Source organism: Neodiprion virginianus, chromosome 6 (assembly GCF_021901495.1).
Source record: "Neodiprion virginianus isolate iyNeoVirg1 chromosome 6, iyNeoVirg1.1, whole genome shotgun sequence".
In the NCBI taxonomy this organism is placed as follows: Eukaryota; Metazoa; Arthropoda; class Insecta; order Hymenoptera; family Diprionidae; genus Neodiprion; species Neodiprion virginianus.
The window spans coordinates 20,418,233-20,487,715 of record NC_060882.1 but is presented as its reverse complement, the minus strand read 5'-3'; the positions used below and the strand labels follow the sequence as shown (position 1 = coordinate 20,487,715).

The 69,483-nt window shown below is 41.1% G+C and overlaps 8 protein-coding genes across 17 annotated transcripts; 5 read left to right on the top strand and 3 right to left on the bottom strand.

Annotated features, from left to right (window-relative positions):
* Window positions 1-12,423: 12,423 nt before the first annotated feature.
* On the top strand, window positions 12,424-14,285 carry LOC124306972 (glyoxylate reductase/hydroxypyruvate reductase). Its single transcript, XM_046768201.1, has 6 exons — window positions 12,424-12,621; window positions 12,932-13,110; window positions 13,189-13,378; window positions 13,464-13,627; window positions 13,687-13,977; window positions 14,054-14,285. The coding sequence occupies exons 1-6, from the start codon at window positions 12,587-12,589 to the stop codon at window positions 14,167-14,169; spliced, it is 975 nt and encodes a 324-aa protein (XP_046624157.1). The 5' UTR covers window positions 12,424-12,586; the 3' UTR covers window positions 14,170-14,285.
* A 7,977-nt stretch (window positions 14,286-22,262) lies between these two features.
* Window positions 22,263-28,318, bottom strand: LOC124306970 (exocyst complex component 4). 2 transcript variants are annotated; one of them, XM_046768197.1, is made up of 14 exons: window positions 28,190-28,318; window positions 27,487-27,648; window positions 27,225-27,394; window positions 26,775-27,134; window positions 26,566-26,589; window positions 26,301-26,445; window positions 25,841-26,164; window positions 25,530-25,757; window positions 25,297-25,433; window positions 25,024-25,201; window positions 24,712-24,932; window positions 24,217-24,631; window positions 23,957-24,124; window positions 22,263-23,898 (listed from the first exon to the last, which is right to left on the bottom strand). In XM_046768197.1, exons 1-14 carry the CDS (start codon window positions 28,244-28,246, stop codon window positions 23,530-23,532), a joined length of 2,958 nt encoding a protein of 985 aa, XP_046624153.1. In that variant the 5' UTR covers window positions 28,247-28,318; the 3' UTR covers window positions 22,263-23,529. The 2 variants fall into 2 exon arrangements, with proteins under 2 accessions (XP_046624153.1, XP_046624154.1); XM_046768198.1 differs by lacking the exon at window positions 26,566-26,589.
* Window positions 28,319-29,687: 1,369 nt separating this feature from the next.
* LOC124307696 (tubulin alpha-1C chain-like) lies at window positions 29,688-31,743 on the top strand. The gene is made up of 4 exons (XM_046769656.1): window positions 29,688-29,922; window positions 30,195-30,496; window positions 30,810-31,391; window positions 31,510-31,743. Exons 1-4 carry the CDS (start codon window positions 29,718-29,720, stop codon window positions 31,741-31,743), a joined length of 1,323 nt encoding a protein of 440 aa, XP_046625612.1. The 5' UTR covers window positions 29,688-29,717.
* Window positions 31,744-33,495: 1,752 nt separating this feature from the next.
* On the bottom strand, window positions 33,496-49,749 carry LOC124307693 (uncharacterized protein ZK1073.1). 7 transcript variants are annotated; one of them, XM_046769648.1, is made up of 12 exons: window positions 49,739-49,749; window positions 44,805-44,814; window positions 41,526-41,746; window positions 37,239-37,289; window positions 37,097-37,160; window positions 35,898-36,015; window positions 35,616-35,826; window positions 35,444-35,518; window positions 35,332-35,343; window positions 35,062-35,177; window positions 34,813-34,975; window positions 33,496-34,745 (listed from the first exon to the last, which is right to left on the bottom strand). In XM_046769648.1, exons 3-12 carry the CDS (start codon window positions 41,553-41,555, stop codon window positions 34,515-34,517), a joined length of 1,071 nt encoding a protein of 356 aa, XP_046625604.1. In that variant the 5' UTR covers window positions 41,556-41,746; window positions 44,805-44,814; window positions 49,739-49,749; the 3' UTR covers window positions 33,496-34,514. The 7 variants fall into 7 exon arrangements, with proteins under 7 accessions (XP_046625604.1, XP_046625605.1, XP_046625606.1 ...); XM_046769649.1 differs by having other exon boundaries at window positions 37,239-37,286; XM_046769650.1 differs by lacking the exon at window positions 35,332-35,343.
* Window positions 44,826-67,041, bottom strand: LOC124307692 (uncharacterized). 3 transcript variants are annotated; one of them, XM_046769647.1, is made up of 8 exons: window positions 66,909-67,041; window positions 56,724-56,805; window positions 56,415-56,617; window positions 56,171-56,342; window positions 55,714-55,888; window positions 54,724-55,609; window positions 54,301-54,463; window positions 44,826-45,656 (listed from the first exon to the last, which is right to left on the bottom strand). In XM_046769647.1, the coding sequence occupies exons 2-7, from the start codon at window positions 56,794-56,796 to the stop codon at window positions 54,302-54,304; spliced, it is 1,671 nt and encodes a 556-aa protein (XP_046625603.1). In that variant the 5' UTR covers window positions 56,797-56,805; window positions 66,909-67,041; the 3' UTR covers window positions 44,826-45,656; window position 54,301. The 3 variants fall into 3 exon arrangements, with proteins under 3 accessions (XP_046625603.1, XP_046625602.1, XP_046625600.1); XM_046769646.1 differs by lacking the exon at window positions 44,826-45,656 and adding an exon at window positions 53,799-53,941; XM_046769644.1 differs by lacking the exon at window positions 44,826-45,656 and having other exon boundaries at window positions 54,169-54,463.
* Window positions 48,481-49,732, top strand: LOC124307971 (golgin subfamily A member 6-like protein 1). The gene is made up of 5 exons (XM_046770222.1): window positions 48,481-48,608; window positions 48,768-48,972; window positions 49,046-49,187; window positions 49,251-49,444; window positions 49,535-49,732. Exons 2-5 carry the CDS (start codon window positions 48,781-48,783, stop codon window positions 49,730-49,732), a joined length of 726 nt encoding a protein of 241 aa, XP_046626178.1. The 5' UTR covers window positions 48,481-48,608; window positions 48,768-48,780.
* On the top strand, window positions 50,900-54,258 carry LOC124307695 (uncharacterized protein C11D3.03c). Its single transcript, XM_046769655.1, has 7 exons — window positions 50,900-51,048; window positions 51,975-52,233; window positions 52,416-52,470; window positions 52,929-53,081; window positions 53,329-53,486; window positions 53,574-53,679; window positions 53,981-54,258. The coding sequence occupies exons 2-7, from the start codon at window positions 51,982-51,984 to the stop codon at window positions 54,067-54,069; spliced, it is 813 nt and encodes a 270-aa protein (XP_046625611.1). The 5' UTR covers window positions 50,900-51,048; window positions 51,975-51,981; the 3' UTR covers window positions 54,070-54,258.
* On the top strand, window positions 61,937-68,462 carry LOC124307697 (hematopoietically-expressed homeobox protein HHEX). The gene is made up of 3 exons (XM_046769657.1): window positions 61,937-62,609; window positions 66,911-67,140; window positions 67,232-68,462. Exons 1-3 carry the CDS (start codon window positions 62,312-62,314, stop codon window positions 67,412-67,414), a joined length of 711 nt encoding a protein of 236 aa, XP_046625613.1. The 5' UTR covers window positions 61,937-62,311; the 3' UTR covers window positions 67,415-68,462.
* Window positions 68,463-69,483: the final 1,021 nt, after the last annotated feature.

Sequence of the window (69,483 nt, the reverse complement as noted above, 5' to 3'; positions counted from 1 at the left end):
GATGGTGTATAAACGTACAGATTCCATACATACGTAGTTGCAGAAGGAAAGACAACGGGGCGAAACATGCATCATCGAGGTGTTGGGTCATTTGAACGGAAACAGCAGTACCGTAAACCATAGGAAAAATGGAAAAGAGTGAGAAAGATCGAAGGCGCCGTGAATATCAATGACGTATTACGCGGCACGAATCCGGGGCCATGGCAGATCCGTCTGAACACACACAGACCATCATTCCTGATTTCGATCCCGGCGGTGTTGCTCGCAGGTCCCAGGTGTCATGGATTCTCGCTAACGGTGTCTGCAGTTTGCCATCCTGTAAACAGAGTCCCAGTTTCCCTCCCCGGGTGCTTTTGTTATTCAGAATCTCGTATGATTGCCTCGATTTGTCTTTAGGAGAGCTGAGGGGGGCATCAACCAATGGAGCGCTGAGTTTTCCGCCATTCTCAGCATCGCGGGGAATGGAGTGGGATATATTATACGAGGGAGGAAAACCGGGAGTCGAGAAGACTTTTACTCGCTGCAGCCCTGTCTTCGCGGTACATTGTGCTCTCCCTCTCTCCTTCCTCTTCTACTCGACATTCGTGTCTTTCTCACCATTTGACGTTTTATCGTTCGTCGTTTGTTATCTTCTCGCGTTCTCATCGCCACCCTGGACTTGCCTGCCGTGAAGGAAACGCGTTGATCATCCAATAACCTTTCGCCTTTCGTCCGAAGCTCTCAACTTGTCGTATGGAATAACAGGGGTCTGGATATCAGTCAGGATCCCCGATGCGATGGACTCTGTTTTTTCATTCTTACCCTGCATAATTATTAATATAATTTGTCAACGCACTGCACCTTTCGTCCTGCAAATAATCTGCAAGAATTGGATGCTTTTATAATCGAACAACGCTCGGTGTACAATGTCTGCGTAATATGGCAAAATTTTCGCGTACTTTAACGGACGCAAAGTAAGTACAGGTACTTTCGACAGGATCTGTGCACGCTGCAAAGGTCACTGAAGACCATCAATCAAGGTAACATTGAAAGAGCGGAATATATTAGCAATTGAATCGGAATTTGTCTATTTTCCATAGACTGGCTTTTCCTTTTCAAATCTTTCGAATGATTAACTGATTTTCGCTTCATGCAAATCGTGTAACTTCCGATTCTTTGTTAACAAAATGTATATACCGGTACAGAGCAAACCAGTTCGTGGAAATTTGCATATCAATAATCAACCTTCTTTTGAACAAGTGTTCAAATTCGGATTTAATATGAAATAACGTGCGATTCGAAGTTATATTGGCATACGCGTTCAACTTGACGCATAAAATTTTAACTCGTCCACGCGTTGACCGTCAATTTTTCAATCGCTTCAAAAGTCACGCTCCACTGTGCAAGTGAATATAATCCACGCCTTCAGATGATCCTTATCGAACTAATTATAATGCAACAATATGTTCGACGGTGCGGTCACCGGTTGTATATTACAGTCGGTAATATCGCGGAGTGCGTATAGTAATAATGTAATATATGGTGTGATCGATGAGGGCTGATTGAGTCGTAATATTGGCCCGGGTATCGCGTTGCCATCTGTCGCGTGCCTCAGTTATTACGCTCTGGTAAACATATAGGTATCAATTCATTACACTAGGCAAACTAATAAAACAACCTCCTTATGCCACCTAAAATTGTATTACCCGCAACATTTTTCGGCAAAAATCCTTTGTTCAATGCGCACCGCTCGCTGTTTCACCTTTCATCCGACCAACCAGAGTTTACCCTTAGCGTTAATTTCGTACGCTCTCAACATTCCACGGTTATCAATCACGGTCTGTTCGACTCGTTCGTAACACAGGTTATTTTGAAATAAAAATTTTCACGAGACATCGAGTAACAGATGCGGTTCGAGTGAAGTAAGAAAAAGGGTATCGTCAGCCCCCGCCGTCAAAAATCATCTAAAAAACTATCCAACAGATCAAGGGCGACTAGTATTTGAATATGATAAAATCCTTCGTTGTGTAAACGTCGGGTTGGCACTGCAACTGCTGAATCGCATTGTGCCTAGAGATGCGCGTGTGTGCACGGTATGCGGATACTTGCAGGATGGATGCAGAGAAACGAGTGGAGCGGCGGGGGGAGAAATTTCTTTTGCGACTGGATATAATACGGACAGAACGGTACGTACGCCTTTTGACGTTGGTTAATCATATATAGTGAGGATTAGGGCTATTTAACATGCTCCATATCCCTCTTATTTGCTCGGGACGTCGCTACGGGAGTCAATACAAAGCAAACACTGCATCAGGGGCGAAAAGGGGACGCCTGTAGGGTGTCGTCGACTGTCCCAGTCAAGCTCTGGTAGGAGCTGCCGCTGCCGCCGCCGCTGCCGCAGCCCGAGGTGGCGAGCCTGGTCCGGGCGATATACGTGACGGTCACAATGGAACCCGAGAGCCCTAGGTGAGCCGATATCCAGCTGCCTCTTCTCCTGCAGCCTCCCATCCACACCTCTCCCATACACTGCAGTCGCGTTACTGTCCGCCTCGGTTCCTGCTCTCATTCACTTCACTGTCCTGAACCAGCAGTCGGTGCAGTCATGCGTTATATTGCTGCTACTTACGGCTATAATTGCTGTATACTTCTCACAGTGTCACGTGCAGAGGCTTTCCGTGTCAAAAATTTGTCGTTGGGTGTTCGAAGTGTGCCCTACTACTGTTGAGCACTCATGGACTCATGCTTCAATCTCTTTCCTGCGATGTTTCACATCGTTTGACAATAATTCACGATTGATCCTGTGACTTTTTTTCAACGACAATATCCGCTTCGTTCCGTTTCATGACTTTGGTGATGCTAATCGAATTAGAATATGGGTTGACAAGGTCTAGGTTAGAAAGAAATTAGGTAAAACCGAACCATTGGTTACCAGTACCTCTACCCTCATTAATATAAATTACACGGAACTACAATGACATTGATGTGTCACCCCTACAACCATGCATTCATGGGTACAGTATAAGTGCGCACGTATGCTTGGGGCAGAGTTGAAACTGGAATGCGCAAAATGCACGGAGACCCCTGAGCGCCATAGTCAAGAGTTGGGCTAGTCCGGTTCCTCCTCCCCTCTTGGGTACGTCACAACTCACAATTCTAACACGAGCTGCAATCTACTGCATGGTTCTATCTCTCTCTCTCTCTGTCTGTCTGTCTCTCCTTCGCTCTGGCTCTCTCAATCCACCATATTTAACGCCATTTGCCACATTATTATTGCCCGCTTCACTCATAATTTATTGCTTGGGTGCTGCCGCTGCTAACCTCTCCTCCTCTCGTCGAACTTTTTTCATCTGTAGAATTAAGCCCGGTGAATATGGGCGCAGGTATAACGTGCTTGCGTACTCTGTAAAGAAAAGACATATACATGTACAAAATAATTGTGTTTGACGACTTCGTTTTTTCGAGATATTTGAGTCGCACGATCGAAAGAATATTTGAACGAGCTATATCAATATCAACACACATCCGTTTCGTGTGTTTGACGTACGATTTTTTTTTTTTTCAAACACTCCGCGATCTTAACGGACTAGCTCCGACTGGCCACAGCTCTTCTGACGTCTTCGAAAGCGCACGTGGTTTCAAACGAGGCCATAGAAACTTTGACAAATATTCATTTTTCGGTAGAAAATGAAAAGCAGAAAAACATGTTCGGTTTTTCTTTATTTTACTATCAGTGTAATTAGTTATTTCTTCACCGTGTCAAGGTGCTCAACACGAGGCCAATTTTTTCTTACAAAATCTGTGGATTTAATTTTAAAGGAATGAGCAACCGCGTTAACAAAGAGACATTCTTTAGACCTCGTGTTTATAGGATCAGTGAAATCGGCACGAACCGGTCGACGCGCCCCGGTGAGCCATGAATGAATTAGGGTAATTAGTGGCATCGTATAACTGTGGGCGACTGGGGGCTGAGAGCAGCCAATAAACTGTTCCTGCTGTTGCTCGACTGTTCCTTTACCCGTGAATAGGTATATACGCCTACCCAAGAACTATATACAGACATCTACATAAACACGAAAGTGAGCTACTCGGTTTGTCTGGGTTCAGTTACCCGATACAGTTGTGACTGCTTATACATAGATATCAGTCGTTAAACCCGGTAGGCACGGAGCTACAATTATTTGACTGCCTAATTTAAACCCCGTTAAATAACAATATATTCACTCGGTCGCGGTGAAGTGAAACGCTCGCGTTACTACATACATACACACTGCTCTACATCCCATCGGCGAAAGCAGGTTGCAGGTTCATTTCATCCGCCAATTTGACGCCCCTTAATTAGCCAATTTATACGCAGTTTCCGACCAGCCCGAAAGCTCCTGCAGCTCTCGAACAAACCGCGATGGATTTAAGGTACTTGAATTTCATCCCGTATTATCATCATTATTTTTCAATTTTATCCCTTCTCATCAATCTCGTCGTAAAAATCGATTCCTTCTTTCACCTTACCGGGGTAATTGATCAATCGGAACACCCGTTGCGTATACGAATGCGTGAAAGGTTGATATACGGTAAAATTGATGACAAACATTCGCCCCCTGAATTAGCTGCCGCATAGTCACACCGTCGTCGGCTGCAGTCCATGCATATAAATAACAACCGCAGGGCGTTTGAACCATAAGCAGTGAAGGACGCACCTCATCCAATGCCCGGTGTCTCTTCATCCGTTACAGAGCCGGCAATGAGACCATTCGACTTCCCGGTGTGAACTCTCGACTCCCCGTTGTTCCGCGTGCGTGTAGGTATGCAGGAGCGTGTGGTGTGCGGCAAAGAGAGCCGCGACGAACGAGAGGCAAACACCGCGGAGGAAGTTGTTACCCGCCGCAGAGGGGATACGCCCCGCCCAATTTCCCCGGTCCAGAACCCAGGAAAACCAGGAGGAAACGCCCCGAACCCGACGACCAGCTACCCTAAGAGCCCTTTCGGTTCCACTCGAACCGGAATCAAGCCCTTCTACTTCTCCGCTTCCGATGGCTGCGTAAAGGACTTCCAGAGAAGAACTGATTCACTATTTAAGCACCAATCGATGCTGGCTACTCAACTTCATGGACTGAATTTCATCATCGACGTCACCTTATCCAATCGCCTTTTGCACCGCCGCCTGTTAACTGATTAATCCATTAGAGAGACGACTCGCGGTCAGGCGAGAGACCGGATGTCAGCGTCGTGAGGGAATAGTGCTGTTTCCGCCAGTCCAAATGGGGGCTTATCGTACACCGAATGTGCCTATGATAAAGCGATACGCGCATACACGTGTAAAACTGTCGTACGTGAACGCCTACTAAACGGCTAGAAGTTCACGTAAGAAAGATTTAGGTATTTTCACTCTGGCTGGCAACAATATTAAGCTGGCTACGTTCTCGCTGATTTATTACCATAAAGTTGGTATTTATAAACGCGCCTTGCGATAAAGCTCGGCTAAATCCCAGCTAAAATATAATGTTGATACACTGCCGAGGATATCTTGTTCACTTCGAGGTATAAACACACACTACCGCGTGTTACGCCTCTTCGTGGGTATACACGACCAGGTATACTATCAAAATTGCTGCACACGTAGGTTAGCGTAACAGTCGAACGGGCAGTGTAGCCACCTTAGTTTTCCGTACCCAACGAGCGGGGTAAACCAACACAGACAACAACAACACACCTATCGTGCAGGGAGTACCGCAAACACAGGAGAAGTCAGCCCCAAGCATATAGCCCGGTACTACCACCACGTATCCCATTGCACATGTAATTATCTGCATTATATAAACTCGTATTAAAATGATTTACTGCAGCCCGTTTCACGGTAATTTACCTATTTGTTCAGCGCACCCAGTTCATGCCAGATTAACACCGCTTCAAATCGGATATCCGCGTCGCAGTAGTTACGCTGTCTCATCTTCAATGAAGAATAATTACTGTATCAGTTTCTGCTAATCTTCTGGTCGTGGTAAACAGTGAACTGGAAATGCCTTCTGGCAACCCGTCCATTACCGTTACTGGTACTATCAGCACTCTGATTTACGTCGAGGACATTGAGGCAAGACGTCACTACCTACGACATTTTGAGAATAGAGTGCAGGGCTTGAGATAAGCGGACCTGCGACGTTGGTGCCAAAGTGACGTTTTCCCTCGACGTGTCTACTAATTGATACTAATGCTCTCTCCCTGCCGGGTTTGCCCAGCACCCCTGGTTACCCCGCACGGCACTAGGGGGCCAAGCCGCAGTCTGTAAGTGCGTGTTTAGCGCAGCTATACCCTCTCATCCCACTCGCCAGATGCCGCAGTTAAACCCTCGATTAAGTGCCCTTCGCAATCCCTCCCTCTCTCTTTTCTGCTCCTCGTGACCACCTCCAACAACTCTCAAACATGCAGGTTGAGGTCGAGCACTCCAGAAAACGGTCTGGAACTCGATACGGATTGAAAACCGCAACTTCCGCCAAGAGGATGCGACAGAATATATGCATCATTTATGGTCACTACAACTGCGGTTGTTACCACCTTCATAAATTCCGTATTCTCTAATCTGACTTTGGATTCGGTGTATAAAGCAATTCACGACTAAAATCCAACTTCGAGCAAGTTTTGGAGAGAACGTTCAACACTCGGAAAACTTCACTATATAAAAATTAGTTTTTACGCAAATCAACGCACCTCCGAACCAACTGGTCGTGGACGTAACCTGCGATTACACATACGGAATGTGACTACATAAATGAAGCAAAGTATGACCACGACTGGTACTAAAGTGACCAAAACCGGTACATCTACGCTACTGGGATAGATTAATCGGGTAAAAGGACTGCAATTTCTGCGCGAATGCAGTTGAAACAAAAAAGTCACATGATCGTATTCAAGATTAAACTGGCTCGTCACGGGGTAAAAGTAGAGGCCGCTTGAAAACAAGGAAACGGCCCTTTTGCCCGTGGCACCCCAGGCGCTTGGCTTGCCCATTGTCAAACAAGGGCCACATCGAGTCGGGGGTGTGGATCGTGAACCTCGCAGTCACTGCAGCAAGCGGTCGAATAAATTGATCCCCGGGCTTATTACGTCGGTCGAGCCCTCATATTGCGAAACGTCAGTGGATGGACGGGAATAAGTAGACAGCGAGTGTGTGCAACCACTCCCATGTATTATCGCGCCATATGATGCCTTATTACATTAGCATAATCCCACGGACGGCACAAAGGGCCGATCCTTGCAAAGTCGAAACGGGAGCAGTGGCGGCGGCGGCTCGTCGTCACCTATCCAGCTCGGTTAACTCGGATCTCGATAAACCAAAGGCGACCGACCGTTTGCTGGTCGCGGGCAACAAAATCAATAGCAAGGCGAACGCCGCCTCCCCCGACACGCCGCCCCCCGCGGCTCTCGGAAAACCGAGATTCGCGGATATTGTGGATTGAGAAACTTCTTGGACAACCGTTGCCACACCATCAACCACGCGCGTCCGACTACCGGAGCAACGACACCGCAGATCGACACGAGCAGCGACCTCTTCGCGAGGGGAAACCGGGAACTCGATCATCCCTCACTTCGCTCCCCCACACGTTTCTCCGTACAGTTGGAATCCCTAAATTTTGCCGTTTCAATTTTCCGTCGTCGCGGACACTTGTTTTCAGCAAAAGTGAGACCGGAGAAAAAAATCTGAGATATCTACCGTGGAGGGCGAAAAGCGGTAAGGAAAAAGAAAGAGGTCAAGCGAGGGCAGCGATTTAAGAGAAGGCAGGGAAAGAAGAACGGACTCGTTCGGTGCATCCGCCGCTTACCGCGCTTCGCCTCGCAACATTAATTAAGAGCCCTAATGACGCCGTAAAATGTTAATTCCAGGGGCTCTATTACAGCCTCTTAGGAAGTCGCTGCCCCCTCCGTTTCTCGGCCCTCAAAACGAACGACGATGTCCCTTTGCGGCAACCAACGTCTACGTATAGCAAACAAATTATGATCCGTCGTTAAAGACATGTCGTTTTTCATATTTTTCGTTTTTTATTCGTCGCGACTTGCGTATTGATTTAAAAAGGCAGACTGCAGAATTGTGTCCAATTTCCTTCAATCATTTCAAAAATCATCCGAACAAGGTGATTCTAATTCCCTGGAGGAGAATAAGAGCTAGGGACCCCAGAATACCCCATAGCAAAAGTCTCGCTCGCTGCGCGGAGCTATCTTATATTCCGAATGAGTTTTATTTTCCACCGGTTGGCTATTAACTTTTACGTGGTACGTTTACTTTTTAATCTCGAGAAAAAAAGAAGACCTTTCCCCGCGTATATTTTTAATTTAATCCCCTCTCTGACCCCTTCTATCCCCCTTTCTTGCACAATCCTCGCCCACACCGACGCAGGCCTCCATTTTCCGTCATAACCATACACCCGTTATGTGCCTCGTACTTGGATGCAGCAAGAGCTAAAACGTACCAGTTCTAGCTCTATTTATGCGATGCGGTGCACCGGAGGACAGCCTCTGGAGATACTCACTCACTACAGCGAGCTCAGCAAGCAACGCCTTGGCTGAATTGAGCGGTATCAGGAAGGCAAGCGTCTTAATTAATCCGCTGCAGCTCGATGAGGGCTGCTGAATTCAGACAGACAATTTATGCTCGCAGAGAAGCTAGTGAAAATGAATAAAAAAAAAAAATACCATCACGCACATACGTTTCCGAGTAAAAAGACAGGAAAATCCACACCCATTAAGAATGTCTGTTAAGCTGTAGTGTAAACGCGAGCCGGTTGTGAATCTCGGTTAAAAAGTACAAGGTGGAATTTTGTAACACAGGGGTAACCCGCATGTAAATGAAAGCCGAGTAGAAGAATGATCTCTTTTTAATTCAACACGACCCTCGAGTTTTATTGCTCGGGCAAAAGGAGAGAGAAAGAGAGAAAGAGAGTAAAGGAGGAGACCGCCGCGAAGTGGGATCGCTTGTTTTTATACCGGGGTATAACACGACGCCGCCATTACGTTTAATCTGGCGCAAAAATGCTGAATATAAACCTTAATATAAAGAAGGTTGCGAGCGCGGCCGCTGGTCGAGGGTAGACGAACGGAGGAGGAAACGGTCGGAGAGAAAGAGGAGTGCAAATGAAGCTCCAAGGATCACCCGCGCCCTCTCCTCTCCTCTCTCTTTCTGCATCCACCTCTTCAGCAAGAGTTTTCTCCGGCCCCTCGACACCCGAGCACTAGCTTTTATCTCCTCGACTTTTCCACAAGCCGGCAACCTGGATGGTTAGTTGCCTGCGTCGCCTCCACCTTCTACCCATCTTCTCAGTTTTAAAAATTCCCTTGGTACTGTATTTTATACCATTTTTCGCCCGCACACGTGTACCTCTTATCTGTGTCCAAACAATAAACTGATTTTAATCGTAATAGTATAATGAGAACATGTATAAGTATTGACCTTTTTGACATGAATCCATTTGCCTCTTACAGATGTAAACTCCGAAAGAATTTAATCCTGAGAAAGTGCGAATAGCATCTAAGATTTTTAAAGGTGTTATGACGAAGAATCGATACGGACGTATGATTTCAAAAACTGCAGTTTAAAGGAATACGACATCAATCTTCACAAATGAAGTGTATAATGTGAAAGGTGCACAAGTTTGGTAAAGTGTGATTTCACCGTCATCATCTTTCCCGAACCTCTGTGGACAAAGTAACCATTTGTCAAGATCCCCGTGTACAATCCATCTCCACAACTATACTTGTCACACTGCCAGCCATGAGAAATTCTACCATAGACACAATCATTGATTTATGTTTACTACATCAACAGCATTTTAGTCACGAATATAGTAACAAAATCATCTTACAATCCATGTTTCGAACTGTACACTAGCAAACCTCAATACAATCCACGAACGCATTACGTAGCTGCCGACGTACGTACGTCATCACGGTTTGCATCACTGGGTTTCGGAGTTCGAGCATCATAGGGTGAAAAACATTGAACCCCGTGCAAAAGCGGAATCAATGGAGGGTAATTAACAACAGGTGGAATCGCCCACTCCACCCCGGTCCGCCTCAACCGACTCGACCAACTCGATGCGGGGCTTGTATCGCAGGGCTGCATTTGCACGAGCTTTAGGCTATCGAGCGACGATAGGTTTATAGCACTGCGGTGAGCCGCGCCAGGTCACCCTGATGCAGGCTCGCGTGTCGCCCGGCTCGATCTCTCGACGTTTGCTTCCAATTGTAACCTGCTTCCAATCGACGCTGACCAACAACTTGGCAAACCCCGAAATCAGTGACTCTCGATTTGTTCGACGCTTCACTCCGACCTTCGAGTCATCGACTCGAGAAAATCACGGTACAATTGTAAATGATGTGCAGACTCGTGTCTTTTCGGTTCATTCGACATTACATCACCCGGCCTTGTCATAAAAGGAATTATAGGTATGAACTTTGATTAATCTTTGTTTTCGTCGGAGTGAAAAACTGGGTAAAATCAAACGAATATCCTGCGTGTTCGAGGAAAGTGACGAGCCAGACACACCCGATTCACTGCTTTGAGAGTTACTGCTCGAGTGACGCGTATCTCCTGGTCCAGATAACTGTACGGGGATGGTTTCCGGATCCAGGCTTGGGCACGCTGATCCCCTCCACTTTATGCGAGTCTATTGCGGTGACAACCCATTGGATCCCGAGCCGACAATCCGGTGAATTCCAATTACAGGTATTCGGAGCCGGAGAGTGATTGCCACGGTATCGTGATCATTTGATGCAATATATTTTAATGGTAGTTCTACCACTCGCTGGTTTCCGCACTTCTTAAATGAGAGATGAATGTAACTCCTCGGAGGAAAAACTTCTGATGCGATTACGCCATGCAGGGGTGTAGCCGCTATATACCCTGCACCGATGTATAATACAGTTTTTGCCCGTTGAGGAACACGACTCTGACAGCAATTACTATAGTGAAGCCACCGCAACTATCCTGTTTAGCCATCCTAGCAATCCTATCAGATTAAACCCGCGTCTCCGAACTAATCCTCAGATCGAGGTTTTGTCGGTTAGCAGGCCTTGGCTTTGGCTTTGGCGCATCTCATCAAAACTTAAACTACATGCACACTTCTATCTCCGACAGTATGTGTCTAGGAATACCTATTTCTAGACAATCATATTCTCCAGCATACAGTATACGTGTAACTTGGATTCTAATCCAGCTAGTCACTCGAGGCGTTGCGATGTAGCTCGGTAGCAAAAACTTGAGACTAGTTGGCGGCGTCTATGCGTGGTTGAAAGGATAAAACTTCAAGCGAATTGTGGCTGGGTTAAATTTCGATCGGTTTTATGCCAACCATCGACAACTTCAAAGTAAGATTTTTGAAAACGCTTTCTATCTATACCTCTAATTGATTTTTCGGAGGGGGAAAATCGCGAAGAACCGATCCTGCCACCGCTGCGTCTTGGATCAAATATGAATTTCACGACAGAGGAATGGGAACGGAAGTGGAAGGAACCATGAATATCCGAGCATCAGACGCCCTCTGGGACATGAAAAACTGCGAGGATCTTGAATAATAAGGCGACTCCCGGTGTGATTCCCAATCTGCCGAAGGAGCCCAAGCTGAGAGACCAGGTGCGCCCAACGGTCGAATCGTTTTATTCCCAAGCCCGAAACTCTGCCCACCCCCTTTCCCCGACCTTCTTCACATTTATATTCGTGTAATACGAATGGCTATTCATTTTTGAACGCGTTTTTCATCGGGCCAACTGAGTAGTGAAAACTCTCGCAGATTTTCGGTTGTTCCATTCCAGCAAACAATGTCGATAGATTTGGCGGATCATCATTCTTCAATCACTGTGATCGTTCAGGAGAATCAAATCATTCCGTGGGCGTGATGAAGAGGGAAGAGAATTCTTGTACGATTATATAATTTAAAATAGCGTATTATGAAATTTATATATATTTAGACGTGTGTTTATCTCGACGATGTTGTTTGAGTTTAGCGAAAAACGGTTTTACGTAACTTATCCCAAGCTTTTATCACACTTAAAACATCCAACTTCAACCCAGCTCTATGCGGGCAGTCTCACTCCATTGCCCTCACCCGTTTTTCTTCTTCTAATTATCTCCACCTCCCTTTTTAGCGAAAGCACAATCACTCGGTTTGTCTAGCTCGCAGTCACGGCGAAATAATCAAGCATCCGTTGTTCAAGTATCCAAAATACTGGCAAACCAGATGTTCTTGGTGGGTAAACTTGACGTAGTTATCAGTTATCGGCTCGCTGGTGATATTTTGACCCACTGAAGACTGGCAATCAATAATTCCTCAAACAAAATGAATTCAGATCATATCTTCACCTTATCTTTTATCGGTGATTGAATATGTGCGTTGAACAGGCCTTCTGTCAGATCGTTGTGAATGTCACGAAGAAGATTGGGGCAAGTTCGTACGATGCGATTTGTCTGACAATTCGTCACAGGTGTAATTTTCCTCGCGATTCGTAGGCGTGAACGTTGTATTGCTCTGCAGCGACCTCGGTAGGTCACGAGACAAAAGTATGTGGCACATGTCATACTACAAGCGAAGATGATTCGGCCACGTGTTCTGGTGACAAGTACACGGATATGATGCAGCCAGGGATCGAGCTGCTGAAAAAAACGTGAGTTAGTGAAGATTTTAGTTTGCTGAATAAAAAGATCTTGAGGAGCTTTCACGAGTCGATCACAGAGAACAAAGAACGTCTTTCCTCCGCGTTGGAAAAGCACTCTTACTCCCGTGTCGAATGGTCGATTGTACGCCTCCTCGCGGTGCCGCTAGCTTTTAAGCCAGCATTAAGCTCGGGTCCACCGAGTGCCGACCGGCGTGCGGTAATACAGACATCTTTGTTCGTTGCGATCGGTCCTTTACCAGTGGTGAAACATCCAGTAGTGAAATTTCCACCATGTCGATTGATGACCGGTGCACTGTAGATGCGAGGTCTTGCTATGTCCCGTGCCAGAGCTCACGCGGGAGGAAATTTCGGCCGGTTATCCGGGGCCCGTGCAGAGCAGAGAAGATCTTCTAGGACACCTCAAGAACTCCTGTCCGATCGATGGGATTGTTTGGTCCAACAAAGTCCGTTGCGACGCGGAAATGCTCGATCTAGCTGGTACGAATCACGATCATTGTGGTAATGATGTTCCAGCATATTGTTGAAAAGTCAAAAATCCCGTTCACGATCTGACAGGTCCGAGTCTCAAAGCGATCGTCACCATGTCTTCGGGGTTTGATCACATGGATGTAGATGAGATCAGACGTCGCGGAATTCAAGTTGGGCGGTCGCCCTTTGCTCTTGACGCGGCCGTCGCGGAAGTTGGAGTGATGCTGGCCCTCAGTGCTAGTCGGCGAGCCCACGAGGGGCGCCTCATGATCGAACGGTCGGTATCAACGTGCACCTGAACTTTGAACCCCTTCGACCAGCTCGATAAAAACCCACCTTCCACTTTCAACTTGTCTCATCAGAGGCCAGTGGGAAAGCAGACCGCAGTGGCTGTTGGGGCACGGACTTAAAGGTGCGACCGTTGGTATCGTAGGACTGGGTGGTATAGGTCGAGGAATTTTAAAGCGGCTGTCTAACTTCGAGGTCGAACGCTTCCTCTACACTGGACGATCTCGCAAACCAGCTGGTAATCCTAAATCATACCATTTGCAACACATCTCAAAAAATTTTAACTTGTTCAAACAGACGATGAATTCGGGGCCAAATTTGTGCTTCTGGATGACCTACTGCGTCAGAGCGATTTCGTGTTTGTGACTTGTGCACTGACCAACGAGACTCGCCAATTGTTCGACGCTGAAGCGTTTGCGAAAATGAAGAGGACGGTTGTTCTGGTGAACGTCGCTCGTGGACCAATCGTTGATCATTCAGCACTGATACAGGCTCTACGCCATGGGACCATATTTGCAGCTGGCTTGGATGTTACTGACCCTGAACCACTTCCGGCTAGTAGCGAACTTCTTCAAGTTCTAAATGCTGGTAAAATTAATCACATACCTACAGGCGGCAACCATCTGAAGGTTGTTTCGATTTTCAACCACCTTTCTTTTTACAGTCATCACTCCGCATATGGGTAGCTGCACTGTTAAAGCAAGGGCAAATATATCTGTATTAGCAGCGCAAAGTTTGCTGCTCGCACTTTCGGGTGAACCGATGCCGTATCCTCTATGAAACGAGCTACTTAGGTTCCGCTAGTAAATTATCGCGAATCAGAGATGTTGGTCAATGAAACCGTTTTTCTTCATCTCATAAACAGCAATCTCAGAATAAATAAATTTATCGCGTTTTTACTGGAGTGAATTCATTCAAACCTCAGTTGATACCCACACTGTAAATTTGAATTAGCTGGATAAAAGTCCCTTGGTTCTCAATATGGGGCACCCGTACAATCGGCCATTAGAGGAATTGGTGTTTTCGTGAAAAGTGTTAAGCAGATTGCCGCTCCCTCAAGCTGCACCCCCAGTCTGTCTTCGGTTGTTTTATGTCTCCATTAGCATTCGGTCCCTCTCGACAAAGACGTACGTACAGTACCTTACTTCTGCGGTTTGTCGCCGCGACGCCTCTGGAGTGTAGGCTAAGATTTATTAGCAGCCCCCCTAGATCCCGCTAAATCTAAATTCCCAAAGCCGTTAGCCCCTCGCCCTCAGCGCCGGATAAAGTGGGCTGCGACAAATCGACCCACAACTTTACTTTCACACATGGTTATTACACGTTTCTCTACACATTTTATCCGCGGTGTATATTCGAAGTCGGCAAACCGTTATAACATAAATCCGCATGGTTGTAGATACACATTTATCTGGACGTAGGGGAGAGGCGAGTAAAATGAGCCCCCTGTAAAATGAAATGGGATATTACAAAATGTCGACAACGATTGAAATGTATTTTCAAGCCAAATACAGAAATAATTGCATTGGCGAAATTAATCTAGCGTTATTCATCCATTAAGGGCCCAAGATGTATATCTATGTATACATTAGAGGATATAAAACTGCATAGATATATACGTTCCGACTAAACACTACTCATATTTTTATTGGATCAAAGATACAGTACCGCGAATATTGTTCAATCGCTAATTAGATACTAAGAGAAAAATTTATTACACTGTAGAAATAATCTATCATCGATACGTTTTTCTATGAATAACTTCTCAGGGCTTGATAATAATTGATCTGTATAAACGGATGGTGGATTATATTGATGTTCAAATAATGCGGACACAAAACCTGAAAACAGCTTGAAAGTTATTTTATGTAATCAATTTAAGAAATGATTATAATTTTTCGAACATAATCAAATGATTTGGTGGACGCATAAATTGTTTATTCTTGGTAAGTAAAATACAAAGTCTTCTCTCACTTTCAACGGTTGATGACAAACAATTCAATATTTAAATAAGGAGCTGCAGTGTTTCTTACACAAAATCAAACGTGTCGTCTACATCCACTATATTCCTGATCAAACTGAATTATTATAATTTTATTTGTTTTTCATTATAATCAAGAGAATGCCTCAATGAAATTGTGAAAATGTTGTGCTTCGCAGGGTCCTTACCATATACCTGACTGCAGTCGTCTTCGTTAAAAAAGCGGGGAAACAATAAACAACCCAATAACGTTTTTCTATTTCCTTTCAAAAACCCATGCCTTATCGACGTCCAAAGAGAACAGTTTGATCCGAATGAACCCCGTCATCCCGAGACTGCAACAACTGCACGACGGTGCGAGTCTGACATGCAGAAAGCTTCTTGAGTTCACTCTGCAGAAGAAGGGAGTCACCCTATAGTCGATTATTTTCCAACACTCACACTTCAAAGAATTTATTCCGGTCCAACGTACCATAAGTGCGTGGCAGGCTGCAGCTAAAGCTTTCGCGTTTGTTAAACAGCTTCCTTCGTCCGATGGAGATCGTTTTCCGGGGTTCCAGTCCCGCGAAAATGTCACCTGAAAGTCCTTTTTTTCAAATTTGAGCCTACCAATTTTCTATCTCTCTACCCTACGCTGACTCAGACGTACCTGGCCACTACCAATCCTCGTAGAATAGACGAAAACCAAGATAAACATGTACCATAACGATACTCCTCTCATTATGTCTTGTCTCAGCATTTCATTCGTGCTGCACAAAATGAGTTCGAAGGGATTAGAAATTCGTAAAGTGATGTTTTTGATACCGTATCTTACAACTGGAGGATATGATTATGCACACAACGAATTTCGACAGAGAAGGAGGTGTTGGAATTGAACTGCGATTTTAATTGAGCTTTTCCTCGAGCTCCTGATTTCTGATTACGTAAAGACCGTTTGGCAAAAATCGTCATATAGTGCACTGATTCATTTAGACATGATATTTTCGATGAAAATCTTGGTGCAGGTATCAACTTGCATAGTCCGTGCATAATTAAGATGCTCGTTGGTAACCATTTGCAAAATATCGAATAGTATTTTAGTGACATTAAACTATTATAATCATCCAGTAGACAATATGACACCGAGTAAATTTTCTAATTGTGGCTCCTCTAATTAGCCCTTAACTATATTTTCATGTCAGTTACCGGAAAACACAGTTCTGAGTATAAGATGAAATGAGTTTTGCAGCTGCTATCCGATAATCTAACTCATGTATAATAACTTTTGTTTATGGATTTAGTCCTGTGACTTTAATGCAATTAAATTCTTCAAAAGTATTAATTCGCTCCCGTGATTGAAGCAGTTTCCTAATTATAATCTCAACAGCTTCACCACACTTGCATCTCTTGCAAGTTTTATATAATATACATTAGGGTGGTCTAAAAGTTGTAAATATAAAATACATGTAGTTTTTATAACAAGTTATTTCGTTTTCTATGACATTGGTATAAATTAAGAGACCGATTCGAAACTTGGCAGAGTTGTTGCTTGTAATAATAGAAACAAACCGTGAAAATTTCAAAATTTCATCGTCATTTTATAATATCTTTCTTTTTATAAATATATAAGCTTAATAGGATCACTTTTATTAGGCTTGTATGTAAGGGAACAATAATTATAAAGTTTTCAAATTTTCAGGGTTTGTCCCTAATATTATTAGCAACAACTCTGCCAAGTTTCAACTCGGTCCCTCAATTTATACCAGTCATACAAAACTAAATAACAGGTTATAAATACTACACATATTTTACATTCATCACTTACAGAGCTTAGCGGCACGTGTTCCAGTTGACAGATAGGCTTGAAACTGTACACGGATATTTTTTTAATGATTTGGAACAGATCTGGGCCACGTCCCAATAAAAAATTTTTTGACCCCCAAATAAAACATATATATTAGGATATGCCAAAAAAAAAACAAACTATTTTTTTCAAACGCGCATCAAAATTTCGGTAGAGCATCTCAAATAGTATATCTCATCCAAATATGAGCTCGTAATATTGATAGTTGTTTATTTTATTTTTTCCATTTAAATAAAACAAAGAAAATCGGAATAATTGAAAAAAAAAATTTCTTCCAAACGGTTTGACTTATAAACTATCTAAATACAGATTCTTATCGTAAATTACACGCTCTATAAAAAATACTAAGATAAAATTTTTCTAACACTAGACTAACATTGAGTCATATGCGAATATCTCGCAATCGATTAGAGTTAGGAAAATTTTGTCTCTATATTTTTTTATGGAGCGTGAAATTTTCGACAAAAATCTGTATTCAGATAGTTTATACGTCTAGCCATTTACGAGTAAAATAAACTCAAAATTTTTCCGTCTTTCTTTACGTGTTATTTAAATGGAAAACGAAAAAAACCAAATAAGCACTTCTAATCATCAATATTATGGGGTCATACTTGGATGAGATATAGTATTTGAGATACTCGTTCGAAATTTTGATGTGCGTTTGAAAAAAAAAATAATCTTTGTTTTTGGCACACCCAAATATATATATACACATATTGTCACGACAGTAAAGAATGTACTCACGTACTGATTCAAAATATCAGGGTATTGAGATATCGTTTGAAACTCTTCTTCAGATGTCGTAATTCATCTGACCGCAACCGGAGAATTCCCGCTTTATATATCTCGGGATCGTCGTCGAAGCCCCCGCATCCCCCTGGATGCGCCGTGGCTTTTTCGCCCGCGTCTGTCAAATATTCATATTCAAATCGCTTTCCCGTCTCACTGATAAATCTGCGGGGTAATTTTTTCCTTAAACAGCTTATTTGCTCCAGGTGAAATGATTGAATGCTAATAAAAAGTATCTAAAATACGTATTGGGCGGAAAAAAAATATGTTGTTTTAATCCTCATATTGAGAAGGCGGATATAATCACTGCGATAAAATAACTGAGGTTGTGTAAAATTACGTGTTAGTTCTCAAACTAGGAGCTGCACGGAACATAAAAGAACGAAATTCAAATACAGAAACGAGGATTGACTTTGACAAACGTAAAATAAACTGTAACGGACGTTTATAAAATGAATCGTAGGTGGCGAGGGTGGCGTTGAAGTTTAATTAGTTATGAATGTGGTGTCAGGGTTCATTACAATCGGAAGAATCGCCAAAGTGTCACGGCATCGTGATACTTTTTTAAAACGTAGTATTATATCTACCCGATTTCCATTCGTTAATAGGTAGATTTCTGATCCGCATAAAATTAACTTGGACCAGATGTCGGACCTTTTGGAAACTTTGAAAAAATCAATTTCCCGCTGATACAACAACATTTTTATTGTATCTTGAATTCCCCGATCGCCCGCAAATCTGTACGGTCACATCCTCGATTGTACCAATAATTGTATCCTCTCTTGTCTGTATTTATAAATCAATTACGACAGAGTCTGTTCCGATTCCCATAAGACTTAGGCATTGGTAAAGGAACAAGGAAATGATAGTAATTTTATAACCATGCTATTGACAGTACTTGAAACAAGTCAGAGCAGTAATCGTATCAATATCTATTTACACCTGCCGCATCTTTATGTCGACTAAAAATCTCTCGCCCACAATATCTCTGAAGCGACAATACCTGTATACAAATATAGGTGCAGACACATTAATCCCTCAGAACTTATGCATACATACTATAATAAATAAGTAATCTCCACAATTTAAGGAAAAGGATCGATATGTATTGAGAGTTATTCTTGATCGTGGTAATTCCATGTATTTCCTTTTACGGAACCCGTGATCTCTGAATAGACAAATCCTTTAATACATTTAGAAGCCGGATCAAACGTCTCCTCTGGAGAAGTAAGCCTGACAATCGTATCCAAAAATAGCTTGTGCAGAAGACGGGATAGAAGAAAATCGGTGCGCGATTCAGTTTACATCAAAACCACGTTACTTTTATTTTCATTTTATCGCGAAATGAAAAAGGAAAATGGTGAGAAACATCTCTCAATCGGTTCCTGCTTCACCGATATTTACTTAAGGATCAAAAGCAGTTGCAGAGCACGCGAGAACCGCACCGTGGCTAGTTTGCCAAATATTGGCACTCCCCCGATGGTGGCACTAAACAAATAAGCATTATTATACCTCTGTTAGATTCTAATGCGAATTGGTTGCACCATCGTTTCCACCGTTTACCTCAACAGTTAGCTTTACTATAATCGAGCAAGCTGAATCTTGTGTAACGCATTTATAAAGATCTATTATGTAGTATAAGTTATGGTATTGGATAACGGGAAATAACGTAATAGATTTAATCTACGGGGTGTACTGAGAGAAATTTTTAGTTTCGGTTACTGCTCAGTCCTTAACTATTTTCATTTTATTCCACAATCGAAAAATACAGTTATAGGTAGAAAATGAAAATTAGTTTTGTAGCTCTTACTAGAAAGTCTAGTATCCGTTACTATTCTTTCTCATTACGATCACTGTTACTATATTTTCTTGTAAGTGTTGCGAAAATTTAATGCTTGTGCAACAAGAAATTGATGTTAAAGCCTTATTTAACTATAAAAGTACAGCAAACCGAACAAACTGATTTTGAGTTGCAATTACCAAAACAGGATCGACGATAGCGCAAAATGGTTACGTGTACCTCGTTTTTCGTAATTCCAACAATATACAAACAGTTCTTGCAGCGATACCTGTTTCACGGAATTTTTCTAGTTACTGTAAGAAATGGAATTTTTCTCAGTGCGAGGAGAAAGTATGAAAACCCCTAAATTCTGGCAGTGTTCGGTGAAAAAAAAAATTACACACAAAACTACACATTATAGTCCTCCATATACACAAGTGCTTGAAGAGAAGAAACTTCTTACTCACACATAAACCGGGCACAGAAAAACAAATTCGAAGTCACTGGTGATGAGAGAAATTAACGACAACAGAGTTAGGGTGGCTAGGTGGTCTAGTGGAGTAAGGCTCCGGTCAAGCATCTCCAGACGCCAGGTTCGATTCCTGGCTCCGTCGTTAATTTTTCGAAATCACCATTTTTCGAATTTACATTTTTTCAACAATATTCTTCTCGTAAAAAAATGATTTGCACATCCGCATATCATTCATTAGACGGCTTTGCTTGTCTTACGTGGCTTCTTATCGGAAGCAAGGATTCAAAAGGGTAAACACAACATCTACACATTATAGTCCTCCATATACACAAGTGCTTGAAGAAAAGAAACTTCTTATTCACAAAAAAAATTACCAAAGTTAAATCCCTTGTTAAAAATGACCTAAGAATAAACCTTGGTAATTTTTTTCTTTCATCGAACCCCGTGAGATTTCCATGGGTTTCCACACTTTTTCCTCACGCTGTATAACGTAATATATATATGATCTATGAACAATGGATAAAACATATAATTCGATGGCTCGTACAATAACAGAAGTATTGCACGGAAAAATTGAAATGTTTTGTTCAAGCTATGTGAATGTCGTTTACATCGTATAAACGCTTGTTCATGCATGTACTGCAATACTCCATAAAATATTAGTTTCTACAACATTTTCATGTCACGAACATTGCAGCATATCGTACAATAAATTAAAAGGTTCTTACCTGCGTTGCATCGTCGGAAAACGTCAGCATCGACATTGATTGGATTTATAGATTGCGTCCTCAGGAATTCAGTTACCGTATCTTCAAATCGAAACAATCATGGTCTTCCAAACACCGGACACATAATTATACGATACACACAACCTTATCAACACTGATATTCAGCTAATACGCAATTTTATGTTTATAGCGCGAGAAAATCCCACTGTGGTAGCGTATAATCCTCAAGATGGCGGATATATCGGCTCTCGATTGTTTACCGCGACGTTACCAATCGTATCCGCACATGTTTTGATGAAATTCCATCTTGATAATATCGAGATGAAGTAATTGACTGAATGAACAACCGAGATGAAAAGAATTTTTTTAATCTTTTAGACGTGATATCAGATATATTTATTTTTCCGCTGTTAGAACCACCACCGGTTTTACGAGTTAAACTGTTACTGTTCACAACTAACTTCACTTATATTGTATTAACGAATATTTATAACTATTATAAAACCTCTGATTGAATAGCGATAGAGAATTGTTCATTAAATTAACTTGTACTGGATATTGCACCGTTGTTACATAAGTAAGACACAAGTTCACGTAAATTTAGTAGAGCCGAAGTCTCGGAAACACATCCGTACCGATGAATGTCTCACGTACAAGTAAAGTCTAAACAAACTGGCCTGCAAATCTGGAGTCCCGATCGGCTTTTGTTTACCCATCACAGATTCGAAATTCAAACTGTAACCACGGGGTTATAACTATAGAGCGAAACGATTATTACGTAACACATCATATTCGATTTTGTTCGGGAAAATAGTATAATGCAGGTACACTAAGCAAGATTATTTTCATTTCAATGATAATTCATTCAACTTCGAATAGCGCAGAGATTTTATCCGCAGCTCGATATTACCGTATGCTTTACAAGTCCAACAATTTCTAGTAAATACGTGTCTACGATATTTATGTACAACGGTACGGGTTTATCAACAATTGCGTGCATATATTCTGTCATCAAATATTTTTACAAATTTCTCCATTAATTTTCCTCTCGAAAGCGAAGAATTGATTTCATAATAATTACAATAATGAATCAGAGATTTTTAACCGCGGAAGCCACCTCGATGAGCAATAAATTTTAATTGGGTACAACATTACGAAAATACTGCATTTAAGAAATAGTTATTAACATGTTGAATAAATGTATACATATACTCTCTCAATGACTAAGAGTTTTATCCTTGCTCAATTCTCATGGGTAATCATTTTCGGGTTAAAAAAACGTATTTAAACATTGAATCTCATGCGTAATATATTTCGAACTCTTACTGATTGCAACGTTGCACTTGCTCTCTTATGGCTCAATCATTGTTTGGAAATAATTTAAAAGATTGGACACACGATAAGTGTAATTACGTCATGAAAGAAGAAATATGCGTATGATATATTATATATCATGGAAAGTTTGTCAAACATTATTTCTACCGGTACGGCTCAAATTTTTTTAAACTTTATTTGTCTTTTATTTTTTTCTCTCAAGCATGATCAATTAACAAGTTATAAAATAAATTATGCTGCATCTAAAAACTAACTGACGAAGAATAATGAATAAGATCAGACTTTTTACAATTCGATATGCAAAATGATATGAGCATCAGCAATGCATATAAATATACAGAAGTACTATGAAACACAATGATACAAGTACAATGGTAGAAGTATAATTATATAATAAGCTATATAGGTAGCTATATAGACACGGTAAATCTATTAGCTGAGCATTAGTAGAAGGCATTGCTCAGAAACTGTATATTATATGTACCTAGCTTACACATATCACTATAAACATATCAGTTTTCACCTAGTTTTATATCTTGTTCATAGCATTTACTTTGATTATTACTTATTACACCACGTCACCTCCGCAAATACATTGAACACAATCATACATCATATTTCATCCTACTTTACACAGGGTTTCATGATTTCGTTATTCGTTGCAGCCTGTCAAATGGAGCACGAGGCGTTCAAATACAAAATAATCACGTTATCATGTTATTTCGAGAATTAATACGTTTCTGGCAAACGAAGGAAAAGGTTTCCATCTAGAAAGCTTGGAATTTTCTAGAGATATTTAATCCAATTACCTATAAACCACTAAGCACAGCTTACTTTTGCCTGGTCGAATTCAAGGTAAGAATAAAATATCATAGAAGAAAACAATTAAATAAAAGTAATAACAGACGAGAAATGTAATTTTTTTGATTTTTCGCGTAGGGCAGAATGATAATTAAGATGAACGCAGGACATGGCCACTTGAAAGCACTTACTGAGGACTGGATTCGGCGGAGAAGGAGGATACATTTTCTATTTTCTATTTTAAATTATATCAAATTAAATATGAGTTATATTTTAGCTTTACAACTTTACACGACGAGTGATATTGGTTGAGAACGAGATCGTTTCACCCTGAGATGGGAAGCATTTCACATATTTATATAGTGAATATACAGTATTTGAGAATTCAGGGTGAAAAACACTGATAAAATACGGCTACACCGTTACACCTACCTCACCCAATATCTCAGACAGTTTTTCAAGGTGTTTATTGATCGAGCCATAGTCTTGTTGACTTCTGCTTATCAATTGAAAAGCATTCATATATTCAAGCTCGGAAAACTGCGGACCTTTTTCTAATACACCGTTTAATATTTCTTCCGGTGTTTGATAGAACAGCTCGAAATATTGCCGGGCATGATCCATCGCCAGTTCTCGAGCCATTGTGATATTTGTTAACGTCTGCTGCAGGGCGAACACGTTTCGACACATCCTTTGAATGCCAATTTCGTCAATTTTCTCCATAAACTGAGCAGACGTTATTATAATCTTGGCTATCAGATGACCAAGTCCCTCAAAGATGTACTGAAACGATTTTCAAAATATCACTAATTGGAATCAACTGGGGAAAATAAGTCATTACCTTGGCCTTCTTTGGATGAAGAATAGACTGCATTGCCTCATCTATGTGTTGCATCACTCTGCACAATTCTTCAACTCGAGGATCCGCCTCCTGTGCATCTCTGGCCCCACCACACAGGTGACTGTACTCACCTCGGGGTAACAAGTAATGGAAGCATTGAACACGTACCTGAAACCATTTTTCATTATTAACACAAAGCCGAATATTAATTCTGACCAAAATAAACCAGACGTGAACAAATTTGCGCAGTTGACTCTGACCTCTAGATGCAGCACCAAGATACAAGTATTTGCTAACTCGTCAAATTCGACAGCGAGCTGATGCAGCGATTCCACCAAAGCCTCGGGCATAGGCGGCAAACCTTGTGATTCGCCGGAGTATTTGGCCTGGCGTAGCTCGAAGACGAACGATTGTATGGAAAGGGAGAACCATTCCATGCTTTCTTGGAGTAGCGCTAAACCACGCAGCTGACCAACGTCAGATAGTATCTCATGAGCATTAATACCGCCTTCACCCAAATTACTTGCCAAGATCTCTGCTTCTCTGAGATTACGCTGTCTGACTTCCTCAGGGCTTTCCTCGTCTTGCGTCTCTTGCCGACGCATCGATCTTCGCCCGAAAGCTCCACGCTGAGGATGCGTTTCGTATTTCAAATTCGCCCAATTTGGCAATGATCTAAAAATTTGATTATCATGTCACATGAATTAATATGCAATACCCATAATTTTTGTACTGCAAAAATTAGGAATACAAACTTGATAAATCTACTGATGTCGTCGTCTTTCAACCATGCTGCAGAACATATTCTTTTATCCTCACTTTCAGGCTGAACTATACCACGGTACGCAGCTTGACATGTCTCACGATAATTGTGAAGTATGTTTAAAGCAAGCGTGCAGAAGTGTTCGCCCTGAAGAGGCAGCACAGTCATGAGTGATCTCAACTCATTTACGCATTGCTCGACTTTTACGGTGCTCTAGGAACGAGTAATTGTTCATTTCATAAAGTTTCTTCGCCGACCGTCAGGAATTTAAACTTCAACAAATCACATATCTGAGGCTAATTACCTGTAGAAGCGGTCGAGGTAGGCCAAGTTCTTTCATTAATTCAGGCGATGTTGTGGCGCGCCAAGCCTCTTGGCTTTTAGTCGCGGTATCGATAGCTGTAGCAACTATCACGTGATGTCGTCCCAAATATACTTCCTTCACATAATCAGCAATGAAAGTATTCAACGTGCATGGATTTCTAAAATCAGTTGTCATATTTTCATACATATTCACACTAGTTTTGGTAAACTTGTTGTTAGATTCGGGTTGAGTTCCCGTGGTAGCCGTTCATACCCAGGTTTACATCCTAAAGCTTGTTCTATTTCTTCAATGAATTTCATCATTGGTCTGAATACCACTGTGATATTCTGTGGGTCTGGTTCACAGACGAGTCTTTTCTCCTTTATAGCACCGAAAGATTGACTAGCATCCTATAACGAAAAAATTCACGGAAATATGTGCATAAAAATCAACCGAAAATGAATCAAATTTGACAAACTAATGTTGTGTTAATCATATACCCTTACCGATAATACGAAATTACTATATCTATGTTCCTTGAGATAGCTGTTGAGCGTCATAGTATGAGATGAAGAGTCGAACTTGAAAAGAGAGCCATTTTTTTGACGCTGCGGCTTTCTTCTGGCAAAATAAGTGTTTATGTCACTTGCCGGTTCTCTCAGCGATGTGGGAGTTTGAAAAGGATCATCACCCATATTTTGTATATCTAGGTATTCAGTTAACAATAACTGAAGCTGCAATCACAAGTATAAGATTACCGTATTCATCAGTTTCAATTTCATGTATAAAAAACTTAAGCAGTAGCACCTAAACTTACAACTGCTTGAATCTTACTCCACACGTCAGGCATTTCATATAATCGTACGTCCAAATTATATTTCTTCACAACATGGGACAAACTGCGTAGCACTACAGCATGCATTGCAGCAACCAATCTGAACTGTTCAAATACTGTTTGAAGCAGGTCAAGAAGAAGGGACTGCTTTTCTGTTGCATTATTACTCGACGTAATCTTAATCTCCGAAATTTCTGCAGATATAGTTTTTATGAAGGTCGGTTGATTGTCAGCCATCTCTTTGATCTTCTTGGAAGTTCGACCTACTATATTCAGCAGCTCGGTCTGCATTTGTACCTTGACTGCCTATAAAATTTCAAAAATTAAATAGTACTTGTTACAATATCATTTTTTTTCGTTTTCTATTGGATATTTTATAAATTTTGTACTTTTTTTTGATTAGGTTCTACCAGAAGTTAATACAAGTTAGTAAATTTCATACCTCAACAGCCTCTGGTATCTTATTGAGCAATGCAAGGCACTCGATTATAATTGCCAGAAAGTGTTCCGAATTCTCTTCAGGATTCGTAGCATTTTCATCCTCGACAATATTACTCAAATCGTCAATAGTTGCAGGCGTTGTTCCCCTATAAAAGATAATACATAAAAGTAGCGCTACACCAGTCACATTTCATTACATCACGAAAATAAACACTAAAATATCAAACGAAAAACATCGAAACTATAACATACATTGAATGACTCACATGTTTACAAGCGAAGTGCGACGGCTGCATGGTAAAAATTATTTAAACAGGAACATTTCAATTAGGTAAATGTTGAGAAATCGTCAGTGTTTACAGACAAACAATTTAAATATAATAGAAAATTTAAATTATGATAGCATTTACCTGGAGACAGGTGGAATTGATATTTTCCAAATTGTTATAAATCGATAAAAATCAGGATGTTTTACCTTGGAGCCTGACCAGCAGAATACGTAGACATGACGTCAAGTAATGCTCTTCTAACTTTATTTCCTCTAGATCCGCGTGACTCATTGCCCCTTTGAAAATCACGTCCAGAGCCTTGTCGTTTGAGTAAGACTTCGCGAGTTGATTCAATATACAAATGTTTACTCAGTTCTTCAAGCAATTTTACATGTAGCTGTTGCTCCTTAGCTTCCAATTCTGTACGAACTTCTCTGAGAGCTTCTACTCCTTCCAAAGTTCCATCTCCGAGGGAAAGAGCAGATACTAGTAACTGGGTAGCGTGTAGGTATAGTTTTTTATTTAAATAATGACCGAGGCGAGAAGGAACATCTCGCAACTGATCACTGAAAATACAAAATAACCGTTCAAGCGATTGAACAATTGACTGTATTGGATAATTGTGAATTTATCGAAGCTCACAATAAAACACTTACATTTCGTCCAATAGCTGCAAAAGATGCTTATGTTCGATACCCTCTAGCCATAATTTCATAAGTTCTTCTCTTCTGCAACGCAGCAGCTGTTTACATGCGTTCAAATTCTCCTTAACAGCATGAATCTTTTCACGTGAAGCTGTGACTCGTTCCGATAAAGTACTGAATATCTACGAAAACAAAAAAAGGTGTAATGAATCGTGAGACCACTCGTGTATTATTTATTCTAAATATTATTGTAAATTTGTCAAGGTTTACCGACCTGCATGACCTGCGTGAGGTCCTGATCGTGTAGAGAAACGAGTTCATCGAGACGCTGGTCACTCCTCTTATACTCCTTCTCGAGCTTGGCCTTCTCAACTTCTCGCTGTTCATTTGTCTCGCTTGCGGACAGTGCCCGGATAACAGACATCAGCAGACCGCTCTGTAAGCAATTGGCAAAATTGAAATTTACTTACAGCAACAAAAACTCTAACTAAAACACTGTGCTGAATAGGCTGCTCTGCCGTTAAGAGATTATATATCATCGCTGATATCCCTATCAGTTTACATGTCGATGTGTCATGAGTGAATGATATTTACCAGAACATCTCAAACTGAAATAAAATAGTGCTACCTACGCTTTGAAAGACCGTTAATATTGTTGAGAACTTTAATCTCTGATTTCAGGAGAATTTTGAGTATGCAAATTGAAAATGGCATGAGCTTTTTGAGAGTGTAATTAAAAATAATTCGGTCTAAAGTGAAACACAAGAATATGACAACACAGCGTTCGACGATTCTGTAGCGTGAAAACATGTCGACAATTATTAATTATGTAGTAAATGATTCAGCAGTGGCTGTAACAATTTTAATCATCAAAATTTCTAAGCCTAACCTCAATGTTGAATAATATTTTTTACGTCTCCAACGATAGCGTTGACACTCGAGTAATGAATTGATATCTGAGTATGTATTTTACTCACTGTTTCTTTGGCATGTTTTATTCCCCGTGGGGGTTTGACGGGCGGAATGGCAGTCATTTATGTATTGGTTGATAAATGATAAATCAAAAGCAAACGTCAGAATTAGAAGTGTCAAATGCGAAAGCAGATCGCTGATTTTCCACGCTAGAGGGCAGCGCTACTTGCTGTAGCATTTAGCGCCAGGTTTGAATTTTAGCAGTGTCGACAGTGAAATTTCAACCGCTAGCAGTTTACTCATGTACCGACGGCTTCGTACATAAATACTACAAAACGGGAAAACCATGGGTAAGGCTTTGCTATTCTATTGATAATTATTCCACTGATATTTCAATGGCAAGAGCAAGTATAACGCGTTTAAAAAATTCATAAAAAGATGTTGGTTGATTCATTTCCTGCAATAACATTCTAGTGGATATTGATCTGTAAGAAATTCGAATTTCAGCTCAAACTGTATTCGATTTAATCAGGTATTGCTGATTTCTACAGAGCCTATTTTAAAGAGACTGTCACTGCGTATATAAAATTGTAAGAATATAAGTAAATTTTAACAAACAATGTGATTAAAACGAGTTTTTGCACACGTCTCTATCAGGCGAGATTTGAGGGATTACCAATCTGCACTTGGAAGCAGGCCACAAAAGCCACCGAAACAAATGTTTTATGTTTTATCATTGTATCGTCTTGTCCCACGGCTAACAATGGCATGATTTTCACTTTCCCTGGTTGCTCAGTTACGAGTATCAATTAAATCAGTAGTTTACAAACCATTTTCCAAATTAACTGGTTTTTATTTATAAAAATATATCTTTTTTATTTAATATTTACACGTATATGAGTAAAAAAAATTCATTCGGATATATTAAGACTCGTAACTTATGATTTTATCGAAATTATTTGTTCGTGGAACCGAGTGCGCGTGATAAAAATTGGGCAAAATGGTATGATGCATCAACTATTCACTTACTGCTTATTACAAGTAATCTCAAGCCCTCATTCATATATCACCTTCGTCTAATTTCCTGATTAAAATCGGTGACAAGCTTGGACGAAAAATGAAAAAAATCGTATTAGATAGGGACAAAAACGCTCCGATCCGCATTGACGTTTAAAACCTTTCCATATGCGCGTTGCAATTCTCTTATTCAAGTATCCGCGCAACTTTGAACGAAAGCAGACTGCATTGCTCACTCTTAAATTTCATGATTCCTATAAAATATTTCGGACTACGAAGCTGACATCGATACAACGCTGCTCCAAAAAACTCTATACACCCATTCATTACACCACAGGAAAATTGTTCGGGATCTAAAGACAATTAGTTAAATACCGCAATAATCATCGGTTTAAACCAAATCACCCATGAATTATATTATTAGATAATCGATGGCGATAACGACCATCAGTAAATCAGATTCCCCGTTTTTAACGAACAAAGAAACTCATCGCTCCGCTTTGCGATCTAGAGTAAAATCCCGAATAGTATATTATACCATTCAAGCGAAATTTATTTCAGCGTGAGTGTATATCGATGCACGTCGGCCAGGCGGGCGTCCAAATGGGCAATGCGTGCTGGGAGCTGTACTGTCTCGAGCACGGAATTCAGCAGGATGGCACGATGCCTTCCGACACCGTCTCCGTCAGCAACGACTGCTTCAACACCTTCTTCAACGAGACCGGATCCGGTAAGATGGTGCCACGCTCGATAATGGTGGACCTGGAACCAACGGTTGTCGGTAAGCGGAGGTTTTCAGGATAAGGCAAATTTCGGCAGCCGTTACTTGAAAACTGCAGAAAAAGCGGGACACGCTAGGGTTTTTCATAGAAAATACCGATGTCAACTATATTTTTTACCATAAATAATTCTACAGTAAATTCTGCATTTTAAGGAGTACGTTTTACCAAAAAATCTGATGCGTCCCTCTTTTCCTGCAGTTTTTAGTGAAATCTGCTGTTTTATTATCTCCGTGCTCTCTCAAACTCATCGCAAATTTAACCCCGTGTACAGACGAAGTTCGCGCCGGTCCTTATCGGCAGCTGTATCATCCGGAGCAACTGATCACCGGCAAAGAAGACGCTGCGAACAATTACGCCCGAGGACACTACTCGATTGGCCGTGAGATCATCGATTCCGTGATGGATCGAGTGCGCAGGCTGACCGATCAATGCACAGGTCTTCAGGGCTTCTTCGTATTTCACTCATTCGGAGGCGGCACTGGCTCGGGATTCACGTCTCTTCTCATGCAAAAACTCTCCGATAGCTACGGCAAGAAGTCAAAACTTGAATTCGCAATCTATCCTGCACCCCAGGTGAGCGATTAGCGTCATTTGTTCTGGGAGGAGTTTTCTGTGAAACTCACCGTTCGGCAGCGCCAGCAGATAGGCAACCAATGCTATATTCTAGGTCTGTACTACCATTTCTGAAAAGATATCCTTACCTTACCGACAAAGTTCGCGTCTTCTGCCAGGTCAGATATTTTTCGAAAATGCAGGCTGTAGGCGCTTAGCGGTGAGTTTCACGGAAAACTCCCGGTATAGAATGCAATGTAACGAAAGATCACTTCATCAATTTCCGGAAACGAGAGGCCAAACTGTTTGAACAATTTTTATTTTCATTCTGCAGGTATCCACGGCTGTTGTGGAACCCTACAACGCGATACTGACGACGCACACGACGATCGAGCATTCGGACTGCGCTTTTATGGTGGACAACGAGGCGATATACGACATTTGCCGTAGAAAGTTAGGGATCGAGCGGCCATCCTACACGAATTTGAACAGGCTGATCAGCCAGGTGGTTTCCTCGATCACAGCATCGCTGCGTTTCGACGGTGCCCTAAACGTGGACCTGACCGAGTTCCAAACTAACCTGGTCCCCTATCCCCGGATTCACTTCCCCCTGGCAAGCTACGCTCCTATCGTATCTGCGGACAAGGCTTTCCACGAGGGAATGTCAGTCGCCGAGATAACATCCGAATGTTTCGACCCCTCGAATCAAATGGTCAAGTGCGATCCTCGCGAGGGAAAGTACATGGCCTGCTGTCTTCTCTACCGCGGCGACGTCGTTCCGAAGGACGTTAACGCCGCCATTGCCACGATGAAGGGGAAAAGTACGATTCGATTCGTCGACTGGTGTCCCACGGGATTCAAGGTCGGGATAAATTATCAACCACCGACCGTTGTCCCCGGCGGAGATTTGGCAAAGGTAAAAGACTTAACGGGATGAATGCGGGACAGCGATGCTTTTGGTCGAAAACGACAACAGTAACGAGGACTAATTTCTATGGAAAAAAGTTTCATTACTTCCTCAATTTTCTAACCAGGTTCAACGCGCCGTATCCATGCTGTCGAACACGACAGCCATCGAGGAGGCCTGGGCCAAATTGAACCAGAAATTCGACCTTATGTTCCACAAGAGAGCCTTCGTTCACTGGTACGTTGGTGAGGGTATGGAAGAGGGTGAATTCGCTGAGGCCCGAGAAGACCTCGCTGCGTTGGAAAGAGACTACGAGGAAGTCGCTCTCGAGTCTACAACACCGGACGCCGTTGAGTACTGAGGTTGACGTTTTTTCGAGTCTTATTCAAATCCAAACCGTGTGCAGCGAGGGTAACGACACGATTGCGTACTTTGAACGATCTGCCAGGGTCGGTTACACTTTATAATCTTACAATACGGTATTTTGCCACCATTGATCCAAGATTCTGGTTACTTCCGAAGTTTGTTTCGCATTTTTCTCATCATGTAAGCGTGTAACCGAAACACCGTTGAATTGCAACATCTTCTACGATCATTTTTGCTATATCGATTTGATCACATTTACGGTATTAATACGTACACGATCATGTGGTGGTATCATCTCGCTGGTTTCACACAGCCTTTTTCCGTATATTTGTAAGTGCAATTTTACGTTATGCGTCACCGTTATTTCATGTCTATCATATTATACTTCAAGACAGCACACCGCCACCAGCACTAAACTAAAAGTACCTTCTGACAATTCCCCGGACGACGGGAGAGGCTACAATGCAATAAAAAATCGCATATACATTTTTTTTTTTTTTAAATCTATTTGCGTCGCCCGTCGCGAGGGTTTCGATCGCTTTTTTTTTACGTAGATTAATCAAGTCAAGTGAATCAAGATATGCCCACAGCGACACGCCCGCGCTGGCTGCACGTTGCTTAAGATTCCATATCTCTCACTGCGCAGCAGTACAATTTACGTACATATAGTTGAAATGTCCACACTAAACGCACACGATAATAGGTGTAATTATAATACAGTATCTTTTATCGCGAAATTGAGAATCTCTGGAAAACTCGTTGATAAAAATAGGATAACCGCGTAAAAAATCGTTACGTAAACTCCATCCGAAGGATCGTATTAAAATTCCTGCACGGAGTCAGAATAAATACAAGTTTAGATGATAATAATTAGTGGTAAAATGTTAAGGAATTTCGAATCCAACTTCGGATCGCATATTCATTCTGGTCCCTGGGGTGAATTCTTCTTCGTAACTTTGGCAGTGAAGTATTAACTTACAAGTACAGCCTAAATGATCGTTACACGCAGATTATATTGAATCCCCTGCTGGTTAAAATGCTGATCGCCTATAATTATCGTGTAGCGATTGTCGGGAATTTCAAAGGGGAGATTAATTTGGTACGCAACGAGTCCCGTCAATTACTGATGATATAATAATTCCCACCCCAGTGGAGCACCGCTCCGAATCGTTAATGGAACAGACAAGCTCATGGTACGTCATGATTTTTCTAATATTGATAACTAAAGTGTATTTTATTCATCCTAGGATGGATAAAGCCTTTCGCGATGATGTTCTGGACGCCTGTGTTATAAATACGTTTAATCATCAAATAAATTGTTGTTTGAGAATCCAAGCGAAAATACATTTCTGTGACAAGCGTTGAGGAGAATGGCGTACATCTGCGGTTGGTTCCGATATCGATTCGAAGTGTACAAAAAGATATTTCCGAACGGTTCGTTAATCTTTTGCTAATTATACCACGCAACGAACTCTAATCTATTTCTCTTAATTAAACGTCGTGCATTACGTAAACGATCAACACTTTTTTCACGTACATCGTATTGTAGGAATGAATGAGCTTTTTAGTTGCTTTACTTTTTTTAATACATTTTTTGTACTCTTCTCTTTCTTTTGACGTGAGATTTATATGTGTGATATATACCTTTGTAGTTAGTAATTTGCAAAATAATTTCTACAATCTCCATAGCAAAAAATATTAGCTGCTCTACGAATAGCCAATGGAGATGTTGTCAAAATAAATGTTGTAATTTATATTTGTGAAACTGTATTTGTGATAAATAAATCCGGATTAACATCACGAGCTTTCTTTTCTCCGTATCAATAAAATTCAACATTCCACGCTGCAGCCTTGCCAGTGAACTAGAATTTCAAGTGATTTTATTAAATATGCGCACATATCTACATAGATGCGCATGTTACACAGACAATTCGTTATAAAAGGAAACTACCGGTGCATAAATTAATATACCTATACATGTACGTTGAATCATTTTTTCCGTATGATACATTCATGTAAAATTATCTTAGAATACTTATTTATTATATTTTGTTAACCCTACCAAAGTGAGTTTAAAAATGGGCAATCTTTTGCCGAATCGAATTCTCGCACGATTTAATTTACTCACGTGATAGAACGACCGTAGCCGTTCTATTGGTAGAATCGATTCAATAATTCATGTCACGATTCCAGCTTCCCAAAAATGTGCAGCAAAATTAAGTTGTGATTAATGACCGAACCATCTGCTAAACTGTATCGATTACAATGTCTGCGTATAAATATATTATGCATGGAATACAATTATACCTACTGATTAATACGTGTCTGCATAACAATTTCAGTCGGAAAACTTATCAGTTTCCAGACTTGAAAAGCGGTTCCATAATTCACGCGATGGTAGGTGAGATTTGGATAGGATGTTGCATTCGCTTTTAAAGTAAAAAATATCGCTACACCGGTTATTATCATTTGGCAGGTATTCCTACGGGACGTTATAATATTAAACAATTTGGTGGTGCGAGTGACTATAGGTGCAAGTAGAACATAAAGTGCAAATCTTTTAAGATGAAAATTTGTGAAATGAGAAACAGATGGAAAACTATTAAATCTCGCACCCCAAAATCGAAGCTAAAAAGCGTATTTTACATCACGAAATCTAAGAATTTAATCACACGGTCGCATATTTGCGCACGAACAGAGATAAAATATCAAAACACGTCAGCGGGGAATGAGCTGATCAATGTCAAAGTATGAAAAGTTGACGTCTCAATTGACCGGGGAACGCGACGGTTCCGGGATCGTGATCGACAAACGGCGGATATTCGGCTTGTCGTACTCCTCCATTGACATGCCTCTGGAGAGTCTTCGAGGTCGACCATCGCTGTCGAAGGAACCGCCGCTGAAGGTGCGCTGGCGATCAACACCGGGCATGGTTACGGAGGTGAGCAAGCCTTGACCCTTGCAGAAGAGCAAGATGCTCTGGGCGACTTTAACCGGCTGGAAAATGTAAAGGAGATTCTTCGTAACGAGATCCATTTCCAACCGCAGCACGGATGGAACTCACCGAATCAAGAAGAACGTCTCCGGCACGTTCAACTTTGAGCAAAGTTGCCCGGTTCTTGTCCAACTCGCGGAACAACTTCTCAACGACGCTGGCATAAGGGCTGAGCATTCCGGTAATCAGGATAATATCGGTGTTGCAATTCTTCAGGGATATGTCCTTCCGGCTAATTTCAAACGAAGCGAAGCGTTAATTTCGGCCGAATCAGCAATTAACGAGGCAGAGATATTGGAACAATTGACCACAACTCACGTCAGAAAAGCGTTGACGTACTGCTTGATATTCCGAGGATTAAGAGTACCTCGAATCCGTTCGAGAAATTCAGCGAGGACTTTTTCCTTGTCGGGGTTTGTCGTGCTCACCAGTTGCTAAAATATTTACGAAAAATGACGTTGCAGTATTCCGTACGTATTACGTTTTGCATTTATTTAACGGACGATCGATCACACCCTACGCGATCGACATACTTCAGTGAAATAAATGTAATATTCGGGTTCGCTACGACACTGACAAGCCAAATACCTCGTTTATCATCTGTGGCCGTGCGTGTGGGTAGCGTGAAAATGACGGGGAAAAAACACTCGTGAAATCGTCGGTCGAACGCGCGTAATAAGGTACATTCGCAAATACTCACGTTCCCGTACTTGTGGTAGAGGAGAAATTCCTCCGCGGATTGGCCGACCTCCTCCTTTCCTCTCCAGCTGAGGAACTGATGAAGAAAGAATTATTCCTTTCGCAATGTCAAGTCCAACGGTTAAACTTGAGGAAATTAATAGTGTCCAATGTTACGTGTAGTCTACACCAACCTTGGTTTTGAAGTTGTCAAGAACCGTCGCGGCACTGCCGGTGCAGTTGATAAGAATTAGCCCGAGGACGCGGGATGGATTTGCCAGGGCAAATCGGGCGAGGACATTGGCTCCAGCACCTTCTCCAAAACCGACGACGTAGCGAACCTTGAGGAAGTCGATGACAGTGACGAGACTTTCGCCGAGAGTCTGGAGCGTTGGGAACTGAAATCTGATATCGGAAATATGAGGAAGCTGGAAGTTTTTCGAGCCTAGCAATCACTTCGAATCGTGTTTTCTCACCCATCGGGAAGATTCGGAGCGTTGTCGGCGTGTCCCGGAACATCGATATGAATGAAGATGGAGCGATCCTTTATTTCCGACATACAAGGATGGTTAACAAAGTCGTGGAACGAGGTGTCTGTAATCAGAAAAAATGGTGAGGTTTCCGGGAGGGAATCGAAGCCGCCTATCCGTCAAGTTATTTTTCCGTCAAAATGTGGTGAACGATGTTTGATAGATCTGAAAAAACCGTCCCTTGATCTCATCACGCATCATTCGACCCATCGAACTCGTAAGAAACTCTTTTCCGAGCTATTTATTTTACACGGTTCCTTCGACGACGTGCAAGCGATTCGAATGCCTCTTTTACTGACGATTTTAAGCGCGATTCATCGCCGAAAATGATGACGCATGACCGCGCAGTTGCGATTCTGGAACACTGCACGCTTTCGGTTTTGCAAGGTTCTAGGCAAGTGCCCGGCTGCACTTGAGACTGGCTGAATAGGGGGTGAAAGATACTCGCACACGGGGAAAGAACAAGTCGACTTTTGCATAGACGCGGTCTTGTACTTCAATACATTTGTGCGACCCTCTGAAGTGAAAAGGCCGCACAAAGCCGTAGAGTTCTATGAAAGGTCAGTGACCCACGCGGAGCAATTTTACGAAGCTAAAAATTATGCCTCCGCTTCTCCGTGAATACGCTTCGCTCGCCACCGTTTTTCTAGTTTAAGAATAAATCGTATCGTCATTTTCTAATGACCGTTATATCGATCCTGATTGTGTATTGTAAGTTTGTTCCGTGAAAATCTTGAAAAGAAAGAAAACTTATCTGGATCTTTATCTATCGTCTCAGAAGCTTCCCACTTATAAAATTACATCAATGTTTCCACCTTGCATTAATTTGAGAAAATTGATATTCATACTCTCAGAACAGTGGCGGCTTATGTTCTTTGAAAATATGATTGAAAAAGTTTAAAAGTTTTAACACAGAAATTTCTTTGAGAAAGACATTAGAGGAGAAGAAGTTTTCCTCAGAGAAAATCTCAAGCTTTGCAAGGCAATCTTATAGTTTACATGTCTTAAGGTTCTTCATTAAAAAGTTAAAACAGGTGAAACAGAGTACATTTTATATATAAATATAAATAAATAAGCCAAAGTTCAAATCATTCTACAGTAATTGCAGGCTGAAAAATGAAATATAGCATCGATGTGTCGCTTACGATTGCATCCCAGATCGTGAACGGTCATAAAAACGGCGCGCTTTTCCTGCTGCTTCAAATCACCCTGTAAATTTAATAAGAAATTCCTGAGTTTTCAAAGCCCTTCGTCATGGCCCCGATGTCGTTTCGTTCGCGGACTTACCTGCACGTAGACGTGGAGGTCGCCGCATTTCTCCGTGTTGACGACATACTTCTAAAACCAATAAAGCAGTGAGAACAATTACTTTTCTAGAATAAACTTCGTAAACGGGAAATAATAATTAGGCAGCCTACAGTGAGTACAACCACAATTTTCCGTGAACCTAGAGCCGAGGAATGAAACATAGATCCCTTGGGGGCGGATCTAGAATTTAATAACAACTCGAAGGAAAAGCAAAGGAAACGTGTACTGGTATTCTTGACCAGCTTGACTCGACGTAGCTTTAAAGAGATAATCGTTTTTAATTGAACCATAAATTGGATTGTCAGAGCGAACCGTAAACATTAAGTAACTTGACAATACAGCTTGGAAACGAGACACCGTACGATTTTAAAGCCGACTGTAACTGCGAACAAGTTCCAGGCAAGTGCGGGAGAATAATCTGTCTCTTTAAACAATTTTTTTTTCTTTTCTTCTTTTTTTCACCATATGCATGGCTATTTTCGTCTCACTACTCGTCAATAGATTTCTCGTGCGTCGTGTGCGGTTTTTTCATTTACCTACTACAATATAGTCTCCGCTTCGAGCCACAATTATTACCACGAAGCATTACTACGAATTTAATGACGCGTAGGATGGGGATCAAACGAATGTTGGAAACACCCACTGAGAAGTCGGGCTTATCAGTTACGAGTTTTGAGCCCTGCGAATTTCAATATTCTAGGGTAAAAGCCGATTTTCTGTCCGTGCTTAAGCGCAGAGCTTTTGATATATCAATAAGCTTAATTTGCGCACGGTCTGTTGGAAAGTATTCTTTAAATACCACTGGAAAAATAATCTGGTCCGAAAATCCAGCGGTGTCTAGACGGTAAGGTTTCTTGTCTACGAGGTAATTTACAAACGGTTGGTATTACCGAAGGAAAATTTTACACTTAACGCCTTGGTTTACCAGAGGGTTGTTAGCGGTAAAAAAAAACCCACCGTATAAACCCACTAATGGTTTTCGGCCCACCGTGTGTATAATTACTGATATTTAAACAGCCTAATTTCGGCTTATATCGCTGTATAGCGACTCTTTTTTTTTCGAATGTAAATAATAAACTATTTAGCAATGTGCTTTCGGTCGTTGGTCAGAATGGCCGTTGATATATACGCAAATAGGCACCTGGTATCGATCACCGAAGCCCTACGTAGAAATTCCTATTCAATACCTACTAGGCTACAGCGAGACATACAGTTGAAGATTAGAGCTTTTTCGTGTTGACTAATTCGATTTTACGACCCCTGTGCAACTCTGCCGAAATTAGAAATTTTATCGTCATGTGAAATCAGACGCAGCTGTGTAAGATCTAAATTCAATTGAAGTTTAATTAGCGCTACTGCGAAAATACCAGGGAGAAACTTAGATTGGAACGTCTCACGCCTTATCTATTAATAAAGGCCTGGGCGAAAGGGACCGTGAATATCAACGGGAACAAAAACAACAATAAGATAGTAAGATACGGCAAACACCGTTCAAAGCCTAGAACTTTGGCTCGTGTACATATGCTAATACAAACTTCTAACATTGGCTCGAACTTCCTTAAAGCCGTTCGAATTTGGGACGGTGTGAAGAAACAAACCCTTTCAACGCGCAAGCAATCTATTATTGCTTTGCGAAATTTCCGAGGTAATCACTTTGCACGAATCGAAAATCGGTGCAAAAAAATTTAGCTGTCGGAAAATTCGTTTAGGACGTAAAACCAGTCGTGCGTATTAAAGCGCCTTTCCGAAGTTAAATATTTTACAACCCCGCACGTCCTGTATGAATTATTCAAGTTCACGTAGAAGTTCAGTTGAATATGAATGCAGATACACGGTTGGTAAGTATCAGCCATCGGCAGCTATTAAGTAACCTAAACACGGACAGGATACTCTTACCGAGGGTTTTGCGGTGAATAATAAATTAACGATACGACGCAAAATCGCTGTTCATAACGATATTCTGAACGAAAATTGCATGTGGTTATCATAGAACATCAATGCAAACGCGGTCGATTATACTAGTGGGTGAAACTCTTTTTAAGTCAAGATGAAAATGGGAATGCGAGTTTGGTCAAGTGTTTCTTTTATGATAACGCGCAAAAAAAACTTCCGATTTATTTGTTGCTCCCTCGTCGAAGTTTATGCTTCGCTTCGTCGAGTAATCCTTGGTGGAATCGGTTTCCGAAACTTGTAGGAAAAATGGGAAATTTTTCTTCGTTCTCCGATCTCTGCGGACGATAAGATTGACCTGATTCTTAGATTCGGGACTCTCGTTGAGATCTACCAGCCGAATGATCGGAAACCTTATCAAGAGAAACCGCGTCCCATTACCTCCAGATATTTCCATTTGTTTCATTTCCCCTTAACTTGACAACAAAAGCGTCAAAGCTGCTGATTCGCTCTATCATCCCGTGCCTTAGCTTTAGTCAATTTTCCCGATAATTGAAGGAATATCGACGCAACGGCTAGCGTGAAAATATAGCGGACAAAACTCGATAATCCGAGTATGATTTAATACTCGTACAGAGTTGTATCATATTACAGGCACATACCCGGTACATATTCGAAGCTTGGAAGCAATGTAAATCCGCCAAGTCCAAGAGGATAAAACAGAAGACGGAGAATTGCGAAAGGGTTGGTTGTACCCTATAAAAACAAGTCGCGGAGGGTGAGATGTTGATCCCTTCTAAATCAGAGCGGCATGATCAGATTAAGATGAATCATCCAAGCTGTCTGAATCAAAGGTTAGAAGGAAAAAAGACCGTATACAAAGTCTCCGACAAGATATCAACATTTTGAATAAATGTTTCGCACTTAAAAAATTAAAAACGAATAAGCCCCGGTTTTTTTTATCCGATTTTTATACCTTTTCTACTTAGTTTCTTCAAAATAGAAATATTCAAGGAGCTGTTGCAGAAAATTTGACAAAAAATCATCTCTCAAGTCACTAAATATAGTTTTTTTTTTAAGTACAATACAACAGATGCAAGTCGAAAATTATACTTCAGTGTTATAACTGAACGACAATTTAAAGATATCTTTACTATTTTCAGATAATTTTTGGGCAACTGTAGTTGACGAGGTAAATGAACACAAAAAGTTACAATTGGATCAAAAATACAAAAGCTTAATTTTGATCATTTTGATCATGCTAATTACTAAACATTTTTTTAAATTGTTTGTATCTTAGTATAGTTAGTGTTATTCGAATTTGTTCAAATTCATTTGTATTGTATTTTTAAACAGTATTTTCTCACTTCTTAACTTTCGATTCAGACGAATCCGATCGATTCATTCCTTGAGCAAGAAATCCGCTATTCTTCGTGGAATCATATGAAGCGCACGTGTAATGATATGCGTACATAACGCGATATGAATTATCGAGAAGTTCTATTGGGATTGAAATGCGTCGATCTAAATCATAGGTCAAGTGGCTTCAATTTATTCCAACTTGATCAGAAAGTCATAGATGACAAATAGTCATTTTTCCTCTTCGAGTTTAATAAATTATAACATAACTGAAGAAAATGAACGCCGTACTTTTCGACGTCTGAAGGTTAGAAGCAAAACACTCGTATTTTCCTAAAGAGCCAGATTATTGTAACATCATTGGATTATGCCCGCGTTAATATTCAGCGTGACCCATAAAGGCGCACAATTTTACAGCTTGAAATATTACGACTTGAGCGTGCTTCTCCGGACAACGAAACCCATTTAAAATTTAACGCCTTTTCATCTTTGTACCAAGAACGCGAATCACTTTACGAGTAACCTGATTACTTGGTAGGCTTACTTTTCATCGAGTTTCAACCCTCCGGGAAATAAACGATATAAGCTATCAATAAAACGACACGTTGATTGATCCTTGAAAAGTCGTATCGGTGGCTCAACTTCTTGCTTCATAAATTGTCTCTAAAGTTTTTCAAATCGAGAACCGAAACGGTGGTATTTTTTGAATTTTGGCAATCACGTCATGAGTTACTAGACGCGATTACTTCAACGTTGCACTTTTTCCCGGAGTAAAATTTAAGCGAATCTTTTCTCTCCCCCTTTACCGAAGCATTTTTCACCATATTCAGGGTAATTTCCAAACACATCATACTTAGCGATGGTAATACTTGAGCAATTTTTCGTTGTTCCAGCTATTTTCGAAACTGTATATCAACCATTCCACTATTCTCTCATTCTCCAAAATGCATACTTAAGTTCGAACTAAAATTAAAAATATAACGAATGTAAATTTTTCGAGCACAATAACAAACGTACATGTAAATCCGTATCTGTGGCGTCGCTCATTTCTGGGCTTGAACAACTTCCAGTCTTTCCTATTTATTACTCCTACTGTTCTTCAACTCTGGGGTTTAATCTCTCGGTCAAAGGATGCAACTGTTAGTCGGTGACACTGCAGATGCGTAGAAACGTGAAACGTCAGGCAAAACGGAGCGCCGAGAATGAGAACTGGCGCGTATTCTGTAGGCGAACACAGACTGCGTTTGCGAACGAGAGGAACCGCGTCGAAGCGCCGCGACGTCCGTCGTTCCCCACAAACGCAACCCCTACCTCTCGCTTCGATTCGCTCCAACAACAAGGGAAGAAGCCAAACTCACCAGAATCCGTGATACGTGTTCTGTTTATCACCCAGAAAGTTCGGGGCGGTCTAAATTCGGAACGCTGGCAGTAGATTTACAAAGAGGGAAAAAACAACCCCTACATGCGTTCACAAAGTTTAGTCATTTTTTGAGGAAACGAAAAAAATGTTAGTTCCCTAGATTGTGCAAGAAATGCAATTGAATAATTCTCTAATTGTTTTCAATATGGAACATTTGATTGAAAACGAAGATTTTTTTGTATTGATCGGTTGATTCGGTGATTTTTTGCGCATCGAACATGTGAAAATGTCCAACGTACTGAGTGAAAATTGATTTTACTTCACTCGAGGTTATAAGCAAATTCGTTCAGGTAATATATTCCATTGGCGGATTTTTCGAAAAAATCTGGTTAGTATAATTGCCCTACGAATGCCAGCTACAGAACTATTACCACAAATTACGTACTCCAACACCCAATCTCGATTCGAGATTAACAAAGACGCTTTATAACCAACGTAACTCTCGGATTATACAGCAGCTTTGGGACAGAGGGGGAAAACATTACAATTACAAGATGCAGTAAGCGTTCATTTGTATATTCCGCAAGATTTGGAATGAAAAAAGTACTTTTCGAGTCAAAAAGATATTTTTTAATCGTCAAAGAAGTTTTTTTTTTTTTTTTACACAAGCTAAGTTTTCCTTGATGTCACCAAATCCGTGGTCGTGCCTCAACGAAAAATTATTTGCAGTAACTACACATTTCTTTCACCAATCATACGTAAAAGGTGACAATTTTATCTTTAAAAAAACAATTCTTTTTTATCAGTGTTCAGACATGTGACATACATAATGGTAGCGAAGTAGAGCAGCTAGCCGTATATGGTACAAAATAATTCGAGTCCCTTGCGAGTTCGCCTGCTTCATGCTAATGCGCAGAACTTGAATAGCTGCATCGCACGCAGATACGCTGACTGAACGAGATAAACTCAACTAGATTTTACGATGCAAGGGACTTTTACTTGACCTCCGCGAATTACATATGCACATATCCCAAAAATAATGTAAGGTGGATCCTCAGTTACTGCGGAACGAGACAATACTGTAAGGTATAGACACAGATCTGACCCTGGTGCTACCTTTTTTCTTATTTTTTATCATAATTTTTTTCTTCCTTAATCCCAACTGCGAACTACGTGCGCTCGGGTGAACGAGAACCGCGCGATCTAGATACAGTGCAATTACCACAACCAAATTAATCAGGATAGCCGCCGACACGACCCAGGCAAACTCGCTCAATTAATTTATTTGCTCCGCTTGCATGATGAGAGACTTCATCTGCCTTCCTTCTCTTCTTGCCAAATGTCAACGGTTCACCGACCCAATGACCTGCATCGGATCTTGGAAAGCAGTTGACAACAGACACAGGTCGTAATTCGAGGGGGCGTCGAATCCTTTTGCAGAATTCAAGACCATCCATCATATCATGTTTCGGAAACTTCTGGCGGTCCAATATCCGATTTATTTAAGGCTGAACAATCTAGATGAATTATCCACGTTGAACTCAAACCTCAAACCCTGCTACCTATCTTTCTACTAAATTTTCCCATACGCAACAGATTCAATTCATGAATTCACTTTGCCAGGTGGGATGTAAATATTCTGTTATACGTTCACTGGGAGAAATTTTTAGTTCCGGTTACCGCTCGGTCCTTAACTATTTTCATTTTTTACCACAATGGAAAAATATAGTTCTAGGTAGAAAATGAAAATTAGTTTTCTAGCTGTTACCAGAAAGTCTAGTATCCGTTGCTATTCTTTCTCGTTACGATCACTGTTACTATATTATCTTGTAACTGTTGCGAAAATTTAATGCTTGTGAAACAATAAATCGACGTTAAAGTCTTATATGACTAAAAAAGTAGAGTAAACCGATTCTTACAGATCTGCTGTGGATAGACTGCGGATCAGCTGGCAACAAGAGACGGGGAGAACCCGTGGAGTGCTCTTCAACGCGTTGAAGCTACATTGTCTTCACAAATATCCCTGCCGTGGCTGTTTTGTTCGATAAACCATTCCGAGATGATGTCGCCGGATGATCAGATGCCTAGAATGTATGAACCAGGCCACATGTGTTGAGTAAAAAAATATAAAGCTCCCGCTGCATGCTTGGGGCAGAGTGCATTTGAGAAAATTATTATTCGTTACTGTAGGTAGAAAAATAATGTCACGGTTGAAATAAATCCTAGCAAGGTATTGATCCATCGATATGTGCGCGCCTGCTCCTGTCATCGAAGTTAACTTTTGAAATGCACATTCAGAACCAAATGTTACGAAGGCGCGACTATGTGCGGAATTCGCAATGGCTCGTTTGTCCGCGTCATCATTTTCATCCCTTTTCGCAGCTGATCATCGTTTCGATGTGGCTTACAGCCGCGTTCCCATTGCTCTCAGGATTCAGTCGAATCGCCGTTGTTGAGTGGCAAGTCGATACCGTAAGACGCATGTATTTCCATTGACTAGTGATGTGAATAGTCCTCGTTTTTCAGTCACTGGACAATTGAGACAAGAAACGAACACGGAATAACAGTACTCAGAGCGGAGGCTGTTCGTTCATTAGAAGGAAAAGCATTGAAAGCTCGTTTCAATTTGATTTCCGTTATCGTCACCGCACTGTCGGAGGATCTCCGCAAGGTGTCAATTCCTTGGAAAAACAAGACGTGGAAATGGTTTAGTTTAGATTCGCGACGTCGAGCTACGTGGTCGTGCAGGAATTCAGGTCAATAAAAGCGCCTTACGAATTATTGTTGTCTGCTGGCGAGAGCGGATCGCGTTCTTTCAAGTGTCCAGGCATGTGGAGAAGTCAACTCGAACGTGCAGTTCGAATTTCATGCACGGACCGAATTCCCTATAAACGTAAATTAATATCCAGCAAAATAGGGAACGGTGAGAGGAGGACGAGCGGAAGACTGTCAAACAGGATGTAATCGTTAATTAATAAACCTGACAGCGGTAAATAGCTGTATAATCCAATACCGGTGATTAGTAGAGCTATCAATGGCGGAGTGGATTAAATTGGCACTTGATTGAGTAGAAGCCGCATCGTAATTGCGTTCAAACTTCCTCGGTGTTCCTTTTGGTATTCCCCTGACAGCGACTAAACCGAACGACAATCAAAGTTCAGTTTCGACCTCCGTTGAGCCACTGTTGTGCATGCTTCGTGTCAAACTTTCCGTATAGTTCAACTCAACATAGCACTAGGACTTGAGGTCCAAATTGTACTTGCAATCAATTTTTTAAATACCCAAACCTGCTTTCGGCTTTTCTGATTAGAAGGTTTCTTTTTCAGTAAGAAGTCTGCCCGCAAATGGGAAGTCCGAACGAATTTAGGTCTGGAAATAAAATTGAAAATGAATATCGCTACTGGCTTTGTACAATTTCAATGAGAATTTTGTTGGTGCAAATTGCACTACACCGATTTCCTGATTCCTTCGGCGTGTAATCAAGCTGAACCTGTGAAGAAGCTCTTCAAAAACAAATTAACCTTCCAATGTAACCAAAGCTTACCTCTCCTTTGTGCTTGCGTCAATAAGCTCCGCTTTGTACCGATCCGTAACGGCAAGTTGAAGCATCGTTCAAAATTTCCTGATTTCAATGTACGCCACTTTAGCATCCTTCTTTACATTTCAGGGTAAAACGCAACCGAAAAATATGCAATCCAATTTTTCTTCCTTAGCTGTTGCGGCTCTTCAGAATTATTTGATTCCTGAACCTCCTTCACTCGTCATAATCGCCCACACCAGATGCAACACTGAAGAGAAATGTAATGAAAAACTGTATACTTCACTTCCTTAAAATTCGGTTTCATAAATTGTTAAAAAATTCGAACACAGATTTAGGGTTTGTGATACAACTTTTGCACAATACACGATCTATACAGTTCACGACCGCGATTCTAAGGAAAATCTATCTTCTGTAAACTTCAGGGCCTTCTGAGACTTTTTGAGGAGATCCATAGATTACCTAGGGTTGGGCATTTTTTTTTTTCTCTTCCTGATAGCGAATGAAAAGGGACGATAAGGGATATTCACTGATCCCTACCGAGCAAGGGAATGCCGAGACATTTCTTACGTAGGTATATCCCGTCGTAAAAATACTGTTAAATCTACCTAGCTCAGCGTTTACTTTCCTAGATAGTAGCTATTGCGACATGGGGATAGCTTCAAGATCGAAAGCGAAAAATAGCTAACATTACGAATTTACAGGAAATAGACAAATAGGAAATGCTTGAGGACAAACCTTTGTGATTAAAGGATAAGCCATTCGGTAAACCCAAAGAATATAATTTTCCATCTAGGATTCCTCGTGTATTTTTTCGCGTAGATTCAATACTCCACTTATCTTCGTCAGATTCCTGACTAAAAAATACATCCGCAAAAAAGGGATGACAAGTGATGAATGACGTACTCGTAAGGTAAACCCCCAATTAAATTTCGAGGCACGATCAGCAGCTGAGAATTTTTAGGCCAATCAAGTTCAGGGTTGAATAACAATTATCACACCCTCTTACCAAAAAAATCTTTATACCCACCGCGAAAAGTATATCAGCGAAAATCTCGAGCGTCTGGGTAATAACGTTGCATCATCTTCAACGCGGTAATAAATCATAACATATAATGAATTCTAGTAGAATGGTGGCTGATCAATGCGCTGGGATTACGTAAAGGATAATTGCGAAGAGATGAGCAGCCGTGAAAACCCTCGCGTTTTCGATCGTGGAAGACAAGATTAATCCTGCAGGGTATTATAACGAAAAGCCTTCTCGATTCGTGATTATCGACTTACATGCCTTCGACACGCCAATCTCAAGGCTCTTCCGATCAGCCGACGTCTTTTCCGGGGTACTCAAAACCACTGTCAAAAATGGTGTGAATATCCGCGTCTTGATTTTCACGTCTGTGGAGAGATGGATTCGAACTTGCGCTGTCGCTGTTAAATAATTCCATAGAACACAATACATGCGTGACTATGCGACCATTCGACATGTAGAAGAACAATCGGTTGTCGCCGCTTCCGTTTCCGACGGATAGACGTCTGTCTATATCCCCAAAGCATTAAAATGCCGAAAGATGAGGTAAAATTTTTCAGTTTATAATCTTAAAGTACGATTCACGCCATTTCCTCGACACGTTTCTCTCTTAGGAGGAAAACGAGGTCGGAAACGTTTTCAACCTGTCAATTTTGACCCCATTGACGCAATATCTCAGAGCTTTCTTTGACATTCGACACAATTTAGCACCCGATGAATTTCTCAAGGCTATTTATGTCCCGGAAAAATTTTCACCGAAGACTTCTCGCAAGCATGCCACCTGTGCAGTCGAAACACCGAAAACCATACCCAAAGATTTACAGGTTAAGTTCTTCGCTCCTCAATTTTTCGCAAGTAAAACCGGTTTTCTTTGAAATTCGAAGTTTCCCCAACATTTAATACGTTTCCTGATTTGCTTAGGCGCCTCCAGTTCCTTTGCAGAAGCCAATAGCCCGACTCTTCTTCGAGATAGTAAGACTTCAACCCTTTATATGTAAGGTGGTTCAGGAGTTTTGCAAACGTCGAAATCGTCGCGGTCAGATCGACCCACCGCAGGCTATTGGTAAGCGATTTTCCCGGCTTTTAATCATTATTACGCTCTCAGCCTTGATCAGCGGTTTCGATTTTGCACGTACCTCAGCGTTAGCTTACGTTCTGATCTACCGGACATCCGTCGTTTGCATCAGCGACGTTTTAGACTGCCTGATGCTTTTCGACGTCTCGAAGATGCTGGCTTTGCTGTCCTTTCTCTTGACTCCCAAGCTCGGTTCGTGGTTCTACGTCACCGGCTGCGACGTCTTTGACGTTGAATTTGTAGAGCAGAAAATTCTGGAACCATTTACCACGGCTGTACCAGTCCTCCAGGTATTCGTAGGAAGAAGGGAATTAAATTTCAATCCAAGTAAAACAGGGGAAAATCGTGTGCTAAGTTCACTTGAAAAATTTTATCTGTGTTTTAAGACAATATACACAAGCCTTCTCGCGTCAAAACGTCCTAAGGTTTCTCCAAAGAAGGTCACGATCCCTGTCAAAATGAATGTCCTCAGACGTATAAAAAGGTTGCCGGCAGCACCTGCCTGCACTCCAGAGGTTAGACACGTTCTTATAACTCTGTTAAAGAACTGTCCGGGCCTATAAAGCATGTTCCGCAGATGGTTTTCAAGGCGCCAGTGCAACCAGTACCAAAAACGTTGTACAAGCCCCCAGAGATAGAGTCGAAAATCGCTAACCTTCGGAACGAGCATCGCGTACAAGCAGCTCGACGTTTGGAACATGCAAACGCCAAGGTTCCTGCCTGTTTCAAAACCGAGAAGAGCAAACGGTACCAGCGGCTTCTTAACGAAGTTGCCGAAGCGAGGATCAAGTGTCGACGATCGATCGTTGCCAAGAGGATTCCCGTGTTTAAGGTGAATTCGTTCAATGTCGCGTACTTTGTTGTTCGGGTAGTTGAGCCGAAAGCGTTTGACCTCGGAGCAAAATCGAATTCCAAGTCGCAGACGGGACTTTAATTTAAACTGATGTCGCGTGAACTCCCCTTGTTATCTTAATCCGTAGACTTTCGAACGGCCGTTAATTCTGAAACGCCTTCCAGAATGTGCCGATAAAAAATACCGTAACGACCATCCTGAGAGAAGGGGCGCGCATATCGAGCAGAGAAGTTAAAGAAGTGGAAAAGTAAGTTGGATATTAGGTAAATTCAATCAGCCCCTATTGAACCCTGGAGTGATCCTCAGATTGTGAGGCAATTTTTCAAGTTCTCCAGAGCATTAATTGTCCCAAATATTGGAAGTTCCTCTTCCGCAACAACAACTTCCGCAATTCGATATCATGCAGATTGAAGGAGCTGATGAAGGGTTCGTTCAACCCGTCGGAGGTGCAGAGACTGGAAGAAGATGTGAGGCGGTGGGAGAAGGAAGAGAGCTTGCGAAAAATCGAGGAAAAACACCTGGCGGGTCTGATCAGTTACGAAGAATCGCTTCTGGCGAAGCAGCAGCTCGCCGATGAGGCCAAAGCACAAGGGGACAAAGTTCGTTCGGAAGTAAGTCCTCGTTTGATTAGCCGTCTGAACGCATCCCTGAACCACCATTTCCATCTGCGCTTCAACGTTCCAGAGGGAAAGGCTCAACGCAAAGTTGGAAAAGTACCGTACAGAGGAGATGGAGAAGCTGAGACGAACCGTGGAAAGGTGTCACGAAGCCGAGCAGATGGCAAAGAACGCGTACACGTCTATGGTGGACGAAAAACGTCAGAAAGGTAAGACGCATGCTTTGGGATGATAGTTGCAACACGAGGCTAAACATGGACTACGCATTGAAGCTGCGGAAGTGGCGGAGGAGTCGCGGAGGATAAAGGTTTGTCTGATCGAACAGAAGGAGGAAGAACTACGGAGGAAACTTCAGGTGATCCAGGAAATTAAAACACTTCAGTCTTTGCAAGGTCAGCGTGCCAAGGAGTTCGACCAGGCGGAAACCGGCAGACTAGGACTGATGTGTGAAATGTCTTTAGCCGAGGTCCGTTCGCCTAGATAGATTATTTTACAGATAAAATCATTCCTCGCGCAGTTCACCCTCATGTCGTCTCTTCTTCACCGATTTTTTCAGCTGAAAGAACGGCTTTATCTCGCCAAGGATAAATGGCGGGATGAATTGATCTCCCGAAGGGAGGCGATCAAGGAACGTCGTCAGAAGCAAAAAGATCATGTCGATTGTGTCCAAAAGATGATCAACGAGCACCGAGGCTCCAAGTCTGTATACATTTCATTCCGCGACGTAAAGAAGGTTCGTTGTCAGAATCTCTGATTAAACGCACACGTTTGTTACAGACAAACCGTTTCACGCCCAGCACCTGTTGTCTACGAGAATTCCAAAATCTTGCAAACTCCCGAGCTTGAAGCTCTTCGCCGGAAGTTGGATGACCGCCGGATAAATCGAATACGTAGAATGAATACACCGAGCACGAACGTTATATTTAAGTCAAAACTGTTGACTAACTCATCGGAATGTTTTACGCCAATGAAAAATCGAATTTAGTTTTTTTTTTGTTATCTGGTCGGCTAAATATAACTACAATTATTTTATACCTATGCATTGATAATTAACTGATGTGATATCAAAATCATCATACCATTGTGAACAGACACAGTGTTTCCTCGCTCTTTTTTCGATTTTTTTCATTAAAATGATAACTGAAAGCATCTCTCAGCAAACAACAAAATGAAATATGAAAGACCGAAGCCCGAGTTTTAAAATTGCGCGCGAGGCAATGTTTTTCACTATTATACAAGTATTTTCATTGAAGTCGTATCAATAACACCCGCAGGTTCAAATTAAATCTCTACATTGATACACCACGCGTTCGCTTCATTCTCGTAATAATTTTCCGTACGCGTCAAAGTGCCTGTAATAGCCATTGGTAAAGTGACACGTTTAGTCAAATTCTGTTACGCAGCCTACATGACGACCGATAATTGTGTCGTTGCCCATTACCGCGTATTATATCCACAGCGTATAGGTATAACGTATCTCCATACTCAGCTCGCGTATCTACATTAACATTACACGCAGGTTCACTTAACTGCCTACATAGGCTCGACAATTTACACAGTCGTAAAGGTCGCATAAAAAGCACGAGACAAATTTTATCCACTGTATTATATAAAATGTGCATTGCTCGTCGCGTTTTAGCGTTATGAATATCGAAACTCTTAGGTCTTCAATAATGTCCAATAAACGCTGTATCATAAATCAATGAGAAAACTTTACCACACGACTAAAATGTCGTCACGTGGTTTCTGTACCTATTCTCACTTCTTTTTCAATTTCACCTATACCGATTTCCCAAAAATGAAGAACACGCTCGTTTTTACCGTTCGAAATGTCAGGTTTGATTAACGTCAATGACGTCGAACAGCTGATTAGAAGGTTCCCGAGCAGCTAGCGTTATCTCCCAACTTTCTCAAACATGAAGTTGCCCACTCACCCAAAGCGTCACGTGACGTGTAGATTAAGTGATCACCTCTTATTCACATCACAACAGTTTTCAGGCCGTTGACGTGTTCAACAATTCTACGTCGCGTCTGACGCGTAGTGAAATCTTACAACTCAAAGCGGTTGACGTAAGTATAGTCATATTTACGTTTATAATTATTTGTATCCTGATACTGCAACGAAGCGATATTCGTTAGAACGGGATATCGCTGAAATTTATATTAACTTGTAAATCGCGGTAAAATCGACAATCCAATTGATAAAACACGCACATATTACAGTTAATCGATTGTTTCTACACAAATTCATTGTGCAGTTATATACAAATGAGTTTCACGATATTATTAATGAAAGATGACGTTTATTTCCGATTATCTGAAACCAGTTCGCGTATTTCGTTGAAAACGAGTGGAATAATCGTCTCTTTCCACTCCGAATTGGCAATGACATCTGTAATCAAAATCGCGGAACATGTTTCTGTCCGCGGGGCGCATCGAGTGAGAGTTAGCGATTAAGGACGGATCAGTAAATCGCACATATGGTCACGGGTTCTGAGACGGCTAATTTTTAGGGCAAGTCTGTTACGTTGGCAACGCAGATTCAGCGTTCAGTGTCACAGCCGGCCGGCCGCTACGGTCTGAATCTGCGTTGCCAACGTAACAGACTTTTCCTAAAAATTAGCCGCTTAGAATCCGTGACGGTGTGTATACCTACCGCCTTCGTATCCGCCGCTCTGATTAATCGCGATCTCTTCTTCTCAATACCTACACTTACACTGAGCAACGTAGAAACCTGTATCTCATCCCGCGATACGAATGCAGCTTTTATCGTTGGAGCTGCGGAAGCTCGACTTGCAGAATCGCGTATCGCAAATTCCTCTGAGAAGTGAAGCTGACGATGAGATTTCATTGGACCTCCTTGAAATGAACTTGGCGGTGCTTTTGAAAAAATGTGGAACTGAAAATTTCTCGTGCAAGCTGAAATGCCTTGTAGGGCTATATTTAGTTTACAGGGGAGAATTGATTCACAATTATACAATGGATTGGTGTTTCAGCTATAAAATGACAGAGGATCGCCCAACCAGCCTGTGTCCGAAACTGAACAAACCCCGGGAATTTCCGAAAAGATCACCCATAATTTGCTACGATAAACCAGATGCGGTAATGATAGACAGAACGGCGTACGACAAGGCGAGACATGACGCTTTACTCGGTGACGTTGTTCTGACAATGACGGTGCCAAAAAAATCGGCAAAAACTTGGAAAATGATTAAGGGTGACCTCTGTAGGATCACCGTGATCGAAGGATCTCAAGTAAGATTTTAATCAAAACTTAAGCATGCCTGTAACGTATTAGAGCAAATATTCTTGAAGACTTTCAACTCCGTATTTTTAAACAGTTTAGAAAATATGATTCGAAGTAGACCGATAATATTAATATGAGACCAAAACTGAGATTCAATGTGACGGGAATAATACTTTTTTTTGTATTCCAGGTGGGTGACATTAATATTTGGAACCTACACAATCCCAAAGAGCGGTTCTATTCCGGTGAGCAACATTTTCAATTCCATAACATCATATCTTATGTAAAGTGGCAAACAAAAACAGTACGCGAAGAAAAAAAATCACAATTATGCGTATTTCCGCCTGCCTCTGAGCATATCGAATACAGGACGATTAGAAATATCAAGTTGCAGTTAAATGATGTCCTGCTTTTCAATGATTGTGGTTTCATCACCATTAACGCGACAAGATTTTATATACTTACGGTCGAAAAATATCGCGGAAATTGCAATAAGTGGCGTTAATTACGCACAACATTAACTTACGTTTCATCGCTACACATAGTTGCAAATATTTAAAAAGAAAGAAAAAGATATTTCCAACCCATGCGTACGTTTTTACAACTACTTTTACACAATGCGGTCCGGTACTTTTACCGCAACTTGGTCCGCATGCATATTATAATTATGAGACCTTATCCTATTAATTCCATACCATTTCAGGGAAAACCCGGCAACTGCACGCTACCCACTTGACAACTTACGATAGACTTTGGAGTAACTTGCCGTATTTAAGACCTCTCGCAACGGTGATCGCCGACTCACTGTCCCGATACGGAATTGACGAAGACGGTGGCAGCGTACACGATGTGATAGGTAAAATGTGATGGTTTAATAAGTACCTTTCACTTCGCATCGTACCTGCAGTTATCACGTGTGAAAAAAAGAACCATGTAACTAACCTTATACCTACATAGGTTATTTTATAATCTTTGCCAGTGATAAACTCTGCGGGGTTCGAATACCTGCAGCGAGCGGCATGTCCCAATGAACGTTTCTGCGCCGTTTTGCTTATATAAGTTTGGTTAATCTAACCAACCAACCTTACTAGTCTCGTTTGCAGGCACAAGATGCGACAATCACACGATAGAGCTCATAACCGGAAAACCAACGAACGATTCCTGCCACAGCTACCTTACGAAGGCGGTGGAAAAAGTTGGCCTCACAGAAGACGACGTGCACGACGTCTGGAACATTTTCATGTGTACCGGATTCACGAAGGTGAAAAAGCTAAGTGTCGATAATCATGCAGCTAGTGCTTAATTCAAGTAAAGGATCGAAGCAGCCTTCAGTTTTTCGATTTCTCAGGACACCCATCAGTACTTCTGCAAAGCTAGTCCATCCAGGAAAGGGGACTACGTCGAGTTCATAGCAGAAATGGATTTGCTGGTTGGTCTCAGCGCTTGTCCCCAAGGTAATTATCAATCTGCGATTCAATGAGCGCGCTGGATATTCAGCTGATTAAAGAATGTCTAGTTATCACCTTGTTCCATTATTAGAAAAAAAAAATAAATAAATAACTCGTTGTTATACTTGCTTGATGGAGCACAATTAATCTCCTGTCAAATAATTGAGTGTCCATCAGGGGCCAAAGGTCTCAATGATGATATCATCGGACATCAATAGAACGTGCATGAGTCTGAATCATAATTGATCGACAAACGATAGTAATCCAGCTGTTGGGAAAAAAATTCTTATCTGCTAATTTTTTTCAGGCGACGTATCCATCGCCGTTGGACAACCAGTTCCCGACTATATTTGCTACCCACTGGGAGTTGAGGTCTTTCGAAGAAAGGAGAAGTGATTTGATGAATTTTTACGCACGCGTTATCACACTGCAATTATACTTTCTCGTTTCATTATACCCGTGTAATTTCCAAGAGTTCCAAAATATTCGTTTACGAAAAACAAATATTTAGTATTTTATTACCTATTACGTATATTTTCCAATGTTATATACAATGTGGCATGGTAATGATTCGTACCATTTTACAATTATGACGGATTGTGAAATAAGAGCCAAAAATAATAATACCTCATACGTCGTACTCCAATTTCACTGTGGTCGATTTGGGATTTTTAATCCCCGATAACATGAAGTTATGAAAATCGTCCAATATCCTTTGACGATACCCAGTCTTTCCTATTTTGCTGGGTGTCTTCAACACGAATTTCGACTTCTTCGTGGCCGTTCTCATCTGTCAGAACATTCAAATAAAATAAATCTCAATCTTCAATGATAATTATGATTGATACTTTGTAATGCGATGAATACGCAATCAGCTATCTTGCAGATTTCCGGTTATAAGTCGTTGTAATCTCCGTCGATGAATTATTATGTTATCCGCACGTAAAAGCGAGCAGCTTATGTATACACACGATGAAACGACAACAAATTGTCACCAGCCAATACAAGTGCAAGTGAAGCACTGATAACATAAATTGTAAGACTACTTACGCCGTGGGTTGAAGTGGATGGTGCAGTCCCGCTATAACGTGATTGTACCGAATTCTTATCAAATGCGGTTTCTGATTCAGATTTGAAAAAGGTACTCGGCGTGACTAAGATTGGTTCAAATTTCCGTTCTGACTCCGTGATTTCCCGCAGTAATCCGATCTCCATCTTCGTTTCTGACAACTCTGGGCTCGAGTTCTTCTTCGTCTTCGATACCGGAACCAAACCAAGTTCACTGGGCGCGTTTTCTTTTTTCTTTTCAAAGAAATGAGACTTCACCGAGTGCTCGGACTGTGAAAGCATTTCGGGATCGTAAAGTTCTGGATATTTGTCTTTCGTCAGCTCTTTAGGTTGCTGAAATTTTTTCTTTTCGGAATTAGGAAGGACGCAGTTTCGATTTGGAGAGTCACTATCAACCGTTGATACGTCTGCATATGTCGGGAAATTTGAAGCATTTTCCTGACGCAACGGAGCATAACTGTTTCCAAGGTCGGTTTTCCCATCGTTGACTGCAAGATCTCGTACATAATCTGCGTACCATTTCTTAGCCTGCAATTTCTTATCCTGCTCCTTAATTACGCTAACGATATCCAAGTCATCTAGTTCTGATTGTTGTCTAGTATTTTGTTGGAACCAATTCTCCTCCTTCGAAGCGTTAACGGCCGGAATATATTGCGCCTCATTCTTCAAATGTTCACCACCCTTTCCAGCATCATACTGCGGCTCGTGTTTGACGGAAAGTAAATTCTTCGAATCCTCAAGACTGATCGGTGTTTTCCTAACTGTCCCTTCCTCTCGGAAAACACCAACCTTGCAATGCTCAATCTGTGATATTTCAGCTTCGATTTCCATTCGCTCACTGTGAGATTTTTCCAAGGCTTCAATCAATCTGAAAAAGGTGGAATTTTGTTTTTGAAGAGTATCACTCTTTCATGGTTCAAGAAAACTTTTCAGCGTATAAATTTACGGGCAAAAATTAGGAGTATGACGTACCTCTGAGTTTCATAATCGTTCTCGTATGCAGAATCATTACCCATTAATTTCTCTATTTCAGACACAACTTCCTGCAGCTTTCGTGATAAGCAATTATTTTCAGCACTCCTAACTTCCGCTTCCAGAGCAGCTACTTCCGCTACAAGTTGTCTGATTCCCGGATTCTCTCTGACAGCTGTACAGAGTGTATATCAATATGGTGAACCGTGAAAACGGACGAAAAAATTTACCTTTAATTTTATTTTCAACTTCCTCAATTAGCTTCGAACCACATCAATTTTCAAAGTTTCTAACTTGTTTATCTAATATTGCGATCGCGTTATGGGATTGTAATTCATACTTCGAATTCTCGGTGATTAAGAATAGGGCAAGAACTACATCAATATACCGGGTTTGAAATTGTGCACGCCGAAATTTGAGATTGATCCGTTTCACTATCAAATGATTTATAATATACCTTCCTTGTGGTCACCGTCGAATTCCTGCGCGGCGCAAAAGGCATATTTCTGCCTTTCCAGAACGAGAGGATAGTCGTTCAAAAAATTTACACTGTCATTCTCAGCAACACATGTCCAGACTTCATCACACATTTTTCTCTGTTCCTCCCAGACTTGCCAATGCAAGCCATCCTAAGATTATTATAAATAATTATTTATAACGCGTAGAACACGTCGCGTGATGCAAATAAGTTTATCACCCACCAGCTTTCGTTTTTCTTCATTGAGTAAGGCTCCCTTTTGTTGAACCATGGATTGCGCAAGATTGTTAATGTCCTTCGCCACAACGAGATCAACCTGCTTCAGCGCCGATTGTTCCAAGATAGATTTATAAGTAGCTTGCAAACGCTCATAGCTGCTTTCTAGAAACCTCAGCTGCTCCTCAAGCGAATCGATTTCTGCTTCGTCTGAATAAACAGTAAGGAAAAAAATAAAAAAAAAATAGAGTATTGTTAGAGTTAACGATTTCCGTTGACCAAGGTCATCTCAAATTTTATACACCGACATACTTACAGGCCTTTCTTTCCACCATCTGTTCGTTGCGTAGTTCAATATCGTCCAAACGTTTTCTCAAGTAGCTGCTCATGTCTGAAAAGTGATTATAAACTTTTCTGTAAATCCGAATCAGCTGGAATAGTATTTCAAGCTAATCGTATTTCTGTCTAATACGATTTTACAGCAACACCGAGAAATCGTTGCTGCTTCGAAACTGCGAACGGCGTGAAGTATGCAACGGTTAGTAGAGGGGAAAAAAATGACAGCCGCAACGGTCTGAAAGATTGCTTCGAGACATTTGAATATCGATAATGGTTTATGACGTGGCATGGAAGTAATGATAATGATAATAATCGAATAACAAGCGTACAGATTTTGACGGCCAACAATCCGAAGCTGTGGAACGCAAATGAGCGCGTGTGATACGCCGATATGATCATTTACTCTAATTTGCAGCGAGGATCAGCGATAGCAGCGAGTGAACAACGTAACACGATAACGATATTTGCTATTAAGGTTCGGAATCACTCGACGTTCAAGGCGTTTGACAAGGGTGCACTTTAGGGATGACTGACATCAGCTAATGGCTGCTGTCATTGCACGGTGATACTGTCAACCCCCGTAAAGCGATGACGCGATGATTTACGTGTGCAGAGGTTACCTGCACGAACATGTTGCCGCAGGTTGTTCTAATTATCCGACCTCTTATCTCACGAATCTTGTTAACAACATTTCGCTAGTATCGTATTGAAGTTAGTAACGTTATCGTAAAGATTCATGCGGAGAAGAAACCGTTATTTCGCGGTTTTAGAATCGTCTGAAATTAAGTAGGTCGTAACAAAACAAGACATAGTCATGTCCCGAAATCATATTTTCTTAAAAATCGTAGTAAAATTACGTAAATAGTGATTTTTTCCCCGATGTTTCGTTACGATAACGTTACTAACTTAAACCTCGTGCACTCGTATCCTTTCATACCCTTGTGTGAACACGTGTTCGAAGTAAATCTCACACGGTATTCAAAATCGTTCAAATCCTTATCTTCATAATCCTTAGTCTCGACATGATAATAAAAGATACGGACACTCGCTGCGGCTATCGAGCCCAGAACAACGATATCCGAGTCATTAAGATCGATAATAATGCTCCTGTAGATCAATCAGGGTAAATTAACCCTGCGATGATAGTAATAATGACAGAGCAGCGAATTTTATAACGCGAATCCACAACCCTGGTAATATGAGAAAATCTGCATTGGAAAAATAAGCGAATGCATGAGAATTATGAGTAACTTGAATAGATTGTGTGAAGGAATGTTGTCGGTCCGTTACAAAGGAGTTCCGAAAGGAAGCTGCGGTGATAGGGTTATACAGGAAAATAATCTTACACCGACTTACGTATACGAGTCTAACAATCTGACCGCACTTATAAGATCCTTGCTTATATGAACGTACAAGATTAAGACGCCAAAGCAATTATCACAATACACTGTCTTGGCCAACGCGAACAAGCTTTGGACCTGCCATTTTTAATTGTTATCACAACCTAACCGGAAACAGTCATAAAGTTATAATAAGCAAAATAACAACTTTACGCAATGATTTAACTGATCGTAGCTTGTATTTACTGAACTTATTGCAATTCTTGTACAGTGATTAGCAAATAACGTTCGCCAGATGCTTACTCTTTTTTACGAATTTTAAAAGATGTAAAAAAATTTAATACACACTGAGAAAAATTTCATTTGTTATAGTAACTAGAAAAGTTCAGTAAAACAGCTATCGTTGAAAAAATTGTTCGAACATTGTTGGCATTACAAAAAACGAGGTGCACGTAACCATTTTGCGCTATTGTCGATCCTCTTTTGGTAATTGCACGAAAAAACAGTTTGTTCGGTTTACCGTACTTTTTTAGTTAACTAAGGCTTTAACATCAATTTATTGTTGCACAAGCATTAAATTTTCGCAACAGTTACAAGAAAATATAGTAACAGTGATCGTAACAAGAAAGAACAGTAACGGATACTAGATTTTCTGGTAACAGCTACAAGACTAATTTTCATTTTGTACCTAGAACTATATTTTTCGATTGTGGTAAAAATTGAAAATAGTTAAGGACCGAGCGGTGACCGGAACTAAAAATTTATCTCAGTGCACAATTTCTTTTTCCTTAATATTCTTAGAAATTAGCTAATATATCCAATATTCTAGTTTATCCTTTAGACGGAGTTGAAGTCATCCATTTAAACCAACGGTCTGGTATCTTACTTCACCACATTTAATAAAGATAAAAAATTGAATTTTTCGCTCTCATAATTCTTTTATTACGTCAACTGGCGGAAGATACGTTAAAAAATATCCGCAAGTAGTGCCATAAATTTTTTCCGGCGCGATTTTCGAAAACAAGGTAACTCGCAATTATCGTTCTAAATATGATAATAAACACTGTCTCTCTACTTATGCATCCAGTTATACACCAGTTTCCCTACGAGCAGTGTGCATTATTTGAAATTACAGGCAACGCGAGTCGCCAGTTTATAAACATTACCAGAGTTACTTCGAGAGAATTGTAAAAGATAATTTGCCTACTAAAATAAAAAAAAAAAAATTATCATTATACTTATAAAGCATTTGACGCTTCCACGAAGCAGTAAATGAAAACTCGTAACCCGAAGATAGAAGTAGACTTGTCGTCGAGGTCGGTGAGGTAGCCAAGCTAAGCCCTCATCCATCACGGAGAGCCCTATTGCATGGCCAACTGGTCTGCGTGCATGTATTTCGAAGTACCGGCCTCATTATCAAAAAAAAAAAAAAAACTCGCCTATGGCTCAAATCCTGCAAGCCCCAATCACGGGTTGTCAAAACCGCATAGGAAACGGTGATTGCGGTTTCTAAACATGATAACTTTTTTGGTCTCGACATATTCAGCAGTTTTTTTTCCTCGGCCAAATCGGCGTAATATTAATTAAGTAATTAGCAAATACTATTTTAAGCGGCGACCACGTATACGGTTAAATATCAGATACCAGATACCGAAAACAATTGTAAGGAATATACGAGTGAATAGAGGCCCGAGCGAGTCTATTTCGCAAACTGCGGCATGTCGTTTTATAAGCTTTATCGTCGGAAGTTAAATGGTAACTGAAATATTTTTTCCATGAATTTCTTTGAAGTGAAATAGTGCTCAAGTCCTGCTGAATATTGTACAACAACGACCATGTCAACAGTGCTCTTGTTGATTTTGTGCCGGTGTTTGAATTTAGCTGAACAATATTCGTCACATACTTCAAAAAAATTTGCTCAAAACCAGTGTATATCATTTTTGTGACATATGATTAAAAAAATAAACCTCTACATTTTCCGGAGCTCTTTTTCAGCAATCGGAAATTGTCGAGTGAATTCAGGTAAAATGATTTTCAGCTACTGACCAGCGTGTTTTCAAGATAAAACACCGCGAGTAAAACGATCCTGATATTCGAAGTTCTTGGATTCGGCAAAACGAATTATGGAAATCGTTCGTGTGCTTGTACTTGTATTTTTGCCACGATGTGCGTGAGTATGGCTCGTTCTTGAGTATAGGATTTAGAGTGAAACGCGCAAGGATCGCGATCGCCAAGGCAGAATCTAGTTATAAATAATGCAAGGAATCAGTGCAATCTAGAAGAATCCTGGGCTGTAAAAATATGTCCGATAACCGGGTCGTTCTACTCGTTAAATTTTGGAGGCGGTTGTCCCCTATTTGCCAAAGAATGATTTACTGTTCTTCGATATTGTATCGCAGTATAGCTTGAATGATGTATGGATCGGTAAATACCTTTAATCCGGTGCCTCAATGGCGCGTAGAAATTCACGCTGTTCAGATACTTTTTTCGAGAGTACGTTATTACATATATTACGTATACGAAACTATCTTCTAGTATCGTGACGCAGTAGCGTTGTACAAACAGATGTGAGCTCGATATCGCATTTATAAACCACCGATTTTTTACCGTACGGTTCAACGAGTGTGTAATAATCTTAATGAGTAAATTCGATTTATTTTACAATTGGATTACATGTGGAGAAAACGGAAAATCGCTGTACGATATTCTACGTATACCCGCATATGGATAATATTTGTTTGCTTGCCGAATACCATTATGGTTAACAGAAAAATAAAAAAAAAATAAAACGACCGACAATCATTTTCCCGTTGAGGTCATCCTTCCGCTCCACTTCCTATTTTCGCCAAGTCATTGACAGGGTACACGCACCGATTGTCTTCCTTAGTTTTCATTGTAAAAAATATAATATTCCTTGTAATGAAATTTAATATATAGATTTTGTATTGCGGTACAGACGATAGTAAAATATCATCAATTAGATTTCGTTGTCACTTCGGGCAGAAGCTTAGGCCCACTAAGCCTATAATACACGCAAACTTTTTCGAACAGCGTAAGTATAATTATATTAATAAATATTATTCTCATTGTCAGTGAATTATCGCACGTTTTTAAAACCAGAAACCTCGTCTGTCTCCGTTTTGTTACGTGATTAATTGCCTCGCTGCTGCGGCAGAAGCACCAATAAATGGTATTAATTTTCTATCAGCATACGCCACATGTGCAGTATCAAGTTTAACTGGGCATCGATTACGATTGACTAATTTAACAATAAAGCCTGGACTCTGTTCACCAACCCGACGTTTACGAATACATGTAATTACCCTCACAGACCTCGAGTTCGTTACTTCGTCAACAATATCGCACAAATATCCTGAGCATAACAAAAATTCGAATTCTCGGATAATCAGAGCTTCGAAATAGATAAATTTTGCATAATTTGAACGATGTACGAGTTATAACGACAAATTCGCGTTGGCGTCCGTCGTACCATTTAAAATTATTAACGAATCTTTCTTTCTGAACTGTTGATCGAATAATGACTTGAAACCCGTTGAAAATACGCAATTCGAGAAAATTCCAAAAATCCTTGTCCCCTCGCAGAAGGATTAGATTTGTCTATTGGGTCCATGAAAGAGAAAGGAAGCAGATCGCGTGGCACCAGTGGGCAGGCTGGAAGCTACCGGCCCCGGAGAAGGGGTCCTATCTTCCTTATCACTGCTATTGCTGTCCAATGGCGGAGTGAGGAAGTAATCGTGGTGATAAGGGCGGCGTGTTCTGTCGACAGTACGCGATCTTTCCTGAGGTCCCTGACTGCCAGTCACGTCTGACACCGAGGACAAGTAACGCCACGGAGTGGCGATCGCGGTCACAGCCGAGTTTTTCCCAGTTCTGTGCTTATTTTTAGGTCCTGTCCGGCAGTCGACACTCAATTACCCACAAGTCACTGTTGAAGGAGTCCGATTAACAGATCCTTGGACTCAGTCATTGGCGGAAGTTGGATGCAGGACACTCGGCCTTCGCTCGAAGAGTCCGTCAGTAGATAGTTGGAGGAGGATTTGAGGACAAGACGCGATTCGAATTGACCAGTAACCCTTCAACATGATCGTCAGGAAATAGCAATCAACGTTTATTTTTTTTGAAAGAAAAGCAAGTAACAATCGTACCCAAGCCGCAGAGGTACGCAAGTAGAGCTTCGAGAGGTGATCCAATTCCTCGTGTGGAAATGACAGCGACGATGTGCAAGACGACGAGGTCGTTCCGCATCGACGATCTCCTTCATCCGGAACGTGGATCCTCCATTCGAGACAGCGCCGTCTCGTCCAGGGAGGGTGAGAGGTCCTCCTGCAGCTCTCCGACGTCGCCCGACACCCCCATGACACCCTCAACACCACCGCGTACACCCACCATCCCGTTTCCCATGCATCTCCAAGCACACTGGCCTGCGAGACCAACTCCCGTTTACGCACCGCATATGGACGATCGGCGACTATGTCTTCCCTACGACCTTCATCCCTTCAGAGGTGAGTTATCCAGTCGTCCCTTCAGAGGTGAGCCAATGTCCCGGAGCGAAAATACTGGCTCGTTTTTAGCTTCTTCGAACATACTAAAATCCTGTTTACTGTAATGAGCTTCAAAGAGATAACGAACGATTGATGTGCTTTTGGTGTACATCCAAATCAGGATCATCGGGGACCTGATGCATGCATATCGCGTGTTTTCGCAATTCATGCGACATATGTCATTGCCAGCTCGATAAAGTACTGTTACCATGGGCAGCTTGGTCGGTTGATAAACGATAATATTGCGCCTTTGAGGATAATACTTAATTAGGAACGTCGATGTTCTTACAGGATGCGGCTACTGACCATGCAGTGGGCTTTATATACGCACACAATTACGCTTGTACTCGCATTCGTATTTCATATTCAAACTAATAGCTGTTCAGTGAGCGCGAATTAACAATTTATAATGTGTACTTAGACACATCCTTTAGCTCTTTACAATGCCCACAGTAAATTTCATAACGGGATTCCCGCAAAGATATTGTCTGCGGAATTTTATTTACGTATTACATGAGTAACAGGATACCTATGGTGCAAAACCAGTGCATGAACGTATTTCCCACTTTGTCTTTCGTGGTAATATAATTGATAGTGACTAAAGAAGTTGGAATGTTATCAAGATTTATTCTTTGGGAATATGAATCATAATTTAGCGCGACGTAATAGAGAATTCAGTAACGACAAAATTTACTTTTCCAAAATCCGGTCAGACTTCCCGCGGTATTACAGAATTGCAACACATTACTCGATGACAATTTTACAGTATGACTCCCATCTCCGATTGCTTAACATCCTTCGGAGACCGCAAAATAACCACCGTCCCGCTTGTTCGAAAGCACTTACAACTGCAATACAATCTGTCGCTGTCGGCGAGAAGAAATCTACAAAAATCAACCCCAAGAATCATTCGTGGTCAAAGAAATCGAGTATCAGCCACTTCCCGTTTCCGTTTACAGCCGTGATTCTCAGAGGCTGGAGAGATGATATACGTAACGTAGGTACAGGCACACTCGAAGTGCAAACGTACTTTATTTTTTCAAAATTTGGGGTGAGGTAAAATCAATTTTGATAATCGGTGAAAAACTTGGGTACCGTACGCCTTTCAGCCCGCCTTCGAGCCGAATAGTTTATCATTCGTGCAGCCCGGGAGTTAACGTGATATGTTTATCTTCAGGGACTTCCTTCCTGTACTTACTTTCCGTGCCTCCGCTGTATCTCGCTGAAAACGGCTGAATATAAAGCAACATTCCTGACAACTACCCACGTCTGACAAGTTATCGGTGAAATTTTCTCAAGTAGCAATTACATCCGGGAACAATCAGTAATTAAAGAGAGCTAACAATTCGTTAGACCATGATAGACAGGTTGTTCTTTTTAGTAGGATATATTACAAAATGTTCAAAATCAGGTTGTTTAGCCGAGGAGATCATAATTGAGCAAATCGAGCGCAACAAAACGACAAATAATTTAATTAGTTAATCAATCATATAGCTCTGGAAAGGGTAATTAAGATTAAGCGGCGTTTAATGCGGTGAATTATAGATTACGTCAAGTAGTTGGTTATTAATTACTTAATTACTCAACGATTAAAGTCATGTGAAAGAATTTCCAAGCACGTGCTTCTTCAACATCCAATTTTAGTCAGCGCACGTTTGTTGATATTAAATAAATTGTCATTCACGATGATCCACTGTGTAACACAGAAAGATTAAGATCTACCAAGGTCAGAATTTATCTAATTTTCAAATGCCGTACAACGATACTGTCAAAAAGAGATTCCAGGCACCTTTTCATTTCTACATATATACACGAGTATTATGTATACGTATACCGTATATAAGCTTAATCGGTGCCCGTATATGTATATGCATACGGTAAACAACTTGGAAAAGGCACAAACTCTGATCGCGCGGACTATCTCGAAAAGTTTATTTTCCAAACTTAATACGTCAAACAATCCCTATCTATCACAAATATACATATCAATTAAACGCTCTTCGGCAAAGGGTGCAACAGCCGTTCTCAAACATGCTGAAAACCGTTCAGACCGATCGATTCGTAGTTCCGGTACTAGATTTAATTGGCAAAAATTTACATTGTTTATGAAAAAAAGTAGCGTCACTATCGTTCACTCCGTTAATTATCAATCATTGTAAAGGGCAGCAATTATCGCATTCAGTTAGTCATTTAAAGACAGCCGCAATAAAGATAGGAAATATAATATCGCGCACCAACAATATTTTATTGAATACCAATTGCTGGTTTTCCGCCAGTGATGCAATATCTGGCTTAATAAATCGATTAATCAAAAATCTACGACATCTTTTGATAACTAAGCTTTCGCGGTAAGCGCTTTTATCGTGACAACCCGGCTAATAGCTCTGGAATAATATGTCAATCCGTCCGCACGTTCAATCGGTTCTCTCTATCGTGTCGTGCGTGTGTACAGCCTATCTGACAAAAACACCGAAACGTCTATCCTTACCGCATACTAGTGTGCGTCAGCTGGATGGACAAGCCGCTAATCTTGTATAATGTATCATTACGGACTATTTTTAAGTTGTAATTTTACATACTTCCATTGTAATTACTGTAATAACAGTATCGCGCAATAAAACTCACGACAATCGAATACTTTTCGAAAATAACACATCTGATACTACCTGCCATTAATCGCGCGCTAATTCCACCGCAAATCTTAAATTATTATTCACACCTGATTGTGTTCATCGGTTACTGCGCGCCATCGTGTTTACCTAATTTATGACAAATGTTCAATGACTTGTAAATTAATTCGTGTGAATCACATCGTTTGCGAAATCGTCGGGGACGTTAACGTAATACTTGGTCATATACCGTCAAGATACATGTATACATATAAGGATACGGTCGAAGATCTCGTTCTCCGCATTACACACTAATCAGTATTTCCTTGATTTTCAAATCGATCACTGATTACCGGTATATTTGGCACTTGGCATCTGATATTTATTACAGGCAGTATCGTTGACACATTCGATACCCTACCGTAGTATCATGTAATTGTCTACGCGTGAAAACTCACGTGCTCCATAATGATCGCGACTCCCTGAAATTGCAGGGTCGCCGTTTTGACTTGAAAGAAATATGGCGAACTGACTTGACCGAGCTATGTTGTAGCGTAGAAAATATTGCGCAATCATTCGTCGAGGCATGAAAACCGAGGAAAACCTGCAGAAGAGCACCTAATTTCTCGTCAATATTAGATCGATCCGTTTTTCCCCGCAGTCTGTTCTCGATCAAGGATCTAAAACCGTTACATCAAACGCCCATCCGCCCCGGCTACTTCGTCGAGGATCACGATTACGTCCGATATACACGCGTAGTTGGACCGATGCAGTAATACTAGTACCTAAAAGATACACGATAGTTACTGTGTACCATCGCGGTGCTACCGGTATTATACGAAAGGGAACGAGTCGTCTATTTGTCGGCGGTCAACACGGTTATCAGTAATGTATTTGATTGTCTGATGAATGTTCCGAGGCGCCAAAAAGAGATTATAATGCTATTGATCATTAATGCCACCGTGCGGGATAAGTGGCCGCAACCCACACCCGCAACTCTCCTCATCCTTGCGGCCTGCAAGTCTCTGCACGTATGTACAATGTACACAAAAACCCCCGCGATATACGCATGTGGATGAGCAAGGTGCACCGATCGGCTCGTACTACTATCAGTTTGGGCACTGACTGATGCCCGAGCCTTGGGCCCGCGCCGCTACCGAAACCCACCAAGGATTACCCCGACAAAATAATATCGATCAATCGTGCCAGAGTATTACCGAATCCCCTGCATACGCCCGGCCTTCCCCCGACTCTAATATCTCTACTGTCATTCCGTATTGTTCAACGATCGGCCATTGTACCACATTTTTTTATCTCTTCTCGAATCGCGACATATCACGGAATAGGCCTGCTAAATTTTCGTCACAACTGTGTATAATAAGATAAATTGGTGCAGCTACGCACCCGGTTATTTCAGTGATGTGCCCCATAGGGGCCCCTAATCATAGGCTAATCAGGGTACAAATCCACTCTGAGCAGCTCCGAGTTTTAGCCAAGTGCTAACAAAAGAGCAGCGGACGAAATGTACCCTGATTTACCTAAAATCGGAAGTCCCCGTGGGACGCTTCGCCGAAATAACCCGGTGCAGTGTGTAACATTTGGCGCATCCCGATTTCAGAGGGCATTATAGCTTACTTTTTTCTTTACTTACAGCGGTTCCACCAACCAGATTCTGGCCGCTCTATTCGCCCTACCAGATCCCTTTGCAGCACAATATACTGGCACGACTGTCGGCCGCCCATCACAGCAAACGCAAAGGAGGTCAGGTCCGCTTTACACCACAGCAAACTGCGGGCCTTGAACGGAGATTTGGTTCCCACAAGTACCTCAGCCCTGAGGACCGCAGGCATCTTGCTGCGCAGTTGAAACTCACCGATCGTCAGGTAAGGAACGATGCTATCGGCATTAAATTTGATGTTATGCCTCGTCACTGCAAGCTTATCCTCAGCATTTGACTTCCGTTCTGTAAAACAGGTGAAGACATGGTTCCAAAATCGAAGAGCAAAATGGAGACGCGCCAATCCAACGGCGGCAAACGGTGAAGGTGGAGAAGGCTCGGGAAATTCGCTTCAAAATGGTACGAGCGGAGAGGCTAACGAGGAGCTGGATGAGCCTTACGACAGCGACTGCGAAAGTCCGATTTCGGTTACCGACTAGACGAACGTTGGAGAGCCAATTCAGATGCCACGATATCTCCGTTGAGAATAAGACACGAGATACGAAGGCGTACTGATCACACTCACCCGAAACAGACTAATCCATGTATAAATATTCCCACCCCTAGGCGAGGTCGGACGTACGATCAACGTTTCGGAAAGCTGCGAATATCAAGATTCGAACTATTGAAAAGTCTCGGCGCAGGTGGATAGATACTTCTACCCAAGTTTGGTATTAACGATGTATCTTTATGCAGTCCCACATTTAAGAAACCGTGACGAGTCGATCGGGTGATCGATCACAGCTGGTCAACTTTGTGCCAGAAATTATAATCGTGCAGTTTTGTTTATTTGCACTTTATACTTACAATTGTATATCGGATTACTATCGTCTTGTTAAACGGTCACTTGATCTCCCGACCCAACGGGATTCCACTTGGGCCTTCAACAAAGGAAAATGTATAAATCGGTGAGATTTCGTATTGGACATTGAAGGAGAAAGAAAGGCTTCGGAACTATCGAATACGAACAAAGTTTGTGTATAGTTTGTATTATAATGTACAGTGAAATTTGAAAACAAACGATCCATGAATTGAATATTTTATATATACGTGTAATCAGCTCATCAGACCAGCATGTTTTATATTAAAATATGTAAATATGGAACGATTGAGTTTGCATCTAAGATATATTTATTAAATCATTACGTTATACCATGTATATAACTGCTTGTATATTGTCATTTTTTTTTTAGTTGATAAGGAAGTACTGCACATATTCAATAGTATTAATATCCCTTGTTTATACTAAAAATATAATAATAATATAATAACATCGAAATGGATTTTGTGAAATAATAAATTTATGCGAAACATGCATCATATATTATATATATCGCTGATAAGAATATCCCTCAAGTACGGCTGACGATAATTCTGGACAAATAAAGCTTTCCTCAATAACTTGAACCTGAAAATAAAAATTATGCCGATGAAGTGAGTGTTCATTCTAAACTATAGCTTGGATAGGTTTACCCTTTGGTCCTGACTGTCCGCAGCGAAGTCGATACAGGAAAAGTACGAAATTCCAAAAAACACATATGAAATATACTTACTTATTTCCTGAAACAATTACTGCGGAAAAAAAATTCACCTCAACTTTCGCTCACCAGCTTGCGACAAAAATAGTTTGTTCAATTTCCATCGACGTGGCGCCAGATTACAAACTGCGTAAAGATCTTGAATGATATGCAATTAAAATTGTTGACTGATCCAGGGGATGCGTATAACAAAGCGTGCAACTCCACCAAATCGCTGAAAAACATTTATACGGAAAAAAAAAGAAATAACATAGAAACAGCAGCAGGCATACGTATTTTGTTCATTTTATTATTTCCAAATCTTGCTTAGAACCTGAAGAAATTCTTTCACAATCTAATAATTAATAGGTAATTAAGTTTAACATTAACGCCTGACAATGATGAAGTAAAGATTACAGATAAGCTATCCTTGCCCAGTCATACTTATGATATGCATGTTTATATTTACCTATATTTGACTTTACGGGCATATAAATAAAATCTTATTGCTTAATATTTTATACTATTTATATAATTACATATGATGATATGTTTTTGTAGTCCCAATGATTAATATGCACGTTTGTGCAATGCCTCATGCGAGACATGTATGGACGGATTGATCCAGGTATATAAATTTGATATTTCGAAAATCGAACGAATCCGCATCTTACCGACATTTTCACAGTACTAGATTATAAATATGTTAGCATTTTATTACACGCTTCAAGAATCATGCTCTTTAACGAGGTGCAAAATATAAATGATTAACACAGATTGCCGGTGTTAAGCTTTCGAAATAATCTCAGTTGATTAAACTGAATAATAATTACATAACCACCGTCTTGGTTCGCTGTAAGACCTCGATTTTCAAAAATATCAATTATATCCGGCAGTATTTGACGAGGCCTCAGATTGTCATTATTATACTGTCCTCTTTCTCTCGCTAATTACAGCTATACAATAGTTATAGTGTTATTTTGAAAAGAGCA

Excerpts from the sequence above, each read along its gene's own strand:
- LOC124306972 (XM_046768201.1), top strand. The coding sequence starts at position 12,587 with ATGATGCAGCCAGGGATCGAGCTGCTGAAAAAAAC. Across the intron at positions 12,622-12,931 it reads ATCGAGCTGCTGAAAAAAAC|ATGCGAGGTCTTGCTATGTC; the intron begins GTGAGTTAGTGA and ends GGTGCACTGTAG. Across the intron at positions 13,111-13,188 it reads GGAAATGCTCGATCTAGCTG|GTCCGAGTCTCAAAGCGATC; the intron begins GTACGAATCACG and ends ACGATCTGACAG.
- LOC124306970 (XM_046768197.1), bottom strand. The coding sequence starts at position 28,246 with ATGACTGCCATTCCGCCCGTCAAACCCCCACGGGGAATAAAACATGCC. Across the intron at positions 26,446-26,565 it reads CGCACTTCGCTTGTAAACAT|GGGAACAACGCCTGCAACTA; the intron begins GTGAGTCATTCA and ends TATCTTTTATAG. Across the intron at positions 25,202-25,296 it reads GCTTTAGGATGTAAACCTGG|AAATCCATGCACGTTGAATA; the intron begins GTATGAACGGCT and ends AACTGATTTTAG.
- LOC124307696 (XM_046769656.1), top strand. The coding sequence starts at position 29,718 with ATGCACGTCGGCCAGGCGGGCGTCCAAATGGGCAATGCGTGCTGGGAG. Across the intron at positions 29,923-30,194 it reads CCTGGAACCAACGGTTGTCG|ACGAAGTTCGCGCCGGTCCT; the intron begins GTAAGCGGAGGT and ends CCCCGTGTACAG. Across the intron at positions 30,497-30,809 it reads CAATCTATCCTGCACCCCAG|GTATCCACGGCTGTTGTGGA; the intron begins GTGAGCGATTAG and ends TTCATTCTGCAG.
- LOC124307693 (XM_046769648.1), bottom strand. The coding sequence starts at position 41,555 with ATGAGCGACGCCACAGATACGGATTTACAT. Across the intron at positions 37,161-37,238 it reads ACCTCCACGTCTACGTGCAG|GGTGATTTGAAGCAGCAGGA; the intron begins GTAAGTCCGCGA and ends TTAAATTTACAG. Across the intron at positions 34,746-34,812 it reads GAGACGTTCTTCTTGATTCG|CCGGTTAAAGTCGCCCAGAG; the intron begins GTGAGTTCCATC and ends TACATTTTCCAG.
- LOC124307971 (XM_046770222.1), top strand. The coding sequence starts at position 48,781 with ATGAAGGGTTCGTTCAACCCGTCGGAGGTGCAGAGACTGGAAGAAGAT. Across the intron at positions 48,973-49,045 it reads GGGACAAAGTTCGTTCGGAA|AGGGAAAGGCTCAACGCAAA; the intron begins GTAAGTCCTCGT and ends TCAACGTTCCAG. Across the intron at positions 49,188-49,250 it reads GGACGAAAAACGTCAGAAAG|CTGCGGAAGTGGCGGAGGAG; the intron begins GTAAGACGCATG and ends TACGCATTGAAG.
- LOC124307695 (XM_046769655.1), top strand. The coding sequence starts at position 51,982 with ATGACAGAGGATCGCCCAACCAGCCTGTGTCCGAAACTGAACAAACCC. Across the intron at positions 52,234-52,415 it reads CCGTGATCGAAGGATCTCAA|GTGGGTGACATTAATATTTG; the intron begins GTAAGATTTTAA and ends TTTGTATTCCAG. Across the intron at positions 53,680-53,980 it reads TCTCAGCGCTTGTCCCCAAG|GCGACGTATCCATCGCCGTT; the intron begins GTAATTATCAAT and ends AATTTTTTTCAG.
- LOC124307692 (XM_046769647.1), bottom strand. The coding sequence starts at position 56,796 with ATGAGCAGCTACTTGAGAAAACGTTTGGACGATATTGAACTACGCAAC. Across the intron at positions 56,618-56,723 it reads GATGGTGGAAAGAAAGGCCT|ACGAAGCAGAAATCGATTCG; the intron begins GTAAGTATGTCG and ends CTGTTTATTCAG. Across the intron at positions 55,889-56,170 it reads CGACGGTGACCACAAGGAAG|CTGTCAGAGAGAATCCGGGA; the intron begins GTATATTATAAA and ends CACTCTGTACAG.
- LOC124307697 (XM_046769657.1), top strand. The coding sequence starts at position 62,312 with ATGACAGCGACGATGTGCAAGACGACGAGGTCGTTCCGCATCGACGAT. Across the intron at positions 62,610-66,910 it reads CGACCTTCATCCCTTCAGAG|CGGTTCCACCAACCAGATTC; the intron begins GTGAGTTATCCA and ends CTTTACTTACAG. Across the intron at positions 67,141-67,231 it reads TGAAACTCACCGATCGTCAG|GTGAAGACATGGTTCCAAAA; the intron begins GTAAGGAACGAT and ends TCTGTAAAACAG.